Source organism: Zosterops lateralis (genome assembly GCF_965231275.1).
Source record: "Zosterops lateralis genome assembly, chromosome: 2".
Lineage (NCBI taxonomy): Eukaryota > Metazoa > Chordata > Aves > Passeriformes > Zosteropidae > Zosterops > Zosterops lateralis.
In genome coordinates this window covers 109998478-110070566 of record NC_139763.1, presented here as the reverse complement: position 1 = coordinate 110070566, position 72089 = coordinate 109998478, and positions in this window count along the sequence as shown.

The following is a 72089-nucleotide window of genomic DNA, read 5'->3' as shown; positions in this document are numbered from 1 at the left end:
CAAATGTGTCTGTAAAAAACTGTGTACTCAAAAGCTAAATAACATGCAATGTCATTTGAAAGATTCTCTTAATCTAATTCCCTCTGTTTCCATACATCAAAAACAGATTACAATTTTAAGTTTCATGCTACAATTACTCACAGGGCTTATCTGTAAACGAAATTCAAGAACATGACACGAACATAATGTGCTGGCAGAAGATACTGAGACACGGCTAATCTGCCTCATATCACACTTTATGTCACTGTCCCCATTCATAAGAGGGACTGCAGGAGCTGGAAGGTGTGTTGTGAGCACAGTGATGCTTTCTTTGCAATCCTTGACAAGATCTCCCCCACCTCAGCGTGAAGCTGTACATTAACCATTATCTCCTCTGTTAGAAGTAAAATAACCCAAACACAAAAGACTGTCTGGTAAATATTTCTCTTCGTGGCTTTTATCAGTAAGGCATTGACATGTGAATGCACAAGGAAAAAAAAGGCCTCAGGTCTTGCAGGTCCTCAAGTCCTGTGTTACCCACAAAAACACATTATGAAAACATTAGTTCAGATGACACCAGGTTTACTCCTCTTGTCTAAACACAAACACTATAAAAAGCATTATAAGGAAAGTTTTCCAAGTGCAATTTTACAGATATCTGAAGATGAGAGCACAGACTGCGACAGCATCCCTACATTTGCACACTAAATAGGACATCATAGAGAGTGGCAGGGAGCTGAGTTTTACCATGTTTAGAAATCTAAAGTACTTTCAGGTTTTCCGAGACTTTGTTTTGTTCACTCTCTTGTTTACCAGTGCCTCCTGAAATACTTAATTCCGTGTTCTTTAAATGATGTAATCAGGAACTTCTGGAACAAAATGGAGAAAAAGAATATTCAAATGAACTCCTTTCCAGTAATCCTAGTTTGAGGGGATTCCAGCCACCTCAAATATTCTGCTGGTGTCAGGGAAATGTTCTGTATTAAAAAATAAATTATTACATCACATGGATACGCAAATTTCCCAAGTTTACTATATATATCAAACAATATATATATTTATTTTTTTTTCATTTGTTTCCTAGTCTTCATTCCAGGTTTGCCTGTTATGTGTATTTACGGTACTACAAAAAATTAGGTTATAGCAAAAAAATTGTATGTAATTTGAAAAATTGCATTTCTTCCTTTCAAGTAAAATTCACAGCACTTCTTGTGGCAGGAAAATTATTAGCTCTATTTTTGAAAACAAGGAAAAATTGTCAGGTAATCATTCAGGGAATTGCCTTGCCTCTTCCAGCTGAGGAATTGCTGGGCCTCCACCAAAACTGAATTTTACCCTGCCTTCTTTAAATTAACAATATCCACTTCATTCTTTTTGTTCTTGGATTTTGCAACAGGACATTAAAAGGGAATTATTGTCTTCAGGACTATGACCTCCTCTGTCAAAGTGCCAGATCAGAGTATTTAAGTAGAAAATGGAAGAAATGCATTATTTGTTTCACCATGAGGGTGAACCCACAGTTATATGGGACACACATAGATTGGATCAAATGCACTGCTCACAGTCTTTCCAAGTGAGGATTGCTCTTTAGTGATTGGAAATAAGCTGGTGATTATGGCACGAGGTTTTCTGATTTTCATTGTCTCTTCTGAGGAAAAAAAAAAAAAAAAAGTCCTGTTTTTTGACTAAGGACTACAGACTCAAACTGCTGGACATGATGGTCCCCTCTATACAGACGACAGTGTTTTAATTGCCAGGGCATTGAGGCATTTTGGTTTAATACAGATGTGTATAATTCTTCTTGGCCACTTCCTCAGTTATTCCCTTAAATTGCCTCTAATTTCCTGGAGTTAGTCACGCAGAGTACAATGTAAATTTGGTTGGTTTTGTCAGAGCTCAGCATCGCTGGAAAACCTCCAGTGGCTGACAAACAGGTTTAATGAAGCAGCTGACCTCTCACTGAGTCATCCCCAGGCTTGTTAGTGCTCATGTTAATGGCAGAGTTGGAGGAAATGCTCTGTGATGTGCTCAGGGGTATATGTACACACTGTGCTGCACGAGGAAAAACATAGTCCAGATAATCTTATAAAGCATTTCTCAGCTTGGAACTGGCAGAACTATGGTTTCAAGGCAACCTTATTTATTGTACAACTATATTGCATAGAAAAATAGGTGAATTATAGTTTAATAGCAGCATTACTCCCCATTTTTATCTACAGGAGACAGAGGCACTTAAACATAAAAAGTATTTTTATTACATCCTCTAATTACTGTGTTGGACTCAACTTAACCCTGGTAGGCAGCTAAACATCACACAGTGACTTACTCCAGAGTGAGATGGGGAAAGAATTGGGAGTGCAGAAGTGAGAAAACTCATGGACTGAGATAAAACCAGTTCAACATGCAAGCAAAATAGAATAAAGAATTCGTTCAGTGATTTGCCATGTCCACATCAGACTTTTCAGGGTGTGGGTTGTTCTTTTTTTTTCTATCAAAATATGAAACAGGTAAAAAAGTTGCATTCAAATATTCACTGAATTCATTAGCATGCCTGTAGGCTGGCCTCTGAAGTGTTCAAATTCTGCTGGAATAAAAGAAACATCTACCACTCACTGAATATTTAAAAAGTACAAAGAGTTGTGGTACATTTGTAGAAAGACTCAGGTGAGTTAAGTGGAACCATATAAAATATTTCCTTGTTTCAGTCTCTCCCTAACCTCGCTGGGTTCTGTAGAAGGAAGTTGTGTCTTGCTCTTAGAAAGCCCTGAGCTCTTTTGGCTCAGGTAATCTTGGAAGACCAGCCTGAGGCAAAGATCAGCTCAGGAAATTTAAAGAGTGAACAAAAGGCTCTTATTTTACAAACTGTTAGTTAGGCAGCATCACCAGCCACAAAGAATTTGAAGTCTGGGGTGGGTTTTTTTTGCCTTTCTGTGTTTGATTGCTTCTCTTTTCTATTCTGTAACATGGAGTAGCCATTATCAACAGACAGGGGATGGGATCTTTAAAACTACATTGTCTGCTTGAAAGGTCCATTAATTTCTTTTTATAAAAGCTCTCAGCTTTTGGCTCTTTTGTGTTGATTTTCACAGCTGTGTTTCCATTCCCTTATGTCAACCACATTAGGTGTAATGCTAACCTTGAAAGCAAGAAGTGATAAAAGGTAATAAAAGTCAAATAATCCAGGTAGTTAAAAACTTATTCTATGAAAAGGCTTTTATTGGTAATATTTCTATAATTTCAAGATTTGACTATTGGAATGCTTTTCCAGATGTGGTTTTTCCCTGAAAGTTACACAAATAGGAATTTACATCATAGAAAAAATTCTAACCTTACTCAATTGTATATCAAGTTCTTTCTAAAGTAAAAATTATTGCACAGTAATATTAAATAGACCTTACTTTTAAATAGACTTTCAATACACATTTTAAATGCACATTATAGCAAGAAAAATAATATACCACAGATAAAATATGACTACTTATTTCCTGTGGAGTTTCTGCTTTACTCAGAGACAAGAAAAATTCCTGATTAAATAAGACCAGAACTAATTTGGTACAGATATTTTCAAAATCAGGAGAACCAAATATTTATATGTGACCATCCTGAACTTGCCTTGGGAAAGCAAACAGTCTTTAAAGGAATGAGAGGGAAAGAAATCTTTATAGAACAAACACAAGAAAATCTACTAAATTGAAAAAAAAACTAAAGCAAGGACTAGAATGACAGTTGTCAAAACTATCACCCTGGTCAATATTGGTTTCAAAATTGTTCCTAAAATATTTCATTGTTAGACAACCATCTATTTTTTTATATTTTTAATTTGTTCATTTATGTATGGCTTTAGATGTCATAATCATAATGAAATTATCAGAGGAAGATCATATCTAGCATAAACCATGGAGGGTTTTTTTGAGTTTTAAACTTCTATTTCAGTTTCACTTTCCAGGGGATCAGGAAAAAAAAAAGTTAAATTCATAAATTTATCCACACATTTATTGCTCACATTTTGAAATAGACAAAATGAATGGTGTTGCTTCGCGTATCTGTCTCTCAGGTCAGCTCAGCGTCAGCTGGGCCACCCTGCTAGCTGTGATACGCCCAACAGTACCTTTGCGTGGGTTTTTGGCTCCGCAGCCCCTTTGCCTTAGCTGTCTCGGCCGTGGTTCGAAAGAGGGGACACTCCAGGCTCAGGGAGAAAGGTTTTATTCGGGTAACTCAGGGGCAGCCCCTGGTTCCAGGCCTGTGCCTCTGGGGAGTGACCCCTGGCCTCGGTTACAGGGGGTTTTTGTTCCCCCAAAATCTCAGGGGTGGATACAAGTTACAAGACCAATCACACAAAGCCAGGTGGGTAAGGTCAAAATGCAATACACAACATTAACAAATCAGGTGAATTTGGGATGTGGTCTTGTGAGACCCACCAATCCCTGTCAGACACCTCTCCTGAAGGTTCTGGGGCCTGGGGGATGGTGGACATGTGGGGGAGAAATACAATGGGATGGGGGAAAATACAATAGGATGATCGAAACCCAGGGCAGAGGATTAGAGTTGTCTTGGCAACTCTTATCAACCTTTGATAAGCACAATCCAAGACAGGAACTTTACCAGGCTAGGGTTAAAGTCCAAATCACATCAAACCTACAACTAAGAAACTTATGATAACATTTCAGCACCCCCACAGAATGGTGTGATCCTGATGAGTGAGAAAAACCTGGACCAATATTTCACAATTTGTCAGGTCATTATTGTCATTAACAAATGAAGGTTTTATTATATGCACTTTTTTCTAAGGTAAACTCTGCCTAACAGATGGTTTTCCTCCTGATATGACAAGCATTAAAATGTCTAGTGAGCATCATGGTATTTTTAAGTCCTCCTAAATGAAATATGTCAGAAATAACATGAACAGGAGGCCCTTGAACAGAGACAACACAGGCTCAGCCATATCTGAGCAGGATCCAGGTCTCAAACTCACACCAGCTATGACACCAGCTTGCTCTGGGACTTTGGGCAAGTCATCCTCAGCTCTTTTTCCTTTTTCACTGTGTAATAGTTCTTGTCTACTTATATTGTAAGAATTCTGTGGCCTAGACTGTCTCTTACAGCATTTCTACACCACTGAAATCAGAACACATTTAAATATCCAATGCTGAAATTCATCTGATGTCTCAGGAAATACATAACTCATTTATACAGTTTGCTGAAGCACTAAATCTGAATGTAATTCACAAATCCACAAGTTCATCACAATTATTTCTCCCAGTTTCATGCCATCATCCTATAAGAATGTATATGATGCATGCCAATAGTGGCATCCTAAAACTGGTTTTTATTTCAGTAGTTCTTAGTGATCTTTTAAACTTGATTTATTACATAAGCATGTAATACCCCATTTACAGAAGCAATATATTTCCCACTAAATTTGGTTAAATTCCTTTTGAGTGTAACAGAAACTGAAGGAAGGTGGCACCTTGCAATTATGCAGCCCTTTTCTAGCCTGAAACCTGGAATAACCTTAGCAAGTTTCCCTGACTGTATCTGTTCTACTGGGAGGGAACTAACACTGTAAAATGGAAGTTTTTGAAGTCTGTCTTATTTTTTTATTATGTTGCTTGAACCAGGCACACAAACTATAAGTATATAACAGCAAACAGATTTGAAATCAGCAAGATATAATGTGTATATATATATATATATATTCCTCATGAGGTTAAAAAACCCACATAATTTATACATTTACACACACACATAAATATAAATAAAACATACAAGCAGTAAGCAGGTGATTAATTTACATTTTCCTCCCTTAACCATCGAGCTGCTCATCTCACAAATCATATTTCTGTGGCAAATGAAAGGTGCACTTGCTGCCAGCGTTTTGTGAGGAATAATGACACACTTTACTACCTGTAAGTGCTGACTGAGTGCTTCTGCTTTTCCTTCCCAAGGTGACTGTAACACAGATTGATGGAAGATTCGGCAGGACTCAAAGGTTAAAGATGCAGACCTGGAGCCAGAAGGCAGCCCTGACACTGATGGAACACAGTACAGTGAGAGTAGCCCCATTATTGTCCCATCCTCTGATAACCAGTGTAATATGAAAACTGACTAGAGGAGAAGGGAACAAATTAAATCCATTAATCAAGCATATCTGGGCTAAACAGTTGCTCTGAAGAGAAGAACAAATGAAAAATTTACTGTTTGTTTCTATGCTTGCTACCACCAGAGAAAAAAATTAATTATAAGGCTGTGGCTCAACTATTAGTTAAGTTTTTTCTTGAGAAAACTATTTATTGCTTTGTCAAAGAACAAATGAACCTCATTAGTGAGATTAGTTTCAGCTGATCATTTTGCATTAGGACAGTCTAATAACATACCCTTTAAAGATACATTGAAAGAAGTAACTTCAAAGAAACAGAGTCCATTGCGTTGTATTAGACTTAAATCAGAAATATATGATTTGTCACTAGCTAAAACTCAAATTTTCTTCAAATTGCCCTGGTTAAGTGGTGACTGTTGCCTGCAGTCAGCTGTTAGCCAGATATTCACAATAGGGTCTCTCTAGTCAAGGGGTCTCACCATTCACTCACAAAATTCTGCTCTGGTAGTGCATTATCTGAAATCTGTCTAGTTCTTGAAACAACTCAAAGCCCCTAAACAGGGGTTTGGTGTGGAGAGAAGGGGGATGCTGTGGTTTTTTTAACAAAATAAGATGAACCTCAACAAAATTTTTCCAAAAATTCTATTTATAAGGAAGTAAGATGTATGGAAGTTCTCTAATCTAAACAAAGCAAAAGAGTACAGGCTGTTTTCATGTATTGCTCTCTCATCCTGCTGGAACCTTATGAAAGCAGTCTCTCCCCTTTGGAAAGAAGAGAAGCCAGCTCTCTATGAACTGGAAGCCTTCAAGGCAATTTATTACCTGGAGAAGGTCAGAGAAGTGCATCTACTGGCAGAAGTGGATGAGGGTTTGAAGTTCAGCATTTCTGCCAAAGTTTTTAATGTCTTTTTCAGAAAGGAAGTTCTTTATGGTGAAAGCCTCTGGTTTGCAATGGGCTCTCCTGCAGGGCTGGGTTCCTCATGATGTAAATGACTCCACTGGGGAATTGAACTGAAATCATGAAGATAAAGCTGCCAGATATCACACAATAATTAGCTTGTCACTACTCAATTGACCTGGTTCCCTCTGGAAGTCTAGAGGCAGAGAAGCAGTTGCCAGACATCACAGCTAACAAAGTCTGCTTCCATTGTTTTTAGGTCTCATGAGCATCAGCCTTGATGGGCAGACCTATGAGAAGAGCTTGCACAACTCTTGGTACATTTGAGAAATGTTTTCTCCCCAAGGGAGGTAGTCTCACACTGCAATAACCACCTGCTACTATTTTTCACATTTCAACAATGATACTTTGCATTTTTCTGCCCAAAATTTTTTTCTTCAAAAACTTTGGATAAAATTATATTTTGCCTGTGTCCCCCCCTGCTGGAATTGAACAAAAGATTAAAATGTTACTGAGGGGATGGAGAAGAAGGAGTTATAACAGCACATGGAAACACAGATATGTCAAACCACAAGGGCCTGGTTTTCTTGGACCAACTTAGAGTTGCTCTATCCCATTATTAATCATCCACGCAGCAGCACAATATGGATCCTTGTAGAAATTTTTCCGTGGATGGCAGGGACAAGGAACTTTGCAGACCTGAGATGCTCTAGAAACACGTGGTTTTATTATTAGAAGGGTTGCGGGTAAAGCGGGCTCTGCTTCCAGCCACCAGCCTCGGCTGAAGCAAAGCCCTAAAGAGAGAATGGGGAGAGAGAGAGATAGAAGAGAGCTAAGGGGTAAAAACGGGGCAGGAGCAGGGGAAAAACATGGGGAGAAAACAGGAGCAAGTGAGGTGAGAGAGAGGAGAGGAGATGGGCCAAGAGAGGTAAGGGAAGAGGGGTGAGAGGGCCAGAGAAGAGGCTAGGAGACCCAGGAGAGGAGAGAGGTAAGGGCAAAAGGTAGGAGAGCCAGGACAAGAGAGGAGAAGAGCACAATCCTCTTGTTACAATACATTATATATCTTTTTGTGTTGAATATTCTAATTTACAGTGACCAACCGGTGTGAGATACAAAACCTACAAACTTTGCATGCAGTCTATAAGAACTACTACATTACCATGTCATTTTATATTCTAAACTCTATAGACTTCTTTCTTATGCACTTGTTCCCGGATGTCTTTGCAGAGGTGGAACGGCAACATTCCTGTGTCTTTTGTTTTTCTGTCTTTTCACCCATCTTCATCTAATCACCGTCTTCCTGCCTGCCATGCACACATCTCGAAACTGGCTTTCATTCCTATTTCACTCACAGGTTTTATATCTGCAGTATTTCTTACCATGCAGTCATATTCATAAGTCCTTCCTGTCCCATCTTTCCCAACAGATCCTCAACTGCTGAAAAAAATATATTTAAAGGTGAGAGTTTTTTCAACCATTAGTGGATTTGTTCGTGGTTCAACACCAAACTCCATCCAAAACAAAGGGCCCCTCCAAAAAAGATCCTGTTAGTGGATTAAAAGATTTGATTTAAAATATGGTTTTATAATACGCTATTAAATAATATAATACGCTATTAAATAATATAACACACTATTAAAACTAACTATTAAAAACCATCTGAAGCAGAACATAAAGTCTGACCCAGTGTCTCCATTACCTCCTGCTGAACTGGTTTAGCTGGCTTTGTCTTTCCAGAGCTGTAGATGTCAACTCAACAAAATCAGCTGCAAAGAGATCCCTGATAGTTACTCTTGAAACTTCCCTTCCATTGCAAAACTGATTTTCTTACAACACAGACTGATGATTCCTGGGGGGTAATGTTTAAAACTATCAAGGTTTAACTGCAGACCTCACACTCATCCTGAAGGTCCAGACATCCTTGCAGTTTAAACAAGATGACCTTGTCTGTACATTGTTTTAACTCCCATTTAACTCCATCTTGGTAAGAAATCCATCCCAGCCATGAGCTATTTTAGCAGAAAGGAATATATTCAGTGGAAGTCTCACACGCCTTTCATAATCCACCTCCGTGGTAAATGTCCAGAGGTTATCTCTAACCATATTTCTCTTTTTGGGTGTCTGACAGGATAAAATCGTTGACATTATGTCCTTAGCAGGAGATGACTGCATTAGCCTGTGTTCCCCACAGTGCCATCTGACAGATTGAAGTGTGAATGGTGATATCTGGAAGGTAATGTGTCATGGCCATAAAGGCCCATGATTCAAAACCTCCCTTCTTGTTTTTTCCACCACTGGAGCACTAAGACAGCCTTAGTAAGAATTCAAGTCATCCTTTGTGGAAACAGCACTTTAAAGGTTATCCTGAAGAGCTTTCTCTTTTACTGTAGTAAATCTTCTGTGAAAAACAGGCAACTGACTACCATAAAAAGACAATATTTTCTGCAGTCTGTACAGTCTCTGATGGCTCTGGCCTGTAGCTGCATTCATGATTTTGAATGATAAAAGCAGCTTCCACTTTCCTGCACGAGGAACATGCTGTAGAGATGATGGAAAAGGAGATGGCATGTAATAAAACTCTCTGAAATATCTATTACTGTGACAGGAGTTTGCAAGTCAAGGAAGGTGACTAGTGAAATGTAATAATGGCAACAGTAAGTATTTGTTTGGACTGCTGATGCTTATCCACAAATGGTAAAAAGCATGTTTGGGTTTCTTTTTAAATGATATGGAGTGTGTGTGTCTAAGTAAATGAACTAGAAAATGGATAGTGGATGCTATTATAGCTACAGCATTTCGTAGAGCTGAGCAGCAGCAAATCATGGATTACAGAATATGTATTAATAAAATGGAAATAACACGTTATATACTCAGATGTCTTATTGGAAGTAAGAGATTAATGAAAAACGGAGAACCAGCAAGCCTGGGATATTTGAATTTTGAAGAATCACAATAAATTACTAAAATGTCTTAAGGTTGCTTTACAATGAGCTTGAAAAAGAGAAATTTTAAATTAACCTCTCATCTGACAGCACTGCTGTCTATGATGTGAAAAGTTGGAGTTGGTAGACTGAAATAGGCAAATCCTGAAACTCAGAGTATCATTTTAGAAGGTAATTGTTTCTCTTTTTTGTGTGTGTGATAAAGTATTTTCTTCTGTTATTATTTTGCATGAAATGCTTCTAAAAGTCTTTATTTTCCAAGCCAGAATAAGCAGAGAAATTTGGAGGGGGTATGCAATCAAAAATATTTATTGACAAATTTTTTAAGCTGGATCTACTGAGTCAGAGCACACTAGATTAGCCTTTGGACTCACTGGAACATTTAAATTTTTGTCACTTGTCTTTTCAAAATATTCTATCGTAGTCTCACCTCAGAAAATTATGTTGACACAAGCCCTTTTTACAAGCTTGTTGACTGAAAACTTAAGTGTTTATTTTAGATTTTTTTCAAGAGGTAATTTATTTTGGTACAACGACAGCTCTTGAGGATCCCTTCGTAGCTTTCAAGATAATTTTGTGCTTCTCAACAGGTTAACCTGATCTGTAATGGGTTTGACTGCCTGCTAGATAGGGAGTCTTCAAAATATCATTTATGACTAAATTTTTGAGACTATCACCTGAAAAATGTGCTTGTATTAGCATTTCATCAGAAAGCTCAAGTGACACCTGGAAGAATAATCCCCCTGAGTTCAGAGCTGCACCTTGTGGTAGCTCCACCACTCTCTCCCCAAATATGCAAACCTAATCAGGTTTGAAAGATTTTAGCTGGCATTAATCAGTTAGAGGAGAAAAAGTTAAAACACCTCAGGCAGGTCTCTGGGGACTTTCATCTTCCCTGAACAGGGAGGAGGTTTTATTGCAAAGGGCAGAGCAGAGTCTCTGGACACACTCCTGGCACTGCTGCAGCATCTCTACAGACACAGCCACAGGATTTCTCCTCTTTCTGCTCCCAGAGCTGTCAAGAAACTCTGTGAGACACCAGCTGTGGTCACATTAACTGAATTAATGACCTTAAACTGCAAACACACTGTAACCCCTTGCAAACTCTCACTCCTGCCAACACCAAGTTCAAGCTTCTTCACCAGCCAAGAAATTTGAGCACTAAACTGCTCTTTCTTTGTTACAAACAAATTAAGTTTTCTGCTTTCAGGACTCATTAACTTTTCTGCCTTCAGAAACAGCTGATTCCTAATTGTGCTGACCTACAGTATTTCTTACCTTATTAAATTCATTTATCTCAGTGAGGGCTGAAAGCTGAATTCCTTTCAGGAATCAATAATTTATTAATAATTGTGTTTTTCACATAAATAATTTGCTTTATTAATTTATTTAATTCTAACTTTGACCAGTGAAGGCATTTTACCTTGCAGTGTTAAACCAAGAGTAGAGAAAATTTTTAAAATAGGAAAAACCAAAAATTAGTTTCTTGGGTCTCATAAATTATTCTATTCTAGTTTGTTCAACAATTTGAGACAGCTTTTATCTAAGTTGTTTATTACTTTATTGATATAAAAAACTGTTTCTCATACATTAAAATTTAACATCTATGGAAGAATAATATTAATACATGCTAATTTTAATATATGCTAATCTCTAATATTACAAACTAAAAATGCAACTAATATTATCAAATGTATGATAATTTCAAAGACTGTCTGAAGATCCAAATTCTCCAGTTATTAAGCCAAAATCAAAATCAAGACGTATGTCAAAAATGTTTTTGTTAAAGAGATTCATTACATCTAAAGTAGATAAGGTAAGAGATAAAAAGAGCAAAACAAAACTAGATTTTTTTTCCTCCATAGGATTACATGTTGGACAGTAGAATTTCATATCAGATGAGAAAGGAATGGAATTCAAAAAGAAAAGTCAAATAAAATTCTTCGTAATATCTAACTATACTATTTGTTACACTTTAAAGACTTTCTCATAGAAACAGAAGCTTTGTTCTCTGGTTAAGCTAAATTGTAAGGAACAAGAATTTGATTGCAGCTGTTCATGTGCGGAGTGATTCCACAGATTTTAATGAGATAGAATAACAATAACTAAGCCTAGAGTATTACAGTTTAACTCAACATCTCATGAGGATTTACACTGAAGAAACTTAAATCAGGATGCAGACACTGATGATAAAAAAACCCCAACAAAATCAAACAAGCAAAACTTTAAACTCAGCCAACCAAAAGAAAAAAGAATTAACTCACAAAGTTAGTAAAAGGAAATAATTTATTTTTTAAGGTTACTTTTGTGCAATTTATGTTCTCTTTAAGAAGCTTCAAAATAAATCTGGTTCTACCTAATCACAGGGCCCACTTCTGCAATCCCCACTTATCCATTGATAACTGGTCTTTCATTTAACAGCAGCATTCAAAATTAGCTGTAAGCAAAAGACAGATGCTTGGGGGCTAAATTCTATAGTCCAGACAGGTCTGTTGCACTTGCTTCTCCTATGCATCACCTATTCATTTTTCAAAGCTGCATTGTTCTGTACTGAAATTGAGTGAATTTACAACAAAATTAAAATAATTTTACTCTTGTCTCCAAGGTGGATGGAATCTAGCAGGAGTTCAATATTTGCAAAACTTGTGCAGGTGCCTAATTACAGGTATGAGCTTTTTTTTTTTTTTTTTTTGAAAATTTTAATCACAGGATATATTTCTCTGCTGTAACTTCTAATAAAATAAATGAGATTATGAAAACCAGAAACGATTTCATTTTCACTTGGTTAAATTTCTAGACAGGTAAAATTAAGATAAATGTGCTCCAAGTCAGGCTTCTCATTTTGACATTCTCATTACAAATAGTATAAATTATAAGAAGCCCTCCCTCAGATCTGAGAGAAAGGCCTCTCACACAAGGATTTATAATTTTATGATCATCATCACCACGGCTTTTTTTTCATGTATTTTCAAGGCAAGTATTTCAAAGAATTGTTCTTTTCCTGGAGATAAAGATCCTCTATTTCCCCGTGGAACTTCCAATTCTTTTTCAAAGCCCACCACCCAGAACACCCCTATCAAGTGGATGTTATTCCATATCCAACTCTCAGCCTCATAGTGGTGTAAAGGAGGTTATTCCTAATTTTTACAGCTTTTTTACATTTCTTTTTATCATCTGCCATACAACAAATGCTACATTATGTTGTGTGTTAGACCATGGTGCTAAAATTGATTTAGGCACAGAGTGGACAGTGCACATTTTGATTATGTGCCCATCTCCTTATTCAAGGGACCCAACATCTTCATTAAGAGCATTGCATTCATAAGCACAAGGGAGGCCACTGAAAACTGATTATTCCTGCAAAAAGGGATCTACAGGGTTTGAGGGCACCTACAGGGAAATCAAGCAAGAAAAATTTCAGTATGTTGCTCCTTGCATGGGTGAATATTGCAAAGCCCCCTGCAGGAACTCTGTAGAAAAGTGAAGTAATAGGTCATAAAAAAATGAGGTTTTGACATGAGACCTAAGATTGGCTCTCCCACCCTGTTTTTTTATTTGTTTTGTTTTGGTTTTTTTGGGGTTTGTTTGTTTGTTTGTTTGTTTGTTTGTTTGTTTACTTCTTATGGAAAAACACCTATCAAAATAAATTTGTGTTTGAAAACAATGAAAGGTGCAAATGAAAGTGTGAAATAGGAACTCTGAGTGTAAGGTAAGTGATTAAAAGTTCTTTAAAAGAACGCAGTGTTCCAATAGTACATAGTGAGCAGACAAAAAAGGAGCTTTTCATCCTTTCATTTAATGATTTAGGTTGGCAAACCCGTAAAATAATGCAATTCAAATTTCAGGTATTGAACAAAACAATAATTTAAAATCACACTGCACAACTCTATAATAAAATGCTTACTTAATAAAATAAGCACCCCACATTTGGATGTAGTAATTTATAGTTTTCACACCCTCAGCTTTGTCCTTTTACCAGCTGACAAACCCTTGGAGGAAACAAACCAAACCACAAAGAAACTTCAATCCTTTAGCTGTGTTTGCCATAAAGAATTTACCCTGAATATGTAAATTCCTTTCTGGATCAGTCCATGAATAGAGACCTAATACATCTGAGTACTCATACAGACCTTGGGACCTGTTTGGAATTGTGTAAGGCTGTTCCACAAAGGCTTAGGCTGGCCAAAGAGATGTTCCCTTGAGTGCAGAGGAAGTGTGGGATGCCTGGCTGACATCAAAATTGTCATCAGCAGTAACTTCCTTGTCACAGCAGCAAGGAAGGAGGTGAGATTGTAGTCTGAAGAAAATAAACAAATGTAAACAAAGAAACTTGACATCTACTTCCAAGGTTGTCCCAATTAGTTGGGCACAAATAAAGGAGAAATGTTACATACACAAACACCTTATTATTCTAAGAAGCTGTTTTCATATGGAGCAAACAAGGAATGGCCCCAGAATTCATGTAAAAATGAAGGAATGTCACAGTTTTGGGCACAACAAAACCAGTGACAAAACAAGGCTCTGTGTGTGGCTTCATTTGCTCTGAGGAATGGTGAGCGACACAGAAAAATGTTGAAAAATTTCTCTTGTCAGGGAAAGCTTGAATCCTGAAGGATAACTAGGAACAGCAGGAAGTTTTGCTCAAATTGCTTATTCTTTGACATAGCAAGGAATTGCATATCAACCCATGAAACCTGAGTGTATCTGGCAGCATCCACTGAGTGGTCTTCAGACTGGGTCCACAATGGGAAAGGCTGGTTGGTGCAGCCCCTTCATTCAGCATCTGGTGGGCAGAATTATCACTCTGATATCACCTAGCACTGTGTGTGTCAGTAAAGGAGAATTTTATTTTTAAAATTGTGATGTTTGATCTGATACCCGGCCCTCAAACCTTGGTATTCACTGAATCATCTGTAACCACCAATACAAATGAGATTATTGTTTCTACCTTATACCAACCAAGTTGTGAGTCTTTATCTCCAGTTTTTGATTCATGGAGACAAAATAATATTGTGAATCTAATAAGGCAGATGATGAAAATAAAGCAGCCCTGTAGCAGTGCTGGTTTTCACTGGATGTTTTACTGAAATTTCTACCTCTTACACTCCTAACTTTTCAAACAAATTAAATCAGCTCTTCACTTTGGATGGCAGCTGGGACAATTAATAAATGAGGTGATGATGCCCATTTGGTGTGAATAACTCTAAAACCTTCTTGTTCCAAATAGTATTTCTGTAACTGCAATTGTTTGAAAAACCCAATTTTCATTAGGAATAAGCAAATGTTTGTGTAAGGGCATCCTATATTAATGCTCATTAATGCTGGAAGGCAGCTATGACTGCCTCATCTCTGATTCACACTGAGTCACTGCACCTTCTCCTGGTTTCAAAGTCAAAACCTCTCAGCCTAGATGTGAGATGGATTTAATCTTCAAACAAGCCTCAGAAGAGCTTGTCTCTCTTCTGTCTTTATCAGCATGAGCTCAGTGGCACCAGGCTCTCCGTCAACATTAACAGTGTCTCCTGAGTGGGTCTCTAGGAAGTAAAATGAAGGGAACTGAAAATAAAATATGCCTACCTGGCAAGAACACAAAGTTTAGGGCACAGCATGCTGCTTTGCTGGTGTCATCTATTTTGGATCAGACAAAAAAGAGCAGGGGGAAAGAGTTTTTCTGAAGAACATTATGTAGAATCATGACAGTGTTACGAGACCTTTGGTCTGGGTCCTGACATGGAAGAACTCTTCTCAACTGCACATTTCTCACCATTCTAGCCCTAAGGAAAAAAATGACCTACAAGGAATTTCATCCTGTCTCCTGCAAAGATTATTTTACAGAGATATTTTTTTAACATAAAGGAGCATTTTCCTCCTAACCACTTGGAATGAAATGCATTTCAGATGTTTCTGAACATTTCTTCTAATCCTGACTGATGACTTTTGTGATATTTTTTTCCCTGGAAAGAATCAAGGAATATCTAAATACTTGAAAATCAATATGTCTTCCTCTTGTTAATCAACTCAGAAACTTCCTTTGGCTTTATTTTCTGTTGTTTTTTAAAGTAAGTTCTACTTTTCAAACAAATGAATAAGGAATATTTAAAGAGAGAAAATTATTTTGAATTGAAGAAGAAAAATAGATTTTACACAATAGCAGTTTCAGAAGTGAAGTCCCATCAATTCCCTGCTTTTGCCAGGAGAACCAATTCCCATGGGACACAGAAATGGGTAAGGATGTCTTCCAAGATGGAACATCTCAGCCTCTGAATCCTCTTTCTTACTTTTACCCCCAAAACAGCTCAGTTTTTGCACCACTGCTCCAGTCTCATTTGAAATAGCTTTACTAGTGTGAGATCCACAACAGATTGTCTCCTAGAACCTGTAAAAAAGCAGAATTTACCCAAAGAGACAAAAGATAAAAGTAGTTCCCAAGCACTAATGGACAAAGATTAGGCTTTGTATAAATAATGCCACCCTTTTTTATACTATGGAAATATGGAAATTTATCAAAAAAGTCCAAGTAAGGATGAGATTTTAGAAATCTTAGTTTTGCCCAACCGAACTGATTATCTGTTTTAAATCACAAACTTTTGAAATCAGCATAAGAAGGAAATAAAATAACAATTTATTTTTGCATAATTATTTTATAAATTTGATATTAAAAACTGGAAGAAATGTAGGACTCTGTCAAGAGTGATGCAGCAAAGCCTTCAAACTTTTGGGTTTAAAAGCCTTTATGCAAAGTTAGATAATCATTCATTTCTTAAGCCTCAAAGGAAGGTTTTTGTATTCAAGAAATAAAAAATTAAGCTAATCAGGGGTAAAAACTACATTTATCTTTCCTGCTGTCTTTCATTTCCTTATGCTTTTTATTCTCATACATATACATACTTAGGTTTACATAAAATCTTGGAGATCTGCAATGCTGAGGTACAAATCATGGGTAGAAGTGAAATGTTCTCCCTTCTCACCTACCTAACAAACTGACTTACTCAGCTTCACCTTTGGAATGCAGGATGAGAGAGATGACACTTACTGTCACTGTGACTCAAACCCCATATTTTTAACTAAAACTTGTTTGGAATTCAACTATGGGTTGCCATTCAAAATGGCAGTGTGGAACTATTTACTATGATCTATTTTCCTACAATATAAAGACTAGAATTTTAATACTTTTAGACATAATATTGCTTGTGTAAAGAGGATATAGGTGCTCGATATTACCTATAATTCTGTCCTTTGCCAAACCTCTTTTTTTTTTTTTAAAGAGTAAACTGGAATTTGGCTGTCCTATTTGACCATAAGAAAAATCAGTAATAATCCACCAAGAAAGATACATTGTTAGAATATGCAAAATCCTTCATGCACACAAAGTACACAGAAATATTATTACAAAATTTCTGAGCAAACATACATTTCATAGTCCCAGAATATTGCAAATGGTGTTTGAAGTACAACCATTAAATTAAACCTACCAGGTAACGAGGCTGCTTTATCCAAGAATTTCTCACTCAGCTTTGTGTCCTGTTCTTTTAAACCTCAGCTTAAAACATTAGCTGGCAATATTTAAGCTCTAAAAATCTTTCTGGAAAAGTCCTGTTTCTGTCAAAGAAATATTTTGATGGGCTGAATGATATTTTAGTCATGGGCCTCGACAATGTCTCAAACTACATCTGAAAGTGATCTATACAGCATTTTATTTCTGATGCTTGTCTTGGTCCTCTTGATGAAACCACCCAATTTCCTAGAGTAGGAGAAGAAATATAATTGGGAAAAGGAGGCTGGTTGGGTTGTTCTCAAATTGTTGTTCTCTTCTCAACGCTTTAAGAGCTTGGTAGGCATCTAATGTCACCAAGCACAAATTTCTTCAATATTGTACCTTCACCCAAGATCCTTTTCAACAAAACAAAGAATGTAAAAAACCCCACTGTTTAGTAGATTAATAATTTCAGAAGATATATGGAAAAGCTCATGATGGAATGAAAATCTGACAGCAAAGTTTATCACTGTTGTCCTGAAATATTCTATGTTCTTCAACATAAACATTACAGTTAGTCATGTTAGAAGTATTTGGTGTATGTGCTCACGTTTTGTTTTGTACTCTGTGATAAACACAGTTGTCATATTTTTGAAAGGAGTGAATGGTGAGGAAAGGGACAAGATGATAAACAAGGTGGTGGATGCTAAAAAGCCACACAACGCCAAGGGAAAAGCGAACAAGTTCACAGAGAGTGGAAGACCATAATGAATTATTAATTATACACTTAATTACAGCCATCCCTGGGTCAGACAGTCCCTGAGCAGCAAAACGGTGGAGACTGGGAGACCCTTCTGGGACATATCACTGTGTCCCTGCTCTTTTTTTGCTCTCGCCCCTAGACAACATACATTGGTCATTCTCCAAGACAGGATGCAAGACTAGCTGGATTCATACAACAAATATCAATATTACAGCTCAAACCCACTCTTATTTATGGCCAGTTTTATTTCCTATATATAGTTAGGCTTTTATAGAATGTTATCCCATTTATTTTAGGACCACTGATAAGGTGGATCTTGTTCATCTTATGTAGAGCTTTATTCTCTTAAAACTTGCTTCAGGAAAGAACCAGTAGGCAAAACCTTCCAGACTGCAAGCTTTAAGTAATTTAAAGAACAAAACCTTATCATTCCAACAAAGTTCCCAGACAGAAGTAAAACAAAAATCATGATCAGTGCCACAAAGCCAAGTTTTCTCCCTTAAGCTATATCTGGAAGGAGCAATAAAAAAATACTTCCTGGTAGAACTGTTCATATAGTTCTATGGATCTTTTTCTTTAAAATCATGAAAGTTAAATAACTTTTAGGCAACAGAGGTTTGAATAGCAATCCACAAAAATGATGTTCATGTACCCATGAAGTGTCACTGCTAAGCCTGGAATGATGGTTGCAGTAACTAAATAGTCATGTATTTTATAGGTCACATAGAGGAAAAATAAGAGTCGTTGTGGAATCATAGAATTTCCCAAGTTGGAAGGGACCCACAAGTATCACTGAATGCAATCCCTGGCCCTGCACAAGACACCCCAAGAGTCACATCCTGTGTCTGAGAGCACTGTCCAGACACTTCTTGGACTCTTTGGGACTTGGTGCTGTGACCACTGCCCTGGGGAGCTGTTCCAGTGCCCAACCACACTCAGGGGGGAGAATCTTCTCCTGATATCCAACCTAAACCTCCCCTGACACAACTTTAGGCCATTCCTTCAGGTCCTGTCACTGTCACCACAGACATCAGTGTCTGCCCTCTATAACAGCTTTATAACCTTATCATTTATGTCCCCGTCACACCTTCCAGAGTAAGATTATCAATACAATGATTGCTGTATGTGCATTCCATATTTAATTTAAAACATTTAGATAGAAACAGTTGATTTTCTCATTCCAATACGTAGTTTAATATTTCAGCAGCACCCTACACAATCGTTCCTAGTGAAAGTGAGTTCCAAAGTCCAGCTCAGTATCCCATCTCTTGAGGGTGGCCAGCAGAGGCTGCCTGGAGAAGCCCTCCAGGGACAGAGCACACAAACTCTGCTGGATTCTCTGGCAGCTTCCAGTTTGCTAAGTTTTATGGATTTTCTGAGACAGAATAAATATTAAATATCAATAATGAATCTTTATTAATGCCTCTGTGCTTAAATTAGTTATATTTAACAGCTTGCTTTTTATCTCATGAATGTTTGGGATCACTTTAGAACCACTCTAATGTCACACATCCTATGGCAAAGTGATTCACTCTTTATCCATCCATTACATGAAAAAGCATCTACTTTGTTCCAGTTAACAATCACTCCCCCCTTTTTTATAAGACATCCTTCATTTCCTTTGTTGCAGTCTTGGTTTTACAGTCTTATGTCATATTCCCCCTTCAGTGCTCTCTCTTTCATTCTGAAGGGTCCTTGTCTATAAAATTATTCTTTGTACAGAAACCATTCCCTAACTCCCTTGATTTCCCTTCTATTTTTTCTAGTTCTGCTATTCAATTTTTAGGTAAATGATCTTGACAGCAAAAGATAATCTTATGGATAAAGCATTAGAGTGTGGTCTTGGAAAAAGGAATTATATTTCTGCTTGTGCCACAGATCTTATGCATTATTCAATCTTCTTGTCTGCTTAATTTTGAGTAACCATTCACCACTAAGTGAAAATATTCTTCAGCAACACAGAACATTTCTGCTTCCAGCATGTAGAATAACCACTACAAGATACTTTGATGTGAAATTATTACTTAAATGACACTATGGCAGGAGTTTACCTTGGGTATTATTTTTTTAAACTAATTGAGAACCTCAGATATTTGGAACAGAGCCCTAAAGAATCTCAGAGAAAACACAGTACCTTCAGAAGGAGCTCTACTTCAGTGTCTATGCTTCTCTCCTGTTTTGAACAGCAGCTTTTCAGAAGTTGCTTCCAAATGACAAATAACTCCTAATTTTGAGTGAACTTGTGATAAAAGTCCAATATTCTGAAAGGCTATGTAAGTTAAAACAGACCCAGCTCCCATTTAGGTCATATACACACCTGGATATTAAAAAGGTGTAAAAACCAGATGAGCAAACAAACAGTTCTCAATTTCCACACTGCAGGTGAATTGCTTTCATAAATGAAAATCCACTGATTTCTCCTAATAAAAAAGCATTATTCATTTTATGCCCTAAAAATAGGTAATGCAGAAAGATCTAGAGAGAACATTGGATTTTTCTTTTGTGAATGTGTGATTTCTCCAATCCAATGATATCTGAATTCTATCATCCAAATGGTATCAATTGCATCACCTTTAATGACAAACCTGCATTCATAAACAATATGAGGCTTTCTAGATTTATTTTTACTAAGAGAGAGAGAAGCTTCAGCAAAATCAGTGGCATGATGCCAGAAAGGCAAACAAGGAGGATGTCAAACTAAATGAAAGAGCAGTTGAACTCCAAGCCTCAAATTAAAACATTACTTTCTAATCAGTGGAAAATATCTCAGAATGTCTGTGCTTTGACACAGAGCCTTAGGCATCTCAGCTGGAGTCCAACAAGCCCTAAGGCTTTACCTGCACTCACAGCTCCAAACTTAATTTATGTACAAAAAAAAGAGACCAAAAAAAAAAATCCTCTGTAAAAAACTTTTTATGGAGGATTTGACATATTTTCCAATGCACAGTGCTTGGTGTAGTTAGCAAAGACAGAGAAACACTGTAAAGTTATTCTTCTCTCTTCTTTAGGCATTTATTCATGTGGATTTCAAATATGCTGTGGCATAATATCAGAACATGTCCTAGGTATTTAACAGCTACTAATTTAATTGGGAAATGTCTCCAAATCACTTAAAAAAATTAAAATATCCTATTATATAGATAAGATGGGATTATATTCAGTTATTTTCTCTGTGACTACACAAATTGTGAGTTTCAGTTTGTTTCACTGGATGCACAGAAATTGTTTCCAGGACTCCATGTGCAAAAGCAGCACCCTGAGCCACAGGTCCCACTCTTGGGTTTGGTCCACAATTTACAGAAGGCCAAGTCAACAAAAGAGGAATTCCTTTTGCCCTCAGTGCTTTCCTGGGTCACTGCCAGAAGACAGGACTGCCTTTCCCAGCAGGATTCAATGAAATACTCCAGATCCTCCTTTTTGGGAGGAGGAAAGACACAAGAAGTCTTCTCCCCCAGTATGATCAACAGGTCAGTTCTGTCCATGGCAGCAACTGTTAAAGCATCAGGAACTGTCAGTGTTTTGGGCATCAGATTACACAGACAAGAAAGGAAAACAAAACTGGACAGTAACATCTTCCAAGGATTACTCTTCTCATAAGCTCACTCCAATCTCACAGCAGAGTGCCATAGTTTAACCATCCTATTTTCCTGTCTTGCATTTAATTTGATTTTCCACTTAGGGAATGACTGCACTTAATTGATCCATGTAAGCCCATCTCAGTGGAAGAAGTGAAGTCTACAAAATTCATCAGGGAAAAGCTAATGAAATTATTAGGCACAAGAATCTCCCATACATGGCCCAGTAAGTTTTTATTTCATTTAAAAATGAAAGATACTGAAGCAAGGACTATTTGAGGGAAGAATAAATAAAATACTGTGGATTATTTGCCACAGAACTTGGGTACAGTCTTAAATGAAGTCAAAGCTTGTGATGTAACGTGCATTACAAATGATCTCCACTAAGAGAAGGACATTGGTATCCCTTCATTTTATGTAATGAAACAAAAGGTAACCTATAAATTAATCCATAAATCCAATATTTTCCATTACTTACTCTAAGATGGCCCAGGCAGTGAATCTTATTAGATAACTTCATTTTTGAGGGTGCAAACAATATTAGCTATTTTCAGGTATATTATTAACAACACTTAAAGTATCAATAACAGTCATATTTGTTACACCAAATTTTTTCAGTCTTTTGCTTTTGAACAAAAATGTGTTTAGGCATAAAAGAGGTACTTATTAGAAAGTAGTTTCCTAAAAGTATTTATGATCTATATATATATATATATGAGAAATAATGTTTAAGCAATTCCATCATATTCTGAAATTCTGCTTTAAAATAATCCTACTTAATTTACACTTAATTTTTCTCCCCACTATTGTTCCACATGTCCAGATAGCAGGAGTTTTGGATTATTTTCTTCTTGCAAAAGAAAAGTTTACATATATCTTTCTTTGATTTATGACTGTCCAAACACAGAGGTTTTCAGCCATCTGAAATTTTGTCCTGCAAGATTTTGCACAACACAAAACTTAGTCAAAATCTCTTTGTTTCACCATGGTTACATTTTTACTGAACAGCACCAGTGGAGCTGCTTGGACTTCTTCCAGACCAAATTCACAGATAACATGAACCCTCTTGAAAGTCCTTCAAGTATGTGATGAAAATCTGAACTGGAAAAAATCTCTTGCCCTTACTTGTGTTGCACAGGATTTCTTTCTTTACTATTTGTCCAACTTTGATAACCAGACAAACTCATCTACCTCTCCTCAGATCTTTGTGTCCTTACAGCCTGCAAAATATAACTTTGCAGCTAACAGAAGACTCTGGGATTAGCTGCTGTCAGAATCCACTTTATAGGGCATCTTCAAAGAAAATGAGCTACCATCTCAACTCTTTCACACATCTTTTAAACTATTTCTAGTCTTTTTTTCCCATGAAACCATAGAGTTGGCTCATAAAACAAAAATTTAATTCTAGTGTCCATCTGGATGCCACAGCTGGGAATTGCCTTCCCTTCCTGCAGATGAATCTCAGCATTATCTGTCAAGGCACAATATCTGGGATTTCTAAAGCCACCTCCCAGATTACCTGCTGTTCTCACCTGTTACTAATTATCCATTATTATTCATTATCCCTATTAACAGCAATGCTATTTTTGAAATTGATAATAATAATAAGACAAGAAGTCTAAAGATGCAACATCTCTATAGATCACTTTGGTTCAGAACTCACCAGATGAAAGTCAGGCTTCCTTCTTTCCCCTTCTTTGTGTACAGATGTTAAAATAAGTATATATACACATTTTCACTTTTACAATAACAAAAGACAAGGATATTGTCATGAATGTGTCTTGTCTCTGCAATTTCCAGGGGAATTATTTACTTATTCAGACTGTTGCATGTTTGTTTGCACATTTAAATATTAGTTTGACATCTCTTATTTTACCTTCCCAGTTTGCATTTCTTCACTTCACAAAGTGAAAGGACTTTGTGTCTTTAATTGGCTCAGCCTCTGATTCAATATTTGTGTGTGGCCAGCTCTGTGGAAACAAGGTATTGCAATGCTTCACTTTTATCTGTAGAACTTTTCTTTTTTTATGGAATACTGTTGGTCCTTTCAAGGTTCTTCAAAGAAATTTCATTGTCTTTTGTTTTTACAGTGTGCAGGACCAAAATATCTATGGAAGATCTAATAATGAGATAAGTTTGCTGTCATAGTTATTTTTCACCTTGAAAGACACATTGCCTGAAAGTACATTTCCAACTAGGAAGCAGGTGAGAATAAATGAATAGTGTGTTATTTCCCTTTAAAAGTGTGCTGACAGTTCTGTATTGTTTATGAAAATGCATCTAGATGTCTTCATTTAGGAAAGCTCACATGGCTTTGTTTTTACTATTCTTCTCATGGACAAAAGCCCCAAAAATTGTATTTGGTTTTAGTATAACACAAACATGCTCAGCAAGCTGCACTTCAGCAACTTTGGCTGTGTAACAAAAGGTCATCCAAACTTTGCTGATGAATTAGTAATAGATGCACGGATGATAAATTCTAATTCCTATCCCAAAATCTAGTTTGTAAACCATCCCAAAAGAAAAATTTGCTGTTTGAAATATTTAAGCATCAAATCTAATTAGTGGTCTCCTAATTTTTAAAATACTTCCAGAAAACTAGATTAAAGCATAATAGAAAACCTTGCAGGAACTGGTGAAAATATGATAATTGATAGGGGAAATATTAAAGTAGCCAATCAAATACCCTTCTAAAAATGTTCCCTTTATGTCATTAACCTTGTCAATCATTCCTTTAAATAAATCCCTGTTTAAAAATAATAAAAAGAAGGAAATGTACAAGTATGTACTTCTGGAATGACTTCATAAATTGATTAATTTTTGAAACATTTTACTCTGATTAATGAGAACAAGACAGCGGAAATTTGTGAAATATCTGAACTGAAGATACAAATACAATCTACATTTTTATAATGCCCTTTTTCAAACAGTATTTCCTGAGCATTATTTTAATTTAAATACCCAATACCATGCTTAGGATCTGGCAACTCAAAGATTGTTTCTTAAAATCATTATGGCAAGACCTTTTATTACTGCTCTTATGAAAATTAAGTAATAGGTGAATTTATAGCTCTATGTACATCACCTCACTAATACGTGTAAATTTTGAACCTACAGAGGTGAATCCCTCCATCTATTCTGTAGGAGAGTTAAAATCTATTCAAAGATTCCACAGGGGCCCCAAAAGAACACAAAATTCCTTCATTCCCCAGCTCGTTACAGCATCAGGGTATTAGTATATTAGTTATTAGTATAACTCCATATTTCGAGAATATGATCAGTGTGTAAGAGAATAACAGACTCCAAGAACCACATCAAAAGATGCAACCAAAAGCCAGAATTTGCAGTTAAAAAGGTAGAGGTGACTCCATTTCCAGGGGTTTACTTTAAATTTCTAAACACTGCTCTGACTCTGCAAAATATTTAATGTTTAAAAAATATAAAAGAAAACCCTGACTCTTGGAAGTACTTTTTTGTTTTCTTGATATTGTTGTTCTGAAAGTGATATATCAGAACTATGCCTACAATTTGTACTTCATAAAACCTACAAATAAATTATCCTCACTGGTGACATAGACGGCAAAAATAAGTCTATATTTAAGTTGATGGGAGAACTGTGTATATGAAAGCTACAAGATAAAGGTGCTAATAATTGACATCTTTAACTCTAACGTCCTTTTCCATGTGTCTGTAAGGAATTCAAAGTCATCTGGAAGGTATTGGGTATGTAAATTTCAAGGGCTGCCCAAATCCAGTAGCTGAAGCTGAATCTTGAGATAAAAAAGGAATAAAAGATTTTTTCTGAGAGAGAAAAGTAGTTTGTGCTTCAGCCTGAAATGATCCTGATATCTGATACAATAGAAAAGCTGAAGAAGGATTAGCCATTTGAAAAATGACCATTCCAGAGCTTTCATTGATTTCTTAAAGGTCTATTCACTAAAAATACACTTAAAGCATAAATGGCCAAGATCCTACTGGCAGGTTACTTGGATTCAAACTCCTTGTAGTCTCCTGCCTCAAAACAGTAAAAAAAATCTTGCTGCCCTAGTAACGAGTTAATATTTGCTATAATGGTGGGGTGGCACATGGAGGCACATGCAACAGGATTCACTATAGCGGTTTGTATAAACCTAAAATTGTTTTACATTCTACAATTACTTTAATATCACGAAGGATCCCTGGTAGATAGTAGCACAGATCTTCATTTCACAGAAAGATAATGCTCTTTGGAAGGAGAGGTGCACCCAAAGGTCCAACAGTTAGAGCCACGTGGTCAGTCCAATGCTGGATTCAGTGGTGTGGGAAGGAAAATGTAGTAAAGAAGAGGAGATAACAATTTTTTTGCAGCGAATTACTGACTTCTGATATATTCAGATTGCTACCTTGTTGTATCAGTCAGGTTATTATTTTCTGGTTAGCTGCTGTTCAAAATACCTGACATTTTGAAGGCAGATGAGGTCCTAAAACACAAGGAATAGAAAGTCTTGTGAATTTCTTTTTAGAATTAAAAAAAAAAAAAAAAAAAAAAAAAAAAAAGCTGGGATGAATAAGCAAATAAAATATGCAATGCATGAAAGATTACAAGGAAACAAAGAGCAGTTGTCAAGACCAATTAATAATAAAAATTTTGTCTACATTTTTTTTTTAAACAAGTTAAAAAGTTTAGAGATGCAATGGAAAAAAAAAATCAACCAAACAAGAAAACAAACAACAAAAAAACCACCCTGAAACCAAAAAGTGGGGATAAGATTCAGTTGCAAAAACATAGTATTCATTACCATGTGGGCATCCAAATAGCCTCAAAAGGCTGCCAGATAAGACTTTTGATCCAAAAGTGAGACCTGCTGTCCTCTAGCTGGGAGCTGGAGGCCACACAGGATATTTTATGTGGCTGAAACCAGATAAAGCAGATTGAATTTCTCAAAGCTTTGTGCTGTTTGCAAACGTTCCAGGTGATGCTGGCCCTCTATTCAGCATGGTGAGGGCACACCTGGAGTACTGTGCCCATGGCTGGACTCACCAGCACGGGAGATGGAAAAATTCTCATTTTTGAGGAAAGGCCAAAAAGAAAGAAAAGGGAATGAAGCATCTCCCCTATGAGTGTGGGACAGCTCAGCCTGCAGAAATCTCAGGGAGAATCTCATTTGTTGCACTACTTGTACTGACCAAATTCCATCTTGCAGAGACTTTTGTTGTAAGAGATGAATGTAATGCATTATCCTTGAAATTACTACCCAGCCTGTGAGAACGATTAATTTTTCTGTGAGACTACAAGGTAGTTAATTAATCTGAGTTAAAGTTAATTAAAATTTCACTACTGTAAGAAAAGTGTTGGTCCATTTAGCATATGTTGGTCTTTTTCAGCTAATGACCTCAAAAAAGAAAATATTATGCATCCTTGAAGTTTATTTTTGATAGCTGTGGAATTCCTGTATATAGTCCTCTGCTCGAGAAAAAGAAAAATTAAGTTCAGTATCTCTTATTATACAGTTAATTTTACTTAACAACAAGACTAAATAATGGTAGGTAATTGTGACATGGGAGCTAATGAGTGAATCAAATCTGTATGCAGAATTTTTAATGTATCCAGAGTCTGAGGGAGACTGAGTAAAGGCATTAGAAATGGGAGTGGGGAGTACTCAGCTCCATTTTTATGAAATTTAAAAATCACTTGGGCACATACTATCTGTGCACAGTTCCTGAAAAGCTCCTTTTCACACCCTTCCCTCTGCTGGGGAAGCAGCACCATAAAGAAAAAAAAATATAATAATGCACATCCATAGAGATTACAGAAATGGTGACCTGCAAATTGAGCTCTCCCTATTGCCCTCATATAGTTATATTTCAAAATTAGGATCTTATGTATCATCAAAGTGCTTTGGCTATTTAGAGGCAAAACATCCATAAAATCCAGCTCAGCTGGTTGCCATGCTCTACTTCCTTAAGTGGAAATAAATTATGATTTAAGATATCAGGAAAAAGTCAGAACTGATCCAGAATGACTTTATTTTTCCTGTGCATTGTTAGTATTTAAGTTCTGAAATAATTTGAATGGATTAAAACTAATAGGCAAACATTCTACTTATACTATTTGGGATAGGAAGGAGGCCTTTAAGCACAAAAGCATCACAAGGATGTGATAATTCCACCAGAATAATTATTATAAACTAAAACAAAAATCTAAGCATCACATAAAACAATGTTATCCCTTGTGTACTCCTACCATGAAAAAAATATTTTGAGGAAATTTGGAGGTGACAACAAATAAAATTAATTGCAGATTTTTATTTTATTTTATTTTTTTTTTTTTTAAGGATAACTGGGAAATGCCAATCACCTTGTATCATAACCTATGCTAAAACTGCAGGAACAAAAAACTATTTTTCCAAATATTTATGTGCATAACACACAGACTTATAAATACTATTTCTGAGAAACTTATGAATAAACATATTCTGGCATTTCCAATAAAGCCTTTAACATCCTTTCTTGTTTTATCTTAAGTCAGCTTTATCTTTACTTATTCCATCAGTTTACCTAAAGTATTTGAATACACTGAAGGAAAAACTGTGATTTAATTTGCACTACAAGATGTGGAAATTTTAAGGTGGTTTTTTTAGTTTGCCTTTTTTTTGTCAGGCTTTGGCTTTAGTTTGCAGGACAGGAATCAGCAGAGAAACTTGTCAGGAATATGTGTTTATGTCACGTATATAATTTAGTTGTGGGTGGTGTTTTTTTTTTTTTTTTTTTTTTTTTTTTTTTTTTTTTTTTTTTTTTTTTTTTTTTCCCCAGAGTAAACTATTTTTTGAAATATAGAAGCCAACATTTACTAATTTCAAAATGTAGCAGGTTTGCCATGGCTGGATGCCAGGCACCCACCAAAGTCTCTACATCACTCAACTTCACAGCTGGGCAGGGGAGAGAAAATATAACAAGGAGTTCAGGGGTTGAAATAAGGACAGAGAGCATTCACCAAATGCCATCATGAGCAAAGCAGGCTCAACTCAGAGATATTAACTGAATTCATCACTAACAAAATCAGAGCAGGATAATGAGAAGTAAAACAAGACCTTAAAACACCTTCCCTCCCACCCCTCCCTCCTTCCCAGCTCTACCTCCACCCCCAGAGGTGCAGGGAGACAGGGAATGAGGGTTATGGTCAGCTCATCACCCACTGTTTCTACAGCTGCAAGGACATGAAACAATAGTTTGAATTTTTAGATTTGGATGGGATAGACCTCAAGACTGCAGAAAAAAAATATGCTCAGCAAGACAGTACAAAGTTTTAAGCTTAACAATGGAGTATTGTGTGTTGTTAATAGAAAGCATGGAAGCAGACATTGTTTGAAGCAGGTGTACTTGTGCTTTTAGTGATTGGCCAGAAAAATTGTCTTTAAGCTTTAGCAACATGCTATTGGCTAGAAAGCATTTAAAATGCCCTGTAACAAGAAAATCTTTGGCTGCTGCTGGCAAGACGTGAGCTGCTGCTGTCTTTCAATTGTCTCAAACCTTGTTATGAGACTGATGCTGCAATAAAGGCTGGAGGAATGTCTCCCAGTAGTGCTGTCCCATTTGTGACAAACTCTCCAACACACCCTATAGGCTCACAGGTCCTACCAGGAAACCTTCTCTAGTGTGAGCTCTGTGGGAAATGGATTTTTTGGACAGGGCTCCTCTCCCCATGGCTCTGCAGGTCCCTGCCAGGACCCAGCTCCAGCACAGGACTCCCACAGGGTCACAGTCCCATCTCAGCCATCCCCCTGCTTCAGGGTGGGCTCCTCCCTGGGCTGTGGGTGGGTCTCTGCATCTCCTGTGCCCTCCCTGGGCTGTGGGTGGGTCTGTGCAGGGGCACAGCTGCCTCTCCATGGTCTCACCAGGGGCTGCAGGGGGATCTCATCCCCCAATGCCTGGAGCACCTCCTGCCCCTCCTTCTGCCCTGACCTTGGTGTCTGCAGGGCTGCTCCTCTCACCTGTTCTCACCCTGCTCTTCTCTGGCCGCAGTTACATCTTCACAATATTATTTTTTTCTTATTTAAATCTGTTATCACGGGGCCATTACTATCATTCCTGGTGGGCTCAGCCTTGGCCAGCTGCATGTCCATCCTGGAGCTGCCTGCCACTGGCTCTGTTGGACGTGGAGGAAGCTTCTGGAAACTTCTCACAGCAGCCACACCTGTAGCCCCCCTGCCACCCAAACCTCGCCTTGCAAACCCAGAACACATAGATACTTGTGTAATTTAGGGGGGGAAATGTAACACCCACCAAAACACTTGTCATTTCCTCAAGTACTTTTTATTTTGTTCTAGTATTGTGCTTTGTTAGGTCTAGACATTAAAACATTAAAAATATTTATAGTTTTTTCCATTTAAAAATGAATGCTAATAAGCTGAATTAATATAACTTAAAATTATAACATAAGAACAATCCCAGATAATGACTATTCTTCATGAGAATACAAAAACCACTGTGACATTTTTATTTTTTAGCTAAAAGAGTCTTTTGAAGAAATGGGTAACTGTAGCCAATTAGGATTATTTACTGCAGACAAACACAAAAGAAATGACTTCAAGTGTGCTTCCAGCTTCTCCAGTTCCTGGCCCTGGCATCCTGCAATCCTGCCACCTCCAGGACACTCTGCCTGCTTTGTCACACTGTCCCATTAATCTCAGACCAACCCTTATTAACTGGAGCTTTGGGGATGGAGTAGACGTGTTAAATGAAGACTCCACTGTGATCTAATTTTAAAGAATCTTAAAGCAATTTAATTTATTTTCTTTTTTTGGCAAAACATTACACAGAAGCTAATTGCTGTTGCTGCTAATGATTTCTTATACACTGCAGCTGAGTGTTGGTAATCCAAACTGAATTCCAAGGCTATAGGAGGAAGCATAAACCAGTTAGGAAGGTTCACTGTAAGCATCAGTTCAAGGTCCGAAGTGTTTACGACTCGAAACAAGCTTAGCTAATTGCTAATCAATGGGCTGCATTCTGAGAGACATGTTTTTAACCAGAATATGGAGAATAGTAAACTTGAGGGTGAAAAAGAGAAGTCAAAATATATGGCCTGAAATGATAAACCAAGTCTAATAAGCACAAATATTTATGGAAAAAGATGTTTCTCTTCAAAATGTTTCTTGACCACATCATCACAAAATGAAACTTTACCCTTCCCTGATAACAAAGCAAAAAAATTGTAAATTGTGATCCGAATTTAAGCTGTGCAAACTCGACCTCTAAAAAATCAGTTATTTTTCTGCTTGCTCTATTTAGTAATATGCTTGCAAATATATAACAATAACTTAATTACACTCTGGCTTCTTGAATGAGATGTTTTGAAGCAGCTCAAAAAATTGATATGAAGCTGCAAGAGTGCAACTTATTATGGTTTATATAGCAAAATTTGGTCTTTTGATCATTTGATGGATGAAGTAGATATGGTTAAAGCAAGTAATCAGAAGATAGGTATTTGAAATGAAGCAGGCAAGGTGAATTTGCATATCAACTTGAGAATACAGATGGAAATGAAGGTGTATTTAATCAGCCACTTTATATTAACATTATTGATTACCTAAAAGCTTTTGGTTGTCACAGGAAATGTCAGATGCTCTAATTAGATTATTGTACAACCTGTATATAACTAATTGCACAGGAGACTGCATATAAAACAAATGCAGTCTTTGTTTTACACACATCTTTTTTTTTTTTCTTTTTTTCCCCCTCAACAAATCTTTTACATCTGCTGGACAATGACAGCATGAAATACAGTTTCTGAATACAGATTTGTTTTGGGATGTCCAACAACTTTAAATATGCAGACAGTGTGATTCCTATCTCTGGTTTACCAGTGGGTCTATAAAGCCTTGCAGAAAGATTAATTACAGCTCACATCAATTTTGGCCTCTAGATGTCATGTAAAGTACATAACACCAAAGAGGAAGCATAAGAATTTTGATTATATCCATCAGTGAAAAAAAGAGAGAATCACAGGAAAGTAGTGGAATTTTAAAAAGGGCTGGTTTACTGTTTTCATCATTTCAGATAACTAAAGTTCTTAAAATTAAGTGAGAAGTAGGAAGAAGGAAGAAATAAGTTCAAAGAGAAACATGTCACTGATTGAAGAACTACTTCTATAAATCAGCAAGATTAGAGAAAGTAATAAACAACGTTCAAGAACTCACAGATGCCATACCACTGTTATTCAAGGTTAAAACTGGTACAGAAAAAGAAATATCTGCCAAAGATGCAACAGAAATATAGTTATATAACTGACCTTTTGCATCACACTCTACCTTCAGCTCCAAGCTTTTCTCAAAATACTTCTGATAACATTCATAAACAATTTCACTCATAAACAATTCACCAAATATTTAGTTGCAGTTTTAAAATGCACAATGCAAAGACCATAAAAACCACTTTGCTCCATGACATAATTTATCCAAGGATCTTAAAATGCATTAGTCATGCAAGTACCATATAAAGTAAATAATTAGAGTTATATTCATCTTTGCAGGTCAGTGAGCAGGAAAAAAGCTATTGAAATGCAGGTCCAAACTCCAATTCCAAATTGACAGAAAAGGAAATTCAAAATCCTTTTCCCACTGAATTAAACATTCATTATCAAACATAGAATATGCGACAAGAAATCAATTTGGATTCTATAAGAGATCCTGCATGTAGGGTTTCTAAGAGATGATGTTTTTCTATATAGTAAAATACTCTAGAGAGCTGCAGGTGCCTACAGACCCAACATCAGACACCTCATCCTTTTTGGCACTGTGCATCACATCAAAACAGAACACCCACGATAATCTGAGGCCCAAACAAAGTGTTCTCACCCTAAAGGGTGAGTCCTGCACAGGACAACCCAGCAGGGGAAAGCTGACCTTATCCTCAAGGCCAAAATCCTGATCTTTTTAAGCTGTGCAAGCCAGGGCTCCCCATTGCTCCTCCTCCATTTGGCTTTATCAGCCCTGTATCTCCTAAATGTCCAGCAGCTTGTGTCTTTTCCTGTCTGACACACTCCTCCTGAGGTTATCACCGGGACTATCAACCTGCCAACACCAAACTTTTATCTCCCACCTTCGATTCCCAGTGACTGACAATCACTTCCAAGCTCAGGGTAAGTCAGGATCCAGCTTGTGCCAGCTGTCTGCCTCCTGGTAAAGCTTATTTCAAATTGACACTGCGAGTTACTGTGAAACGCCTCTTAGAGGATGATAGTTTTTTCATACTCCTCTACGTGTCCATTTTTCAATTTCTCTTCCTCCCACTAAAAGATTTTTTTTTCCTTTTGAGAGAAAAAAAATGCATTAATCAAAACCAACTGCAACAGACTGGCCATGCTGATCACACTTAATAGATCTAATCCTTTAAGTATGGCTTTTCCAGGACTCGAGGAATAATGAGATTATACTCCACTCACAAACCAATACATTCTGCTTGAAATTTCCAAGTGCCTCAGTGCATAAATACACTCAGCCTTGATACACAACATTGAGTATTTTTAATCAGTCTTTGGTCATAGTTTTATTTCACTTTATTTATATGAAGAGTGGAAGTGTTTCAGGGCAAGGCAGTGCTTGTCTAATACTGCAGCTCTCAAAATTGGAACCTGATCTTCACTTTGCCTTTTTCTGAGTCTGATGAATGTTAAATATTAAGTAAAAATCACTTTAAAGAAAATTATCTCCAGTCTCAGCTTCTTGCAGTTGCACCCCAACCTGGTCAGCCACTTCCCATCACTTTGTGCAAACTCCCTGTATGCAGCATGAGTCCAATTCCAAATTTTTATTTTTACCATAAAAAAAAAGAAGTGGATGATTTTTTCTCATGCAGACAACTTCTGCAACTTTTTTTGGATAACAAAAATCTCATTTTTCAACTTCTTTTCAGCACTAGCAGTGTACAGTAAGTGGCTGCATCAGCCCATTAAACAAAGAGATGAACTAGATTCTGACAGAACACAAAATGAAATTCTACATGACAATTTGGTAACACTTCTGCAAATGTGTGGGTTAAATGTTAATAGCTTGAGGTCTTTTATGGTCAAAATCATCTTCTCAGGTTGGCAGGTTCTATCTTGAGGAGTCTCAGATTTCTTCTAAACCAGCCTTTGGCACATCAAGTCTTTGTAGGTTGGGACCACAAGCTCCCCAATAACAGTTTATGACAGCAAAGGACTCTCCGCAAACATAAAAAAGTATAGGGGGCAAAATGGAAGGAATAAGAAGGAAATAATTTTAAAGCGTGTTTTTTTTTCTCTCCTATAAAAGATTCTAAAGTTGAAAAGGAAATAGTTTCTAGAAAATTAAACAGTAAAATATAAATGAATTTTTAAAACACCAGTTAATATTTTGTGTCTTGAAATTAATTAAATTAAACTGTATTTCAGGCATACAAAGTGCCTTTTACTCAATTTAATCACTGGTTAATTTGATCCTTCATTTAATTTGATCAAAAACCCCAGGAATCAAATCAGCTGTATTAAAAATAGCAAAACTTTCACTCCTTATTTTGATTAATTTTGATCGCCTTAGGCAAGTAATATCATATAATTCAATCACTGGTTATAGTACATTGCCATTTTAATTAATTATGAAAATGAAAAAAAAAATAAATTGAGTGTGAGCGGAGATAAGAGCCCAAGGAAGAAAATGGATTCATAACAAAAGGACAATTACAACTCAATGTTGTGTTATTAAGACATTGCGAGTAAAATTGGAGTTTTACCATTTGTCATTGCAGCCCTCTTGCTTACTGCTCAAGCCCAGTGCAGAACTTCACCCAGGACTGTACTATAAGCACAGGAAGATCAAAATTCAATCAAAAGAAGTGCCACCTCTTGAGATTTTCTTCCACTGGTACAGTGATGTGCAGCTTTTTAGCCTTCTGGGGAATTTCAGTCCTGCCTTGAGGCAAATCTCCTCAGACAGGCTCTTGCTGCTGCTTTCCCACCTCTTCAGGGAAAATTTGCTACCAGGAATGAAATGAAATTATTCAAACAAAGCTGAGGAGAGAAGAGGGGGAAGTATCCAGCAGGTTTTTTCATCACTTCCCATCCCTCTTGCTCAATTCTCCTTTCCTTTCCACTACCCTCAGTGTGGAGGTGGAGAAGAAAAAGAAGTTGTTGATATTGGTGACTCAGGAGACAAAGGCAGAATCCCTGAAGATGTGCTGAGGCTGGGAGCACTCAGAATAATGCAAGAGACTGAAGCCACTGTTAATTGCTGGTCAAGCAGACTAATATTATGTAGATAAGTGATTCTATAACTTCTCCTCATAAATATGGCAGGAATACCAAAATGAGTGATGCACATGAATAATTCCTGATCCAGGGAACCAAGATCATCATAATAATAAATCCACTACCACCACCAGAATGTAGAATAAAATCAAAGCCACTGTTAAAAAATAAATGTGGGGTCTTCTCACCTCTTTGTTTCCTTGTTTTCCTTTGTTTTTTTTTTTTTTTTTTTTTTTTTTTTTTTTTTTTTTTTTTTAAGATTAATACCATTTGACTCAGCAGCCCATGAATATGAACATATTTGTTCAAAACTAGTGGAAATCTGAGACAGAATTTGTCATCTCCCTGTTACACACCAGGTCAAATTTTTAGAGTTCAACATTTTGGAAATTAAGATCTGTTGAGAGGTGGCCTTGAGGGGAAGTATTCACGACACCCAACTACTCCCAGATTTCCTTGATACATGTGATACTAAGAAAAATGAAAATGTCCTGAGTGTATTAAGGCTCTGAGCAGTACAAACACGAAAAGCCTTTTGAAATGACTCATCAAAACATTGAAATATATGTTCCTCCCATCATACACAACTTTTTGACTTATGACTCCATTCTCTTCAAAGAACTGAATTATAACTCTGTGATGCAAAAGTGTAACAGTAGTAAAATTTTTTTAGGTATAACAAGACTCAGAGCAACAAAAAATAAAGCAGTTTGCATTATTTTTCTTCCCCAAAAAGAAGGAAGTATTTTGGAAGCATCTTTTCAGACTCAGTAGATCAATCTAAACCTTTAACATTTCATTGTCTTTTTTTTTTTCTTTCTTTTCATTTAATTAAATTCTGAATTTTTATTCCATTGCTTAATTCACATTGCAATGCAACAAAAATTCTGAGTTATTGGACTATCCCTCAGAATTCTGAACCACCTGAAACCCTGGCCTGGCAGCGATACAGAATGTGTCTTGTACCACATTCTGTGTTGCTGCATCATGTTTTGAGACTAACTGAAAAAAAAAAACAACAACATAGTCGCATTGAATTTAACTATTTAACTTTTACTCAGTTGTCCAACTCTGTCTGTTCTGTAATTCCCTTTAGGATCAGAGCTGGTGTCCAGCACACCATACACTAAGTTTCACCTGGTAAAATTAGCAATTGTTCAGATAGACAGGAGAACATTTTTACAGACCGTCTATATTCAACTGCAATTTCAGATCCTAAATTTCTTTTTAAAACACATAATTTATCTAGAATAACAGGCAAAAGAATTCACCGAGCTTTTTCCGTATTCCCTTTTTGCATCATCTGTAAAGACAACTAAGATGAGAGTGACTTAGTCCTTTTTTTTTAAAGTAAAAAACCTTTCAAAAGTAGGAGAACATAGACTATAATTAAGAACCAGTTTGTGACTCTAAAAGTCTAAGAGATAGAAAAAACACTGGAACAAAACTTTGCAAAGCTTTGAAAAACAAAGAAAAACAATGTATTTTTTGTCAAGATTTTTTGCTCATTTCTGTGTATTTTCTCCCACCAGCAGATACTGTTCAAGAGAAAATGGAATAAACTTGTCACTTATTTCTTGGAATGTGTCTTCCCTGTCTTAGGGACCTGTGGTGTTTTAGTTTTCTACGTTTAAAACCAAACTGTTGAAATTGGTTATTTAGGGGAAACTTCATTTTAATTTTAAGTATTTTTAAAGGTATTAAAAGGCAAAAAAAATATGGATTTAAATAAATTTCATATATACTTTTATCACTTTTCAAATTTAATTACTATAGGAACAGTATCACTATATTAAAACCTAATTACCTTATACTCTTTCTGGCTTCATGACAATGTTCATAAAACGCTTAATATTCATGTAACATGCTACCTCACCCTGTAATATCACCATATTTATGGAAAGAAATTGTAATCCTCTTTACTGGCTCAGGTTAATTCCAATAAAATATTAAATCCATTTTCTAATCTAAATGAGTTCATTAGGAGAGGCATGGTACTGAGAATACCAAACTCTCTACAGAGTTCAGCTTCATTACATTTCAGTACTGTGCATTTCCAGAGCTGTTGTACTACATTTATGAGGATTTATCTGTACTGTTCCAAAAACATTCATCCTAATTCTACTCCTTCTGTGCATGCTAATCATGAATATGTTAAGTGGAAATACTGAGCCAGCAGCCAATCTCAGCCCCAGATGGGTTCAAGTTATGATTACAGAAGCAAATTTGCCATAAGCACTCATAAAACTGTGCTGGAGAAGAGAAAATGAAGGTTTGGAGATTCTCTATTTTTTTTTTTTTTTCCTTCACTCTTCATGCCACCTTTTTTTTTCACTTTATTATAGTGGGGGGGGGGAGGGAAAAATCTTTGCCAAGAGAAGAAATGCCATAGCACAATTAGAGGATTATTTCCAGTCCATGCAAACTATTTACATTGTGTTAGGCAGTGAAATGTAATGCATGGAACAACTTTAAACAATACAAACCAAACTCCTTTGGGCTCACACCCAGTATCTTCCTCAAGTGTAAGGGAATCTCTCCATAAAAATATCCCCACTGATCCCAAAGTTCAGCTCTCCCAAACTTCACAGTGTGAAACAAATATCTTCATTAAAAGCAGTGGAAAATATTATTTTTACCAGGTCTTCTATAGCATCACCACCAAGAGTAACTCTCTCAGATAAAATTTTTAGTTTTAAGGAAGAAATTAAACTAAGATGCAGACAACACAAGTTATTCTCAAATTATTTATATTCACACATTATGTGCCAATTAGTACCAAAGGGTGACCTTTATCCTCAAACCTTTTCTCTTTCTCCTCAAGAGGATTAAACCACAATATTCCTTGCTCAGTTAATTTGATTTGATCTGTGTCATACACCACCAGCGAGGCAAGGAAACCTTTAATGGCCACATAAATGTAGATACACTCCTGAAATATGGACAACATGGGTCAGCAGGGACATTTTTTGATCTTGTGAGAGCACACCAGTTCTCGAGGAGAGTAGCACTCCTTAAAACTCATCCCCAGAGTCAAGAAAAGTAAAAGGAAATAAATTATCTCTGCCCTTTACTATAGATTCATAAAATCCTTAATGTCGGAAAAGAACGGATGTGAGTGGCTGGTTATCTGCCGGGCAGCAGGAAGGAATAACACAAGGAATTCTGGAATAACACAAGGAATTCCACAATTCCACAAGGAATAATAATAATAACGTGGCCCACATTAGGTGAGTGGCCGCTGGTTGTCACTGTTGCTCCACGAAACAGGAGCTGCAGAGAGGAAACTTGCAGAAGTCGCTCTCGCAGCTGAAAGTGGCAGACTTTTGGTTGATCCCTTTGAGTGGTGGAAGGTAAAAGCATCCAGTGAATTTTAACAGTTTTCAAAGCTGGATTGTTGTGTTAAAAATAAGAACAGCTTGTCAAACAAAAACCAAACAGAAAATTAGAAATTTTTTTTGTTTGTTTGTTTTGGTTAAGACAGAGAACACAGCACACCTGAATATACACAGAAGAAAATTAAGCGCCAAAAACCCCAAAAACCAAACAAATAGAATCTCATTTTAATCGTAACTTTTAAATTCGCTTCTCAAGTCCACATGCAATTTAAAAATGTTTCGCTGCATCAAATTTAAAGCCCAACCATGAAAATTCTTCTAAACACAATGCTGCTCACCCCAAATCATTCTCGCCTCATAGCAGTTCTCAGTCTCTTCCTATAATCCCTGAATATCATGGAGCTGAACTCCAACTATGCAAATGTCAATGTCTGAGTGATATCAGTGAGAAATTTGCTTGGAGTATTTACAATTTCCAGCTCCTAACACAAACCATTCAGTGGTTCTATTCTGAGCAGCAAGCATGGAGTCGATAGAGTCTCCAAGGTCAACTCATGAGCTCATCATCACAGAATGGGACCAAATTGGTTATGAAGCTGGTCTAACACTTAGTCCATCCAGTTTTCTAAATAACTTCTCCTCTAAAGATGAAAGGATGACCAATTATTTCACTTTAATGGAAAATCACTTTTTTTTTTTTTTTTAATCAATGGGAGAAACTTGCAGGGATTCTCTGCAATTAAAGGTTGGGCTTGATGATCTTAAAGGCCTTTTCCAAACTGAAAAATTGTATGATTCTATTATGTGCCAATTTATTCTGCTAGAGGGTTTTAACACAGGGATCTTATACCACACAAATAGTTGAGTTTTGCAAAAATTTGCTTTAAATTTTCAATTTAACTAGGAAAGAAAAAAAAAAAAAAAAGGAGAAAATATTCAGATAAAAGAAAGGATACAAATTCCAGGTTGATTCTTGAGGATTCAGGTTTGAATTTCCTTAAGTGAAAATCAAGTTTTATTGACTTTTAAAATGTCTGTTCTTGAAAATAGGAATATAACATTTTACAAAAAAAAAAACAAAAAAAAACAAAAAAAAACCAAAAAACAAAAAACAAAAAACAAAAAACAAAAAAACAAAAAAAAAACAAAAAAAAAAAAAAAAAAAACAAAACAAAAAAAAAAACCAAAAAAAAAAACCAAAAAAAACCAACAAAACAAAAAGCCACACTCATTTATGTTTACACTCATATCTCATTGTCAAATAACACATTCACTGCTAAATAGTAGTGTGTGTTAAATTATAAGGAATATATATTTCGCTGTTGTATGTTTATATTCCATTTAAGTCATCAGCTAACAGGTTACTACGAGTGACAGATCAAATACACTTCATGGCTATTTCCAGAGCTGACCAGCAACACAAATCTTCAGATGACTCCTCCCTGCAGCCCGTTCTGTTAAATTTATTGCAGTTTTCTCTTACTTTCACTGTTTTAATGAGCTTTTTATTCATGTATCCCCAGCTAAGCAAAACCTCATTTTCCACGTTTATTTTTTTTTTTTAATAACCAGTGTTAAGTTCCCTCACAGCCAGTGCCTCTGGGCCCAGACTTCAGTGACTGCTGTTTTGGCTTGTACTGATGAGTACCAATTAACTGTACAAAACCTCCCCAGCTCGCAGTGCTAAAAGATGTGACTTCGAGTTCAATAGGTCACAAAGCACAAAATCAATTAAAAAAGCAGAAGGCTGAAAATGAGGCTGGTAACTGATGGAATCCCCACAATGACTGAGGAAAGAAAGACTAAGAGAGACTCTGACTAGGCTTTGTGTCCCATCACACATAGATTTCTGCCTTGAAATAAAGTCAGCTACAGCTTGCCATAGGAGCAGGGCTCCCCAAGAAATCCAGCTTTGCTCTTTGAGTTATTGGCTTGTTAAAAAAAAAAACAAAAAAACAAAAAAAACCCCACACCCACCACGAAATAAAACATCACTGATCACAGAGCACTGTGGAATAATTTAACAAGAGCATAAAATCTGCCCAGCATATGGGATAGAGGATCCCATCCTACCTTTCTGTTCTGTGACCTGCCTAAACTTTAACACTTCATTCCTGTTGCTTGTGAAGCACAGAAGAGTAGGTGGGGTATAAAATGTTGGAGTGGTAGGTAGAGGAGTATTAAGTTTTGCAGTGGCTTTCAAATGTGTCTGAGTACCCAACAGAGAGTATGTTGAGGAGATTATTCAATTATTACATAAATTGGAGTCATATTTTGCAGCCTGCTGTGATCTTAGGAACTCCATTCCTTAAAAAAATCTTAAAAAGATATTTTATTTGTAAGTATAATAATAGGGGCAAAATTACTTCAAGCCCAGAAAGTGATTTTAAACCCCTTTGTAAAGTCTGTGAATTACAGGTTATTCACCACCTGATTACATTTCACTGCATTGTATAGTAGTTAGCTTTCTTCTGACTGTAAGGGGTTTATAAAAACGTCCTCTTCTATTTTCAGGCAGGGAGACTGAATTTCTATAATCAATCTTTCCACTGTGGTACTTCCAGTCAGTAAGGAGCTACTGCATATGGACAAAGCAACTTTCACATGTTTATTTGGAAAGACTCTCAGCAGGGGTTTATAAATACCTTGCCCAGCAGCTCCCTGAGGAGAAGGTACATCAAAACCAAGCTGTGACATCAAATTGAGAGATAAATCCACACTGAGGCAGATTTCAGAGCTGCAGAGCTCCCTCCCAACAGGGAAGTGATGAGGGGCTGCAGAGTCCAGTCAGGCTCCAAAGCTTGTAGCTATTCTGCCACATTTGGGGGCAGACAAAGGAATTTTGCTGTCCAGGAACCAGAAGCAGATGCCCTTGAGGCAAAAAAAAAAAAAAAAAAAAAAAAAAAAAAAACCCACAAAAAAACCCAACAAACAAAAAGGCTGTGGTAGCTGTATTATTGTGGGTGTATGGATGATTTTCTTTTGCAGTGTTTAAGGATTTCAGTGACATGGATGACATGAATGAGTGTTTGGGGTTTGGCCTGTTTATCCTTTCCAAAAGAATACAGAAAGGAGGAAAAGAAAAAGAAAAACAAAACAAAAAAGCCCCTGGAACACTAAGTGCCACTTTAGCTCAGGCCAGATCATCATTAGCATTTTTGTCCAAGGATATGCAGACCATGATTTTATTAAATGTGGCTACAAATTTTCAGAGGCTGATTAATGATTTGTTCTTTTGTAAGATCTTATTTTAAAACAAACATGGAGCAAATCTTAAACTCTACTTCCTTGAAGCCATTAAGCAAATGCTTATCTATTTCAGTGTACAAGGAGCAGAGCTGGGCAACTGAAATATGGAAGTTAAAACCCACATTGAAATTCAAGAATGAGGCCAAAATGAGTATTAGAGCTTTTCCTACTAGGATTTTTTTTTAAGGAAAGATTGAGAAATTATTTTCTGCCAGCAATAGTTTTGTAAGTCTTTTAAAAGAAGAGTTACCAAATTATAGCTGGCAGACAATAATTTCTGTAAAGAAAAAAAAAAATTGCAGTCTAAAATAACAATTAAAGACATCTAAAACTGATCACAATCTCATTGTCAATTTGGTTTTGACACTGGTTTCTTAAATTGCTGATTTCCCCACTGCCCACAAAGGAGGGCCATGAAGATGCTCAGAGGGCTGGAACATCTCTCCTGTGAAGACAGAGCTGGGGTTGTCCAGCCAAAGCAAGCTGAGCAACCAAAATGTGAAGCAATCCTTGCAGCAGGGCAGGGAAGGAGGACAGCAGGTAGTGCTGAAGTAAGAGACTGCCTAGTGCATATATTTCAACCTGGCAGGCGTGACTTTTAAGTGGGACTAATCAGTTAAACTATCAATTAAAGATGAGGCTCGACTGCATCCACTAATGGGGAAAAAAAAAAAAAGTATCATTATGAGTTGTCAGTATATTGCTATTTATTTCCTGTGGGGAGGAAAAAAAAAAAAAAAAAAGACATTTCTGGAATGAGCACAAGAGGGAGCAAAGGAGAAATGACTGTTTGGAGATGTAGGACTGAACAAGAGAGAGAGGAAAAGGTACTGTTGGCTGGAAGCCACTTGCATGTCTCATTATCTGCTTATTGTTATTTATAATAGATGCTTTATTTTGCACTTTGAGAGCATCTCCCACTATTCAGGAAGAGAAGCACTACTGCAAAATTCTTGGGAAAGAAAACCACATAGCCCAACGATAAGTGCTGCCTGATTTTCCTCATCAATCTGCTTGGGGAGGTGGCAGTCAGGTTAACCACCACTCCTACTTGACCTTCTCAGAGCTAAATTATTCATGAGCAGTGAAGGCACAGGAGAAACCATCACAAGGATGGTCACAGAACTACTCTTTACAATGAATTCATTGGTGTGAGAGGAAAAGTACATAATCAAAGGAAGGGGGAGGGAATGGCACCAATAGTGTCAGACAAGTTGAACTCTAAGCAGCAGAAGAATTTAACTGTGTTTTAATTTTCTAGATTTAGACCATTAATATTTTCTTGTAACTAAAAGTGATCTCTGAAATACAAAGATTAGATTTATGCCTATCACATTTTTTATCAAATCCATTAGAAAGAGTTATCTCAAATAATGAAGGCTAGTCAAAACAATTATGTGACTACCTGCCTTCTCTGTTTTCCAAAACCAGATGTTCTTCAAGATTCCTTCTTTACTTATCAAGTATAGGACAAGCTATCACAACAAAAACAGTCTTAGAAAGTACTTTATTATTTAAGTTCAGTAACAGATTGAAAATTTTGGATTCTTTCGTATCCTGCAGTTTGTTGAAATTAACTGGTTTAGATATTTATGAAAATTTACCTGTTATTATTGCCCAGTTGGGATTTGGTTGTGGGTTGGGTTTTTTTCCTTATCTTCTAAGAAATGTCAAATACAAATATGATTTTTTTACACTCAAATGATATTGCATTTCTCATATTAATAGATATTTCCTTTTTTTTCAGGTAAAAAATATATTTTTCACATAATTGAAATTAAAATCTTTGAAAAGAACCAAAGGAACTCAATATTTATCATGGGGTGATTGTTCTTCACCAGGACCCTATCAGATTCCACTGAAAGGTAATATTGTCTAGAATATCAGTATTACCAGCCAGAGTATTAAAAAACTCTGAAATAATATACTACTTTCACCAGCTGAGAATTGTACTCCAATCTTAAATTAAGTTATGAATAATCCCCATCCACTTGGGATTAACTCTGAAAGAAATTCCAGAGGGAACCAGCCCAGAGGGCCAAAAATAAAAGGAAACTCTTAAGCAGGCAGAGCAGAAATTCAGGCTGCAGTGGAAATATCAGGGTCTTCCCTTGCTGAATGTACCTCAATCCTCTGCTGGCAGCAGGATGGTGACAATGTGTAAAGGCATCCACCAAGGTGCCATTATACAAAAGATGCTTTGCTGTGATCAAACTGTATCCTTTAAAAAGGCATGATTAAATAAAAATAATGATATTATGATGTATGATAAAGTACTAAGTAAATAAGATTTTAAGGTGAGAGGATAGGGAGTATTAGCTAAACCTCTGGAGTATGAGAAACAAAGTAACATAAAAATGTAAAGCCTTTTCAACATACAGAAGGTGTAGAAAAGAGATGTGAGTAAAGTGAAGTAAAAGTGAGTAAAGTGAGGAAAAACTGAAAGTGAAAAGTGAAAAGAAGAGAGAGTGAAAAGAAGCAAGTAAAAATCCACACAGTAATTGAAAATTTTAAAACTGTGAGAGAAGATCACAATCCAGTACTTTAGTTACCCTTTATGACTCTATTGAGACTTAGGAACAATATTTTTTCTTGAAGTATTTTCTGTGGATTTATTTAAGGGCAACACTTCCAATGGAACACAAAACTTAGTCTGGAAGTGGGTCATGATAAAGCTTCAGCCCATCCCTGCCATGTGCCCCTGGCAGGTCCCTGCAGCTGCAGCACATCTGGCTCCAGATCCTGTTTTTGCTTTCCATGTGCACAACCAGCTCTTCAGACACATTACAAACACCAGACACCAATCTCAGCTTCCCTTTCCAGCTGCTGCCACAGTGTTAAAGCCAAAAGCAACCACAAAAAAATGAAATATTCTTTTCACCTATTGCTCAGCAGCACTCTAAGCCTTACCAGGTAAGAGCTGAGACTCAAAAAAGCAAACTGGACTAGCAAAGCCATCCAGTTTTTGATCTTTGGCAATTCTAGCTACATATTATTTTAGAATACTGAATTATATAAACCCATCAGCTCATGTTCATTATCATGATGATTTTTTTTTTAAGTGATTAACACTGTGGTAGGATTGATTTAAAACATTAACCTTCTCAAAATACTAGTCTCCTACAGGGAAAAAACCAACCTGGACGTGATGTATTACACATGCTTCACAGTGATATGTCTTACAATGCAAAAAGATACATCCCAGAAAAGACCTAGAAAAAGCTAGACAAAAATGTAACCTGAATATTTTCTCAGATGAAACTCGCAAGTTATTTGCAAAAAATCAGAAGCCAGACTTAGTGGCAAGCTTCTGAAAACTTGCAGAGCTCTGATAAGAAAGGACATCTTTCATAAATATTCATTAAAAATTACCTTTTCTGGATCATGAATTTTTCAAGCAGACACTGGTTTGACCTCTGCAAGGAACAAAATCCAGCCTGTAGCACAATGTCTCAATTTTCTCACAAAAAGTAATTAAAACAAATAAAACTGGCTTTTCTTGTTGAGCATCTTCTTGTTTCCACTACACAAGGCCCAGGTCAATTAGATTTGCAATCCAAGCATTAATATTAAATTCAAATTACAGTCTTTAAATTCCAAAGTGTTACCCTCTTATTCTCTTGAAATTTTGATTGTGAGGCAAGCCAATGGTTTGCATTTCAAACCACTTTGTGATCTACCATCACCATTTCCTCACACAACTTTCAGTTCAAACAAGGCAGTTGTAATTGGTAATCTTACAGCACTTCATCGACATCACCTGGGATAGGAGGACAGGAATACATTTGTAAATCTCAATCTGCTTTTTTTTCCTGCCGGAAACTGGGGACTCCCTTTGCACAAGTGTTATCACACCAGGTAAAACATGCAGATTTTTCAAGATTATGCAAGAGAGGTAGAAAAGAGTGCTGGCATAACTGGACTCAAATGTGCTGTGCTGAAAAACCCCTGACTAGCTGGGATCTCTCCCCAGGGACTCTTTCACAGGGGTATTGCAATCTAATCAGCTAATTGCTGCTAAAGAGTTGCTATATCCTTTTAGACAATCTTAATTTTAAATCATCATCATACTGTTGACAGCTTCAGCTCTTTTGTTGTTCACCTTTGCCCTAACATCTTCTTGATGCACAGATCAAAACATCACCACCCGATGCAGGCAAAAGCAAATATATATATTTATACCTCAGCTCTATAGCCAAACTGGTGCAGAAAAAGAGAATTATCCCTTGTAACAGTATTTCAACTTAGCTGGTCCAAAAAAAGAGAGAAACATCATGCTTTGTGGATCTTGCTGCACAGGCATCATGGTAATTTCTCCTTAAAATCTCACTATTTTAGGATTGCTTGAAAACTAAGGATGGAAATGAGAGCTTTCCTTGCATGATTTCTCCTAGTCATAGGAATCTGAATAGATGTGTTAAGCAACATATAACAGACACTTTCTCTTCTCTTTCTCTATTCATTTCCTCCTCCCTCCAGCTTGTATGCAGGCAAACCCCATGAACATGGATCTAAATGTAATAAAGCCATAGCTAACAGGGAAAAATTGAGAAGCTGAAAACTCTAAATGTTGGCATGCTCTTATAAAATTCTGCTTACTACACCATTCTCAAACACCCTAATTCATTTGAGCAAAGCCACATGATTTATTGCTTAAGATGAACATAAAATCCTTCCAGTGCACAAACTCATTGGGACATGCTAGCAGGGTTTAAGCTGTGTATTCATAGAGCTTCAGCAACAGCAACAAAAAAGAAATTATATGGGGAGAGGTTGAATTGTGCCTACCTCAAGTAGCAGGGTAGGAGCAGGGATATGGCTGCATCAGCACACCACAACCTAGGCACAGTAATAGCTACATGCTAAAAAATGATTGAAAAATGTTCAGCACGGGAGGAGACTTTTAGAAACTTTAATCTTGCTTACTTAACTCTTTGGTTTTTTACATGCATTTCTTTAGTTTGTCCATGACAGGACAAAAGAATAAATAAATTTTACAGTCTGAATTCCAAAAAGAGGGTGGTTTGTTGGGTGTAGAGGACAGAAATGTCTCAGGGGCTCTTATTACATTTTACATGTCGCTGCTTATGTGCAGAGAGAGCAGGAGAGAGAGAGGAAATGAAACAACTCAGTTGCCAGAGAATCAAGATGTGGCAAATAATATATGCTCCCCCTTTCAAAGGCAAGGTGCATATACACATATAGGCTATTCATTGTGAACAACAGAATTGCTATTTGCCTATTTCAAATGGAATCCAAATGTGCCAAGCACAGCAAGAATACTGAGAGCAAAGAGTGCTTAATATTCTAGCCCAGCTCACTGAAAAAAGCACTGAATTGACAGAGCAGTGTTCTGTAGAGCAACATGATGTGTCTGCTTTAAATGGAGAATAATGGATTTAAGTTTAGTGCAGAACTAAAGGGCTCAATTACTATTCATGAATTCTGAAATGTTCTACTACAGAAACTCCTTTTGCATGAAATGTTCATCAGAATCAATGTGTGGAACTACAAAAAGTAAACCTTGCCCCCTCACACAATACAGTACTTACCTAGATTTGTGCATTTACAAAGAGCATTGCTGCTGCATTTATCTAAAGCCACCTAGACTACAAAATAAACTGTTTTAAATGTGCTTCAGAGGGTTTCTGTCAGGAAAGCTGCTCTACTAGTGCCATTTTTTGTGGCTTTTAGATAACTGCTTCAGCGTTTGCCTACCCTAAGATGGGACTAGTGCTTCAGGAAAGCTGTTTTCATCAGGTCTCAAGAGAACCTTTTGGGCAGCAATGTGAGAAGAACAGTTTGCAAGGCCTTTGAAGGGTTTCTCTAACATAGCTGGATTTTTTTTTTTTACAAAGTGCATTAAAACTGGTAGTTTCAGAAATCTCTTTTTGTTCCTTCTGTAAATATTCAAAAACTCAGTCTTCATTCAGCACAACGTCAGAACCAGCACTTGCATCCTGTACAATTTAATATTTCACTGGAAATGCAGGGTTTATCCCAAAATTCAAATCCTCATCACCTTCCACTGGCTTACTCTGTAAAATTTTTATGCAATATGGGGTTTGATCAGCTGCTAAAATGCAGTCAGAGAATTGTCTTCTCTCTTGTGTTGCATGTACAGGCATGTATTGATGTCTCAAGGAAATATTCTTGAGATCTAACTCTATGACTCTTCAGATATGGTTGCCCTTTGCAGTTTGCAGTATTCATCATAATTAGGACTAATCACAGGGAAAATTTCCATTCAGAATGAGAAAAAAAAATAGTGCAGCATTCCTTTAATATAAGGTATTGATGGTACATCCCTTCTAATTATGTTCAAGTAATAATCTCCCTTAAAAGTTCATGTATCTTTTATTTCTTTGAAAGAAAAGGCCAAATTACTCATCTCTCTGCTTGGAAAACATCTGCCATTCAATATCTATTAGCATATAAAGGATGACAATTCTTCAAGCTTTTGTGCATCCCGCATTATAACTGAGATTAGCACCAGACTTTTTTGTTTGCTTGTTTATTTCCCCAAAACACTCTCTTTGAAAGAGTGAAAAGTTCTGTGTGTATTCTGAACGTACAGATGACAGTCCTGAAGGGCTTTCATGGGCCTTGTGTTAACAAGCTCCTGTTTGCATATTCCATCCCTCAAAGCAGTACATGTATAATTTTCTCATCATTGTCTGCCATCTGGAGTGTGCTGCTCGAACTGCAGGTTGAAAATAAGGTCTGAGGAGGGTTTTCACTGCTTCTATCTGGGAATATTATCTACTTCAAGGCCTCTTTCTCATATAACACATCTGAAGTTTGGTTAGGACTTTGCCAGCATTTACAGTACAGTAGGAACTTCATTTTGGAAATACTTTTTTTACTCTATTTCTTTCTCAGTGAACTGGAACCCAGGAGAGATGAGAATCAATTCTGATGCCTACCCCTGAATTTTTTGTGATACCTTGACTAAGTAGCACAAGCTATGAACAAAACCAGCCATGATTGCTGATTTAAACTTCCAGTTCTGAAGAATTAAAGGGAAAGTGAAGTAAAAAATCACCTAGAAAGAAATTGCGAGAAACTGATGGCAGCCACCCAGGGTTACTCGACAAAGAAACTTGAAAGCCAACGTAGCTTCCTTTTAAGTTTTAAGTCATGTTTTGGGGAAGGAGGCCAAGAGCAGGTCTGGAAATAACTACAGGAGCAGAGATGTCCTTACTAATTGCAAGTTCATCTGAAGGAGGAGACTTCACAGGAAAAAAGGCTTCCGCTGCCAGGGAAATGCCACAGGGAATGAAACCCTGACTCTTTAAGCAGCCACAGCCTAAGGCCAAAGAACAGCAAAAGCAGACACATGATACACTCTCATCCCCTAAATGAGCTCTACCTTTCCTTGCTCTAAGAAAAGGCTCTTTTTCTTCTTCTTCTTTTTTTTTTTTTTTTTTTCCTCTTTTTTCTTTTACACACAAAAATCTGTGAGCGTCTTAATTTGGTTCAGAACCAGGTGTTTCAGAAGGTGAAACTGCAATGCACCTGAATTTCTCTGGCACACCAGAGAAGGTCGAGTTGGATCTCTGGGAGCTGGAGCCAAAATCCTGTTTTCTAAGGGTCTCACTGACCCATGGTGTGGGAGCCAAGCTTAGAAATAATGTGACTTTGTAGCTGAACTTCTCCAAGACTACATGGCAAAGAGGTTCAGCTAAAATTTTAACATTTAAAGAGGCTAAATTTCAAAATCTCAAAATGCATTTATTGTAGAGAATTAAAAAAAAAAAAAAGGTAGAAAGTCAGTTTGGCACAACTTAGTTCCTTCAGAAAATATAATCATATTTTCACAGAGGAGGCAGCTTTTGTTCTCCACATTGTATTTATGAATGGGGACTGCTGTGTTACCTTGAATTCTTTATTGCCTTTTGCTTAAATAGAGATGAAGACTAGACTCAGACAATTTATTTTATGCAGCCTAATGTTGCTGGGCTACAGCTGAGATTCCTTTAGGTCGGAAAATTTAACAGGGTACACCCAATTGAAACATATAGACTGACTCTGTTGCCATAGAAACATATGATTTTGGCATAGCAAACACAAGAACAGTACATCTAGTCTGGTTTTTCACTTTTTCTAAGGACTATCATCTAATTATTCAAGGGATGATTACAATAGAGCACATATCATATGCTCCTCCTCATAAATTTGAGACTATTAAAACAGCATTCTTGAAGTTATCAAAACTTAGTACAAAATCATCTAATATTATTATATGCACACTGAAAAGCAAAAAAAATTGCAATAATTAAATGTATACAGGTATATTAATTTTCTGTAATGTAAAACTTCTGGCAGATAATTATTTGAATTATTTGGACAACTTTCAGGCATCTTCAAGCAGATTTTATAAATACGAGTCAACCTTCTCTCAAAAAAAAAAGTTAAATTGTGTGTGAAATCATATTGGTAGCCCAAATATTTTTCTCTTATATGTCTTTAGCACTTTGAGTGGTCTTGTTTGCTGTCTTCCTACAAATTAATGTATTTAACATTATTTTTCTGATAGCTATGCCTAAGAATTTCCTTTCTTAACTTTCTTCAACTAGCAAATTTCAGAGAAGCATAAATCTGGGCATCTTCCTCATGGTTAACAGGTTGGTGACTCAAAAAAACTTCCTTACTAAACTTTTTTTTTTTTTTTAAATGATTCAAATATGTTATAAAGTACATGCAAAAAGATTAAGCCAGTTCAGTTTTTCACTTCCCAGATTGTCATTTTAGATTGCAAGCAAAATATAGACAAGTATACTCTAGAAATAATGAGAAAATGGTAACAGCAACTCCGTGAGACTGGATTCTACATTTTAATTCTGGAACCTCTCCCTATTAAATCGACATTCATTCTAATAAGAAATGTAACTCAGAAACTGCAGTTTTGAGACAATCTTCACTGAACTGAACATATTTTTTTTCTCCCCATATTAGATGTCACTTTCTTTTCTCTTTACTAAACCAGATCAGTATTAAGCACAGATGAAAGCTCACAAGGGATCAGAATTACAGAGTTTCTATTTTTGTGTGCACAGCCTTTTATTACTGTTCTTACACAGGAGCTGTGGTTGGAAAGTTCTCTATATTATATATCTCTCATTGCAAGTACAGGAAACATCAGGCAGACAAAATGTTTTAAAATGTGCTACACTTTTTAGAGCAAGAAAATTCATGTATATAAATATCCATGGCTATGTCTGAACTCAGTTACTCTTACAGATAATAAATTCTTTTTAATTCTATTGGTATTTGGGGGCTCAGCAAACAAAATACCGAAGATCTTTAAGATATATTCTGTCTTAGTAGGAGACTGAAAATGTGCATTATTTAGAAGGCTCCTTTTTAAAATAGGATAAAATATCTTTATTCTAAAGAAAAAAATTATTATATTGAAAGATTTTCTTGATATTATCTGCTGCCTATAAATTCATACCCCCAAAATCTTTCCAAAATAAGTAGTATTGGGATGGGATGACCTCGTCCAAGTGCCAGGTGCTCACCCAGCAGTTTTCATTTGCTCTCCTCAACAGGAAAGTGGGAGAAAATAAGACAGAAAACCTCTTGGGGCAAGATAAACATCTTATCAGTATCCACTGCAGACAAAACAGATTTGACTTGGGGGCTATTGATTTAATTTATTGTTAATCAAAATAACTTTGGGTTGTGAGGAACAAAGACAAAAAAATAAAGTAACACCTTCAGAACCTTGCCCAGGCTCAACTTCACTCCATCATTCCCACTGCTCTACCTCTCCCAACACAAGCAGGGAAGGGCAAAGGGAATGAGGGCCATGGTCAGTCCTTAATAATTTCTGCTGCTCCTCCTTTCCTAACACTTTTCTCTTGCTCTGGCATGTGGACAGCCAGTTGCAATTTTTAACCATTTACTTTTTAGACACACTCAAGATATATCAAATACAGACTGAAGTTTGATCAATTTTATGTTTAGAAAAAGGTGATGTCAGAAAAAATTCAGAGCAGACCTGTCAGAACCCACACATATGTTTTTTTAGAACCACGTTCTGCTTTCACATGTTTTTCTGTCTCCCAGTTGTTTGCCATCTGGGTGTGCTGTATCCTTCAATTCCCTGAGGAATCTTTTAAATTAGATCAAATTAAATTCTTCAGGACCATTCCTTTGCCAAGCATGGTACCCACTGGCGTGGCACCTCTTTAATCCAGGCAGCAAACAGAGCTAAAATATATTTCAGAATTTGACAAAATGCAAATAACCCACCAGACACAGCGATAGTGTTCCAACCACAGGACAAAACTGATTACTTTGATACAGGAAAGCGTTTCACCAAAAATATGAAAGAACTGCTTAAAAAAGGCAAGTAAAGCGCCTACAAAGTGGATCATATTACCATTTAGCTATTGAAAATGTGAGGAGTTAAATGATCTGTACTTACAAAATATTCTGTCCTTGCAGACAGTTCAGTAGTCTGCAACAGGCACTCCTCTAGAGTTTGCTTTTTCACTCCTCTTGGAACAGAATAGATCTGTTATGCATCAGCAAAAACATAACTTTTTTCTAAGAGTTTTTACTATTTTGCACCTGATTCCCCATGGCAGCACTGGGTCCCCCTTTGGCTGCTCAGGTGGGCAGGTCCCAGACTGGCATCTTCCTAAATCAGTCTGACTGGTAAAGGGACAACTGACAGGTAAAACACAGATCCTGTAGAAAACTACTACCCAGGAGAGAATTGGCAAGGGCTCAAACTACTCAAAAAAATTCCAGAACTTCCCTTCCAATATGGATCTTCCTACATTTCTCACAAGGATTTTCTCTGGCAGAACTGCCCTAGTCACAGGTGTCGCAATTTACGACACGAAAGAACCACACACTCAACGTCAGGTTGAAGTGAGGAAAGAAAGGGAGCTTATTATGATTTGGGGCTTAAATAGGATTTAGAACTTGATCAAGCATTGGAGGACAGGAGGAATGCCTCTCTGAACCCAGTGGTTAATTCAGAAGTCCATCACAGAGAGGAATGAAAACAATCTACTTTGTTTTGAGATGTTCCACTTGAAGGTATGTAACCAAGATCATCAGAAGGCTAAAAAAATCAGAGCAACATAGAGATAAATGCATCAGCAACTATCCAGGCACCTCTGAACCTAATCTGCTCCAGAAAATGTCCAGGCTCTGCCTAAATATGAAGATAGCCCTAATGGTTCTGCTGCTAGTCTCATTCAAAAGAAGGAGATATTTGAAGGGCGATTCTGCTGCATTCAGCTGTTTCTGTTAGGCTCAGGGCATGTTATCACCAAAACTTCTGCAGTCAACTTCAGTAGACTTAAAAGATACTTTTGTTAAAATTATTCTTTTCTGCTGCTCATTTTCTCACTGGACCTTCACACACTTTATCACCACGACCTGTCTGATTATTTAAAAGCTTATTCAGTTACGTTTGCTTTTCAACGGACATGTAGATGTAGCACTGCCAGCTTCATGCTCTCTTGGTGTCACTTGCCCTAGTTACAGAAAGTTCAATGTGTAAATTTTCTAAGAGGCCTTTAGATGTAGGCATAAAATTATTTCTCTCCTCATTGTTTCTCTTCTCCACAGACAGTGAGTTGGGGTACTGAGAAACTGTTGGGCATAGCCCTGGGCAGCTGGTTTTATGTGGCACTGCTTCAGCAGGATGAGTTGGGCCAGATGATCTTTAGGTGTCCCATCCAACCTCAACCATTCCCTAATTCTGTGAGTTTGGAGCTGTGACCATTCGCCTCCCATGAGGACTTGTGCCACAGGACTTTCAGGCTCTTAAGCGGTTGAGATATTCTGGTTTCCACTCTCATTAAAGGTGAAAGCACTGAGCAACCAAGTTGGGCAATATACTCAAGCACCTGTAAGTTGGGTAAATTACCCAAAAGCATAAATTACTGCAGTCTAAATACATTTAAACTCTTAGCCAGAGCTAAAATACTATTACTTTGGTCAACATACAAAAAAAAATATTTTACATTTTCTGGGAGAAATTGCTCATATGGAGTTATATTTGTAAGTCGCTTCCAGCATTTGCTGCCAATCATAAAAAAAGAATACAAGTGACATTTCTCTGGCTTCCATCCATAAAACTCTCCATTGATCTTGGTTAATCTTTAGATGTTACCCTTCTTTAGAGGTCACAAACTAAACACTGATATCTGAATTACCACACTGTGGTAAAGCACTAGAATCCATCTAGTATCCACCTTAATACCTGAAGTTTTTTTTTTAAAAATATTGCCCCTCATCATGGCAAGAGCCAATTACCATACTGAACAGATTATTTAGTAAATGTTTGAATTGATTTTTCAATTCAGTCTCAAACATAAATACAGCTGATGGATGTACCCAAGAATTGGTTGGGTTGTTTTTTTACTATTTTTCAAACCTGAAAGGAAACATTTTGTGCAATAATTATATCACTTCATTTTGCAAGAAACACCTGGGGAAATTACTTTCAATCTATGTGAAACCATACATATAAGTTTGTAAAAATGGCCAAAAAAAAATAAATCTATAGTTCTTTATTTCCAAAGAAACCACTTCTTTTACTGATGTGTTTCACAGAACAACTGACAAAACTCTGGAAAAGGAGACAAAATGGCAGATATTCTCAGTCACTTTATAAGCAAGCACATATAAATTCAACCTTGCAAGAAAGTCCTTTTGCCCTTCTAACATCCCATTTTAGATAATAATCCTTGTTCACTTTCTTCACAGTAAAGAAAGAAACCAAACTATGCTGAGTAAATGTAACACTTGTGGAATATTTAAGTGTCTAAGGTTTGAACTCCTTCATGTGTCCTTCCCCATGAAGTATTTACTTTAAGTCTTGGATATGTAGTTCTGATTTATCTGTTCAGATGGGCAAAAAAAAGTATTCATAAAAAATATATGTGACTTCTAATGCTGCCCCTGCAGAAGCCAAAGTGTAAAATAAAATGCATTAGTCCAACATGACAAGCTCCAGCTATGGTGTGTTTGTTTTTTGGTTTTGTTTTTTTTTTTTTTTTTTTTTTTTTTGTTTTTTTTTTTTTTTTTTTTTTTTTTTTTGTTTTTTTTTTTTCTTTTTTTTTTTTTTTTTTGTTTTGTTTTGTTTTGTTTTGTTTTGCTTTGTTTTTGTTGACAATACCTTAACATCTTCACCAGGAACTAGAGGGGAAAGAAGCACACAATAATTTTTATTTTAGAATGAGCATACACTCAAGCTGAGTCCTGGTACTTCTGGACCTCTTCTCACAATGACATCTTTTCAATGGAGAAATCATAATAAATTTTTTTTAGACTAAAATCAGGATTCCATAGGATTTATTCTGAGGTGATTGTGGCTTTCTACCCTTTTGGTTTCCTACAGCAGTATCCCAAGTGATTTGGGAATGAACTGAATTATTGAATGACAAAAACATATTATTGGATGAGCCAATGTGGCCAAGTCTGGGAGACTTGTGCACCTTGTTAGAAATTTTGATGAAAATAAAACTTTAGGTCCATTTAGCAGGTTCTCTCTTTTATTTCACACAGTATTTCTCTCAAAGGGTGCTTGTTAGAGCAATGCTCCCTTTTCTGGCCCCAGGTCCCTGAGGAGCTCATCAGTGGTCCTTCAGGGATCAACGGAAGACTTTTACTTAACTGTGAAACTGAGCCACCATTTACAAACAGGGGTCCTTGCAGGACAGGAGAGGTCGTTTCCAGGGAGGTTTAAAGTGAAAAGAAGGAAATCAATATGTAGTTTTAAAAATAACTCTGTTCAAAGAGGAGAGGAAATGATCATACAATGGGACGTTTCTAAGTTGTTTACTGTGTGTGCTGCAGTACCAGGCAGCAAGTAGAGCATTTTCTATGCCACACAGGGAGCAGAAGGCATTTTCCCCAATGGAAAACAACACCAATAAGTGACATAATAAATTTTAACATCTTCCAGAAAGAGCAATAATTTTTAAAAAAAGAAATATGTAAGGAAAATTGAAAATAAATGCTAAAAACCATGTAAATTATCAGCTCAACTTTGTAAATTTACCCCTTTGAGGGAGTTGTCTTATTTTGACTTTGTTTTCCATTGAACAGAGGACAGACTCACAAGTTTACATCAAATGGTTTGTAGAATCACTCTATAACCAGCTTTTCAGCCTGGAGGCAGTGGTGGGGGAGCAGCAGTCACAACCAGGTTTTCACAGGCTGGTCAGCTCTCACCTGCTTGCATGAATTCTGACAAGTGCAAAATGATTCATAGCTCTCATTTTGGAAAATCAAGTCATCTCTGTCTCCAACTCCACATCCTCCTGAAATTAAAAAAATCCATTGTTAAATGCCTAGCTTGCCCCCCAAGTTCTTTTGAGAATTTGCCCAGACTGTTACTGAGTTTATGGCAGTATACCTGAAACCTGTGATATTGACATTAAAATGCAGAGCCTGTATTAAAAAAACCCTAATTTATTTTTGAGTTCTTGGCATAAATTAGTGCTTACAGAGAAGAGAGGATCAGAGATCCTTGCAATGGACCTTGAGTAAGGTCAGGCAAGACCCCCTGAATAGCTGCTCTGCTTGGCTCCAATGATGCAGCTGGCACAGGGTTTTAGCATGACCTCTCTGGCACATGCAGGATTCATTGCAACTGGCTAATTTAAACTCCATTAAAAACACCTCCTAAGTATCTTACATACAAAAGAATGTTCTCCATGACCTTTCCTGCCTCTGCAGGAGCAGTTCCTATTGACTATTTACAAGTGTCTTATCTCTGTACGATTTAATCAGTTTTGCAGCAGAAACCCCCTGGGGCAGTGTCGGGAGGAAATTTCAGATTCTCCACCACAGATGCTGATCACTGCATTTAAGGGTACAAATCAGTCTGTGCACAACAAATCCAGAGAATTTTTGTTATTTGTTTGCAATTTTTTTTTCAGAAGTCTTCATTGAATTTATGTAATTAAAGTATTTATCAAAACATCTTCAGAATGCACCTTTTTAAAAGCACTTGTACCTGAGAAAACAAAATATTTCTGCAGAACACGCTGCATCACAAAATGCAGGAGCTGCCCACAGAGCACAAGAGAAATTTTCTCACATTGCCAACTCCATTTTATACTGCTTGCTATTTTTTTTACCTTTTAGGAAATTCTATCCTCTTTATCACTGAAGAAAAACACAAGGGCCATAAAATAAACCCCCTCTAATTTAGCATCAATATTAATATTTAATAATAGTCACAAATTCTTAGTTGTAGAGTTTTCTTCTCGTCTTCTTTGTTTCAACAATCAGTAAAATGTTAGTTAAAAAAAACCCAACTAAAACAAGCAAAATACACCCCCAAAACCAACAATGAAACCAACTGAAACAAATCTAAAATGGGAAAGAATAGGGGAAAAAACTGCTGTAATATAAACAAATAAAGAAAGACAACTGAGTAAAAATTCCTAAAATACCAAAGGGTAACAGAAGACTCATCCCATTTTCAAAGGAGAAACAGTAAGGACTCAGTGAATTTAGGGAAGCATACTTTTTACAACAACATGTAGTGATAGAACAAGGGATTCACACTGAAAAAGTATAGGTTTAGATTTTTTTTGTTTGTTTGTTTGTTTTAGATTTTTTTTTTGTTTTGTTTTTTTGGTTTTTTTTTTTTTTTTTTTTTTGTTTTTTTGTTTTAGTTTGGAAGAAAACTGCTTCTATTTTTCCAATACCAGAAAATGAGAAAGGAAATATACAGGAAGGGTTTTCCTTGGCAATCAAACTACACAGTTGCTGAACAAATCCGTATTTTCAACTCCTATGGAAACTGCCAGTGTATCATGGTTAACTCAAGTGTTTGGATAATTGGCCTTAGGAGACTGGGAAGGTTGTTTTGAGAAGGCTGCTGCTCTCACTGATGGATTTTAGCAGCATGACAGAGACAAGCTTCTGCATCTTTCAAAACTTTTCTGTCACCTGTGTGTTAAGTATTGCAATTATTGTCTCTTTGTTTGGCCCGTTCTAAATTTTGTCTGCACTGTTATTTTGAGGCAAAAACCCCAACTGATTTTCCTGGTGGAACCACCTGGTGATTTTCCTGTGGAAACCACACTGAGCCTCTTGCAAGGGCTGAAAGAAGGGAGCAAATGCAGGGGCAAAAAGAATGATGTTGAAATTTAGAAAATATTGGGAGACTAGGCTGCAGAAACCTACTGTTATTTGATCTCCAAGAGGGAGCTGTGCAAGGTTTCCTAGAATTAAAAGCTGGCTAAAATCCAGCCTGGAAACACAAAGACACAGAGGTTGGGGGAAAGTGGGATGTAAAGCCTTTACTCTCCTTGTCTGACTAACCTGACTGGTCTGGCTTTCTCTCTTTGAACAGTTAAGCCAACTAGTTTGTCGTCTAAAATTCCATGAATTTTCTTAAATATAAAAATCTTTTGATCTTCCTTGGGAAGTTCACTCAGAAAAAAAAAAATAAATAAAAAGAAAGGAGGTCTAGACAGGTCTGCCTGGTGGTTTGGGCCCTCACCATAGTAATCTATCTTCCAGAATTCCCAGGCACAGGGCAGCTGTCAGTGGTGACCCCTCTGACCCTACAGGCCCTGCCAGGACACATCTGGTACCAGAGAGGAGAAGAAGAACCAACCTGAAAACAGAACAAAAGAGAAAGATCAGGAGTGAAGCAAATGTGGATCTGTGCAATCCAGAGAGTGCAGCAGACAACAGGAAGAAATTCATGTAGGAGCTTTGTCTACTTATGAAATCAGGTAGAGATGCACTAAAAAATCCCCCTCTTTTCTCCTTACATAACCTTTCAGATAATCAAAAGTTGTTCAGCAGTCTATAGATGGATCAAAGAAGTGAAAATCAATTACCAGTTTACCCAATAAAATTTTGAAAACATAGCTCTCTCAAAGAATTACCTTAGAAAGTGAAGAATTTCATCTGAGAACTCCAGAAGAGGAAGAAACTTGCGTAGGAAACTTGTGAAATTTTTCAACAAATCTGAAATCCAGTCAAAGCCCACTTGAATGAGAGAGTTTATGAAAATATAAGCTGAGGCCAAACTGTAATGGTATTAGAAATCAAGATCTGAGAAAGAGAGTGCTTTGATATCTTAACTAATATAAAAAAATTATAAAGGAATTAATTAATTAATTAAAGCAACATCATAAAGAATAGAATCAAAACAAATGGATATAAAATTATGACCCTGGCTATTAAACATGAGGGCTTTTGGAACAGGAAAAGGAAAACAGGGATGAAGTCTAAAGAGAAAAACCTGCAAAATGCTAATGGAATGAGTTGATATAAGACAGCATGAAAGGTTTCTCAAAATCTTGACAAGGAAATAAACCTGGATCAGTACTCTCTGTGCTTGGATGGAGTCATTATATTTGAAATGAAAACATTTTGCAGAAGTCTGCAGTCAAAGAACTGAAACTACCTGAAGAGAAACAAGAAATTAATGCACAATGAACAAAACTAAAAATATCTTTATGAGAACTGCTAAAGAGAAATCCACATTCACAGGTTGTGCTTACATCCTTAAATATGAAAAACCTTTGTGGCTTACAGTTCACACTGATAACAGAAGTTAATATGATAACTGTAGTTCCTTAAATAAATGATTTTGATAGAATAAAGATCATGCATAACACCCATGTATGTTGGAGTTGACACCTTAGTGAGGGTGAGAACAGACCGTGGGCTACAACTTAATTATGGATGTAAGACTTGTGTTAACTCATGTGATTTTAAGTGTATCTTTAAACTCAAGACTAAATACATACATTTCACAAGCCTGTAAAATAATGTAGGGAGAATCATAGAACCACATAGCAATTTCTATTAGAAGGGACCTTAATGATCATCTAGTTTCTCCTTTGGACAGAGACACCTCCCCCTACACCAGTTTGCTCAGAACCCCATCCAACCTGGCTTTGAGCACTTCCAGGGGTGGGGCTTCCCCAGTTTCTCTGGGAAACCTGTGCCTCACCACTCTCACATTAAACTATTTTTTCTTTATATCTAATCTAAACCTACTCTCTTTCAGTCTGAAGGTCTGAAGCCATTCCCCTTTGTCCTGTTCATGGGTTCCTGTGAATTATCCCTCTCTCCATCCTTTTTGTGGGCTCCCTTCAGGCACTGAAAGGCCACAATTAGATCACCATGAAGCCTTTTCTATTCCAGACTGAACAACCCCAATTCTCCCAGCCTTTCCTCAGAGCAGAGCTGCTCCATCCACTCCTCTGATCCCCTTGGTGCCTCCTCTGGCCCGGCTCCAGCAGGTCCCTGTCCTTGCTGTGCTGGGAGCCCAGAGCTGGATGCAGCCCTGCAGGTGGGGTCTCAGCAGAGCGGGGCAGAGGGGCAGAATCCCCTCCCTGCCCTGCTGCCCATGGGCCTTTGGATGAGCCCAGCACACGGGGGTTCCTGGGCCATGTCCAGCCTCTCACCCACCAGCACCCCCAAGTCCTTCTCCCAGGGCTGCTCTGGGTCTGTCCATCCCCAGCCTGGATTGGTACTGGGGGCTGCCCTGACCCTGGTGCAGCACCTTGGACTCGATCTGTTAAACCTCAAGATTCCCATGGGACACTCCTTGAGCTTGTCCTGGTCCCTCTGGATGGCATCCCATCCTTCAGTTGTGTCAACAGCAAATCTGCTGAGGATGCTCTCGATGCCTCCATCTGTGCCATTAATGAAGATTTAAATAACACTGGTCCCAGTGTGGAACCCTGAGGGACACCACTTGTCACTGAGACAGGACTGTTGATAGCTGATACACCTGAGGTAATTTTCACAGACACAAACAAGTACATTTGCTACTCTGAACAGCTAAAGCTGAAATGGCAGGAAAGAGTAAATCTTTTCACTTTACTCCCAATTTCTACACAGAAAAGAGAAGCTACTCTCAGTTTCTTCCAGAAAAGAAGGTGGAAAAAGAAATGAACATTCAGAATTTAAGGTCTGACACAGAGAAGACAGAAGAGGAGATGCTGCAAGCAGCAACCAGGAGAGAGCTAAACCCCCTGAGGTACCTTGGATGCTGCAGGGCAGGGTGAGCTCATAGCCTGCCCATGATATCTTGACACAAGACTCAGATTTGCAGTCCCAGCTCACTTTTCTCTCCTGCTTGCTGCCTTGAGACACATCCCCCGTGTGCCCAGCAGCATCCACTGAAGGTCAGGCAGTCCCACGCTGCCTCTCTCCTCCTGTTGCTCCTCCCTGCTCCTGTGCCTTGCCTCGTCTGTAGAAACAGGCTTTTCCCCAGGGAGGCAGGTCAGCACACTCATCTGGCAGAAAACATGTTGCTTTAGCAGGTTTGTTTTCCACCAGTGAGCCAGCTGGGCAATTCCAGTTTGCAGAGAGAGCCTCCCTTACAGTTTAGTTTACCTGGTTCATTCATTAATGACTCCCTTTTTCAGTTCTGACAAATTCCTGATAATATTACCTCATGTACAACTGAAATAACTATGGTGAGATCCACATCTAGAGTGGGAAAAAAAAATTCTGCCCAGAAAGGAGTGAGGGATTGAGAGATGGAAAAAGAAATTTAATATCACCAAATCCACCAGGAATCACAGACCTCTTGAATAAATTGTTAACTGTGTCAACCAACTCTAATGTCAAAGTTTCAATGTTGGATATTTTTTAAAGGGTTATGCACTGGCCTGACTGCTTTTCTCACTGAAATCTCACCTTGGGATATTTCATGGACAAGAAAATATGAGTTGCAGTACCTAAGTGGCATGTATAATGTGGAGAAGGTGAGAATGAGCAAATCAATTTGCTGCTTATTGGAAACTGTTTTTTCCAAGGGCTGGTCACCTAAGCAACCTGATTATGCTATGCTTGCAATCTGCTTCCACTGAACACTCAGTATTGATCATTTTTTTGTGACTGCTATATACAGAGACATAGACCACTTCTGCTGTCTGGACAAGTACCATGTCTTTCTAAAATAGATTAGGTTTACTATTATTCTATGCTAGAAAGAAAAAAGAGTCGTAATTTACACTCTCTGGTTTACCATTGGGATCTTGTATACCCTCTTCCTTATGGCTATGTTCAGAATATAATTACAACCTATTATTTGTTCCTCATATATATATATATATTTTTTCCCTGCTAGGAATATGCAATTTGGCTGAAGCTAAGTGTTTTGTGAAAATGAATAATTCTCAATTAAACATTTGCTAGGATGAATTTTCACACACAGAAGTATTGGATGGAGAGCTAGGAAACAGCAGGTTGTGGAAAGAATCTCTCAGATCTGAAATAACAATAGCTTGAATAACAATGCTCAAAAATTAATAAAACTCCTCTGCTCCAAAAGAGACAAAGCATAGAATCTAGTTCAGCCATCCTCACTCCATGCTTTAAATACTCAGTAGTAGCCTGTTTGAAGTCTTTTTTGCTCTGTGAAAACCTGGTCCTACATTCATTTCATTGCAAAATGAAATAGGCTTCAAACCTTCAGCATTTCATAAAATTGATTTGCTTTTCCATTTTAATTATAACAGTGCCTTACTTGGATAGGTGGCCAGCTTTTTGTCATCGCACAAACAATTTAATCTTTGAGAAAATCTTTCCTACTCTATGCTAATTGGAAATATGTAGCCAACACTAAACATCCTTCAAGTCAACAAAAGAAAGAGGTGCAATGCACAGCTACATTTCTGCTTGTAGGTGGTCCTCTGATAGTTCATTTATTTGAAGAAATGACCATTCAAAGGATCATGATGATCTCCTTAGATAAAAAAAAAAAAAAAAAAAAAAAAAAAAAAAAAAAGAGCCCTTGGAATAATAGGTAGAATAGGGTGGTATCTTAACCAATGAGCTAACATTTTATACATACATATATATGCAAGGGTACAGTTCAATACTGCTAAACTGTGTTCTTGAAACATAGCCATGAGATCAGACAAAAATCTAGGTGGCATTAGTCCACTGATGGTAAGACTGTGGGTAAAGAAATTTATTATCTCAAGAAACTCCAACATAGGAATGTAAATGATAACTTCCATTAACTGTTGTTCTGTATATGTTTGCAACGAGTTCTACTTCTTAATAATTATGATTTTAAAAGAAAATATTCTAAATCAATGCCTTCCTTAACTCAGTCTTTTAAAATGTCTATCAGAAAAGTAACTTTTTGGTTGACTTTATTTTTCTGAAAGCTGCTGCCTGTTAATACCCTAAGAGCTGTAAGGTTCATGCTATTAAAAGGATCTCTTAAAAGGTTCAAATGTATATTACAATAATTTCTGTAATAACATATTATAGAAATAAAGAAGAAAAACCATAAATATGTACTCTCACTTATTTTTGAAGGTCGTAACTAACACTGTTAAGCAGATGTTCTTGTCTAATATGAATGCTGGGGAGGGGGGCTGAGGGAAAAAAAACAGGGGAAAAAGAACCATCTACAAGAATGCTAATTAAAATGTGACAACAATTGATCGTGCCCTTTCACTGGGGGCATTTTAACAAATTTTTGCATTTGACCTTCACACGAGCTGAGCCACAGGAACTATGAATTCATAGCATAACTAATTAATGATTGATCACACTGTGTTTGCAGGTGTCTGACTGAGGCAGGGCTGGGGCTGGGTGTGCAATTCCTGCCTCAGTGTGCTGCAGCCCCAGCAATTGCCTGGTACCCCTGGGAATAATACAAAATACACAGGTAGGTGTGCAGGGGCTCTCACAGGGTGGCACTGCTTCGTGCTTCTCTCTTTGGGGAGAGAAAGAAAACAAAAGGGAAAAAAAAAAGGAAAAAAAAAAAAAAAAGAAAAAAAAAAATCATTGCAGAGGTGTTTAATAACACTGGAAAGCTGCTCTCATGGGAAGCCCAGTGCCAGCATAGCCCTGTGAGGTGCTCGAGGCTCTCAGTGTCCCTTCCATTATTAAGCCACCCCAGGCACACTCTTATCCCTAAGGCAGGTATCCTGGTTCAATGCAAATTTGTGAGAAAACCCCTGAGTAGGGTCCCTCTGGGAAGCAAACCCAACTGGCCCCTCTCCCAACCGATCCAGGAAAGAACTTCCTTGGACAAAAGTGGAAAAAAACTACCTGTTTGATAAACAAAGTGCCCATGAGCACAAAAACTGAATAATGTGAAACAATGAAACCTCTTGTTGCTCTGAAGTGAGATGGTAAATTCAGAATGTCCCTGCTGTGGGTAGCTCAGCTCACTCAGTCTCTCATCAGTTCCTCAGGTGCTGGAAAAATGCCCTCCTGGGCCGTGGGGGGCACAGATGTGAGAACCAGGTGTCTATCTGGGTTTTTTAAGTCCAGGACAGGTTTAAACTGTTTCAAGAAAAAGGAAAAAAACAGTCTATAGAGCTTCTCTGCCTCAGCTAGCCAAAACAAACTAAGAGCAAAGCAGATCTCTGTGCTGCTGTCTGTTCATGCCTCAGACAAACACAGTCCAGGAGTGGAATGTGAAGGAGTGAATATCATCTCTGAAGACAAATTCTGCACTGCTTCTTCCCTGCCCTTTGCTCTCAGAACCAGCCCCAAAGGTAAAGAATTCAACATACAGTACAAACAGAACAGAAAATTGGGGGATGCAGGCACCAAAAAGTCACCCGAGGACAGCAGGGCAGGCAGCACCTCCTCTCCCCTCAACAGACTCCCCGTTGGCACCCTCCCCTTTTGTGCAAAAACCATGTGTTTTAGCAAAACATGCAACATTCATGAGAGCAAAGTGTGTCCAAGGAGTTCCCACCATGGGCAGGGATGTTGGATTCTCTTCTCTACATCACACTGGTGTTCTGGATTGATGTTCCCTGTTTCTGGGTGCTGCCATGCTCTGATGAGACACAGCAACCATCAAGTGAGGTGTGTACTGCCTTGTGATTGAAGGAGTAGCAATTTTGGCACAGGTTACAGGTGTAACACATCTGGGGCAGCGGGTGGGGAGAGTCATCCACAAATTACAAGGATCGTAATAGGTTCATACTCAGTCAAATCTAATCTAAGTCCTTATCCCTAAATGTGCTGTCATAGAATATAAAATCAAAGAATCTGCACATTGCCAAAATGTAGGCAAGGAATTGGGATTGTTCAGCCAGGGAAAGAAGGGGCTTAGGGGTCACCTGTTTGGGCCCTATAGTACCTGAAGGGAGCATATAAGAAAGATAGAGAGGGGCTTTTTACAAGGGTCTGTAGTGACAGGACAAGAAAGGAGGGATTCAAACTAGAAGAGAGTATGCTTAAATCAGATATTAGAAAAAAATTCTTTACTGTGAGGGCGGTGAGGCACTGACACAGACTGCCCAGAGAAGTTGTGGATGCTCCATCTCTGGAAGTGCTCAAGACCTGGCTGGATGTAGCTCTGAGCAGCCTGGTCTAGTGAAAGCTGTCCCTGTCCTTGGCAGAGGAATTGCAGTGAGATGATCATTAAGGTCCCTTCCAACTCGGGCCATTCTATTGTTCTGTGTTTGCAGATTGCATTACAGAAATGTTCTTGCTCTTTTTGTTTGAACCACGTATCTGTTGACTTAATTCTATGTTCCCAAGCTGTCACACCAAACAAGATGTCAGGAAATAGATTTTTGCTCACCTTCTCCCAGACATTCTGCAGTCTGCAGGTTTCCTCTGTGTTCTTCACCTCTTTCAGTTTACATTTTCCAGAAAAAAGAAAAGTTGCCTACTCACACCATCTGTTGAATTCTACAAATAATCAGGAGTCAAAAATGAGACCTTTAACAGCAACAGCCTAATGAGCTCCATATCTCCCCAAAGTGGGTCAAAGCTCCTCAAAGCTTTCCTGAAAGGATCCTAAGCTTTAGCCAAGATAAGCCACACACATACAATGACAAGAAGTATAATGAATGCAAGTTACCCAATTTTCAGGGAAAAAAAAAACTTAATTGAACAGTGCTTGAGCAGCACAATAATGTCTTTGGAGAGATAAATCATATAACCATATAAATAATTATATCTATTTGGTAAAATTAGGAACTTAAAAAAAATGGAAATTTAAACAAAACCAATGTTTTGACAAATATTAATAGAGAATTAATTGGCTGTTCTAATCATGTGTATGTCAACAGAGATGACTGAAGAAATCAAAATATTGCTATAGGCTGCTTGGTTTTCTTGATGTTGTGGAAGTAGTAAATAGGTTATTAAATGTATTTTCTCAAAGATGTGTAGGCTTCCAACTTTTTTATCAATAGGATTTAAGCACTGAATGTGTTTATAGATCTCCTTATAAGTATTTTTTTTTTTAATACTAAAAATCAAAAAAGCCTTCAAGTACTATACAGAGAGATTAGAGGCTATCTTACCTTCTATTTAATAATGTTCTCTCTTTTCCCTAAAAACAGAAAGATACAGTGATCTTATGCCATAATTTATTTTACCTTTGGGACACGAAAACCTTTCTGCTTAAGAGTTACAAAGCCATCGAGAAATCTGAAATGACTGGCAAAGATATCAATGTTTTTTTCCATCTTGAGTGGGTCATAACAGGGCAGCAAAATGGTATGGTAATAGAAATTAAATGTCAGCCAGGGCATTTATAGGGGACATTATTACTTACCCTGAGTAAGAGTTAAAAAAGAACATGCTGACTTTGGTTAACAAATTCACCAGGGCATGCTAATGTATACAAACTAAGAAAGTCATCCTAGGAATTATCCTTTCTGTGACAAAATAAACCATCAGCTCTAGCCTAGACCACGGATATCAAGAGATTCCAAATATCTCTTGATGTCCAGATATCTCTAGGATTCCAGGCAAGGAGAATTGCAGCCATTCACAGCTCGGTGTTGTGTCTCCAGAGTAGGGATGTACCAGCCCAGCTCCACTCACAAACTGCTCCAGAACAAGCATAGACCACATTGCAAAACTAGATTATGATTTCATTAAATACCATGATCACCAAGCTGTAATACTAAAAATCCTTGAAGAGTTGATAGTAAAATATTGGAATATTCTGAGGCTTCACAGATAAAGAATATTAGATTCTCTATACAACACAGACGAGCTAGTCACAGAAATAAATATTGCATTACTTTGAAATGCTGAACACCTTGATCACAAATCTGTCACATAAAGGGTTTCAAAATGGAGGCAGCAATAATAGCAGGCAGCTCTAACTCTCCAGTGTTGAATTCCCTTCAGAGACAGAAAAATCATCATTTAATGCCCATTTCTCTAAGTCATGGAAAACAAAAAATATTAAGCTACTAATAATGTTAAAAAACTCACAGGAACTTACATTGTAAATTAGAGCTTTTGATTAATGTTTTCTGAGTTATTGCTCAAAGAGTAGTAGGTCTCAACATTATTTCTAAACACCACACAGTTTCAGTATTGATCCCAGTGATCTGGTTCTTACCTACTACAGTGTACAAGAATCTTTTGTGGAGGATCTATATCCAAATTCTTTGCAGGCCCCTACTGTGAGAAAATTCTCTTTCTCAAGATTACTCAGCTTATAGTCTATGACAAAAAAAAAAAAAAAAAAAAAAAAAAAAAAAAAAAAAAAAAAAAAAAAGTATGGATTTCTCTTTCTAAGCTTCTCTTCAAACTGTGGGCTGTCAATCACTGGAGGAAAAAAGCAAGGGAGAGAGGGGGATGGAGGGAATGGAAAAAAAAAGGCGTGCACATTTCCACTCACAAAGGAGGTAGAAGGTATTCCCTGTGATGGGCACATAAGGCACTGATTTCTGAAATCAAATCCCCAAATTCACCCTCCCCCTTCCTGCCTGTCTTTCATTACTGTCTTGTTTGTCATATTCTGTTTTCCCATCTGGTGGCAGCTGTGTACATCTAATGAATCCTCCAAAACTTTCAACTCCGTATTCTCCTTTGGTTCCTCGGTTCTTTTGCTGTTAACTTCTTAAAAGCTTTTCTCAGGAGCAGTCACTGGGCTGACACGTTTCCACTCTGCAGGTGTGGCAAGACAGGCATTACTGCTGCTCCCTGTGCTGCTTGCCCCCTCCTAAACCCCATTTTTATGGCTTTGAGTTTACAGTAATAGGCACACACTATGCAGAACAATATTCACAAATGACCCCGTTGTTCAGTATGCTGCATCCCATATCTTTGCTTATGGCAATAAATCCAATTGCATTACTTCAGCTATGGCAGATTTATACCTGCTTCCTATCAGTCAATGAATTGACTTTAAAATTTTGTTCAGAGTTTTTCATTACCCGTCTGAATCATCCCTTTCATACCTATCAAAATTGGTCTCCATTGATACATACCCTCAGCCCTTACTTTCTAATAATAAATCTCAAATTCATCAGCCCCCTTGCCAGGTCTCTCATCCATGAGTAGCAGAGCATTCACCTGTTATGCCCCTGAGCTGTGGAATTCCCTGAACTCAAGTCTCATCTCCAAATCCCCTGAGCTTTTCTAATCCCTCTTTGATTCACACTTATTAAAAATTACTTTTCATATTTGATCCATTACTGACACATGCTGCAGGCTTTACTGACATAAAAATAGTTCTATTTCCTTTATAGATGATGCACTGACAATATCAAGACAAAGAGAAAAAAAAAGCCTCTTTATTGTCTTTATATATAAGATTGCAATACTTCTTTTTCTCTATCTTTCTTTTCTGGGGTTAAGCATCTGCTTAGGATGTGGTGTGCAGACCTCAGCTCTGAGAATAAAAGTAGAAATTCCTATGGCTATTAATAGCATATCATGAATCAAATGCAGAGTACTGAGTAGGCATATCATAAAAATCTAATTTGTAATAAAAGCATTTTACAAAACATTAGCACCCAATTATCCCTATGGTCTAATTGGGTGGTATGCTCTAGAAAACTGAAGTAAAATCAGAAAATGCTTCAGGACAGTCCTGGAGGGGCTCAGGTGTTCCAGTGTCCAAACTCTGGGCTGGGACAAGGTCTTTTGCCAGCAGTAGGTACGCCTGTGTCTTTCCTGCACACACTCACCCTGCTTATTGCCAGTTTGAAAAAACACATCAGGAGCCACACATTATCTGAGTGTTTCGAGGTAAAGCACAAGGATCTCTGAGGCATCTTAGGGCTGCAACTCCTGAGAGCAGGGGTAATCTTGACCCAGGATCTGCAGCCAAGTGACCTGAGCTTCCTCTCACCCCTTCAGGGTGAAGTCAGTGACAGTTTTGAAGGCAGGTTTAGCCCAGAGGGGCACATTTGTGTGAAATGTGTGTTTGAGCAAGATTTCTTTTCTCATCATGTGTAATGGGTGCTCTTTACAATGCTTTTTCTTCTCTGACTGGGTTCACTAAACTTGATAAACTGAATTTTCAATGAAGCCTTGCACATCCCATACAACAGGAAGCTTTGGCTGCTCTCTGAGCACACCCTAGGAACACTGACCTGGACTTTCTGTGGCTGGGACATGGAAAGAATTGGTGTGCTTGTTGTTCTTTTACCAGAAATTATGGATAGGACTAGTGAAGGGAAAATTGATACAGAAGAAACAGGCAAATGATGATGGTTTCTCCTTCATATTTACATTCTCCCCCAGTTAAACAGTCTGTAACACAGCCCAACAGGGTATATATATATATATATATATATATATATATATATATATAATTCTTGTCTTTACTGGTTGAGTTCTAAGTCCAAGGTTTGGCCTGAGATTAATAGGAAGTCACCGATTTGATTTATGCCAATGCATTTACTCACATGGGTTACCTGTCCATTGAGTTTGTTTTAGTGCTCTGGAACTTCTTCGCTGTTCTCTGCTTTCTTTAAAATTGGTGTCATGGTTCAGAGAGTTTCCCAACAAGCCCTTTTAAGATTTGGGTGCATGTTATCCAGCCCTATAAATTCAAAAAACCCTTTAGTTCTCACAGTTGTCATTTAATGACCTCCCAGTTTATTGATCAAGAAGTAGTCCTTTCTACTGTCAGATGTGATTACATCATACTGGTTCTTTCCAATCCAAACCAGAAATATTTATTGGGTTCTTTTACCTTTTCTGCACCATAGTTGACAGCTTTGCCTCCTTTTCTGAGTTTTCTAGAGGCTGTGCACCTCTCTCAGTGTTCCATGTTGCACTGAAAGGATTTCCTCCTCTTCACCCCACTTCTTTAACTCTTCCACACATATTTGTAACTCCTAATTAGTAAAAAAACCCCACATTCCTTCAACAGCTTTTCAGCTCTCAAGATATTTTATGGTGGGTTTAATGAAGCATGTTACTCCCTTTCCAATGATGAGGCTTTCTTACACTATTTGGAAAATGTAATTTTCCTTTGCAACTCTGCAAACCTTCACCTCAACTTCGGTTTTGCACAGTACACTTCTGGAGCAGGTTTATTACTGGCTGAAGACAGTGCTTCTTTGAACTTAACTAACAGAACCACACATATATTTTCCTTCAAATTTGATAGTTACTTCCATAAATATTTCAGATTTTATTTTATTTTCCTTTACACACTGAGCCAAACACCTACTTTAAACGGGTGGCAGCAGCAGAAGACAATTAACTTCTTCCTGTGGTCTTCTTAAATTCCCACAGCACTTGTTGCATCAGGGAATGCCCAAGGGAATGGCCCCATCCCTCCAGGGTGTGTGTGATAAACGCCCACCACTGTGGGTTCAGGCTTTTCAGGGATCTAGCCACTTATGCTGGGGATAGCAGGCAAGGGACAGCAACATTTAGGGCTTTGAACTCCCAGTTTAGAAACTGTAGGGAGGAAAGTGCCTGTTTAGTTTAAGTTTCTGGATGGAGAAGCTCCTCCAAGCATGACAGGCAGCTCAGGAGTACATACACAAGTGGCTGTTTAAAAATTTAACAAGCAGGCAGTGGAGGCTGCTGTAATGGGTTGATCAAAGACAAGAGCCAGCATCCTGACAGTGAATGAGTGGTAACAGCTATGATGGGCTTGGACTCTAAAGGGGCCTGGAAGGCAAGAGCAGTTATTTCTGATGCAGCACAGGAAAAGGAAAGATGCCAGAAAAGGATAATGAAAGAAACTGATCTTTTCAGTACTATCCACCGCAGCTACAAGTGGAACAGAACACTATTTGTCAAGGCCAGAGTGAGGGATGTTGCTGTAGCTGAGAGAGATGAGAGGCTGAATGAGCTGGATATAAAACCCTGTATGGAAATCTTTTTTCAGAAGCGCTAAAGGAGGAGAATTTGTGAGACTGAGATGTTGTCCAGAAGCTTCTCTAGTCAAAGACTGTCCTGACTGCCAGGTAAGGGTGAGGACAGCAGGCAGGGGCTTTTCTATTCCTACTGAGCTTCCCTGAATGCAGGTGCCAGAGGTGGGGACAGAGGTGACCTTGAGGAAAACATGTAGCTGTTTTCATTAGATGAGAGAAAAAGAGAACTAAATGTTTGCAGAAAATATGACCTAGGATCAAACAGCAGGAAGGAGACAAGAAAAATCAGCTTTGAGAAGCAGCTGAAAAAGCATGAAGGGGGTAGGAGGATTAGAGCCCTTGTTAGCTTTTCCCTTACTGCTCAAAGCCCCACCACTTCAGTGACTTCATTCCTGTGGCTCATCCCTCACCTGCTACAAGGGACTGCAATGGAATAGTGGTTTGGAGGTGGGAGTACCAAGGTACCTGGGGTGAGGCTGCCAGAGCAGGAAACAGAACTCTGCCACCAACAGCCACCCACCCATATTCATTTGGCAGCAGCAACAACCAGAGCTTAGCAAAACCCTCTGCAGGTTGTTGATGATCTGGGAATCTTCTCTAAAAATACAACTATTGCCTTTTATTTTCTTTTTAATGAACTATTTAATTTTTTCCAATGTTCTGCTTAGTCATTCTGAAATATTCCTCTTCTGATTAGCTGTACAACACATGGCACAGTGGGAGTTCTCTGTGGTTACAGACTAATTCTAAAACCAAATTAAAACAATGTGCATGTAATTTACCATGTATATGCCTCTAACATTCCCTAGGCAGTTGTACCCTTTATTACAATTAGGGAAAGTATTTTTCTGTTGTTCTTCAGTTTTCCACACATTGCTATTTTTTAAATAATGTTTTAAAAATACTTATGTTTCTTATGGAAAACTAATCCATTTACATCTTTACATCCTGTGAACATAGTATGGTTTTTCTTGCATAAGTTTTCTGGTCTAGTTCTTGCTTGTAATTTTTGTAAGATATAATGTCCTCAACAACAGGAAAGAACATTCTGAGTAGATCTGCTTGCATTATCAGGAACTGCTTCTGATGGAGGCTGAGATTTATTAAATAATGTGTCAAAAGCAAGAAGTAGAAACTAGCTGCAGCCAAAATAGAGTTATATGCATTGTTTTACATAAGGCCCTGTACATTACTGGAGGAAGGTTAAATTACTTTTTTTCTCTTTAGGGCAAAACCAAGGGACAAAAAAAAACAAAAAAAACAAAAAAAACAAAAAAAAAAAAAAACAAAAAAAAAAAAAAAAAAAAACAAAACACCAACAAATGCGGTCTCTGAGGCAGTTTCACTCAGATAAACTATCTATCTGGTGGAGATAACTGAAAATTAAAACTATTAGATTAATTAAGACAGGAAAAGCATTTCCTTGCGTGTTAGCAGAAATGCTAGCTGTGTTTCAGAGTCAGGCACAATTATCAAAAAAGAA